General features: G+C 36.3%; 2 protein-coding genes across 3 annotated transcripts; both read right to left on the bottom strand.

The window, feature by feature from the left end:
• Positions 1 to 19621: 19621 nt before the first annotated feature.
• On the bottom strand, positions 19622 to 28209 carry LOC121992334 (probable apyrase 6). The gene is made up of 8 exons (XM_042546629.1): positions 27418 to 28209; positions 27064 to 27176; positions 24939 to 25046; positions 22663 to 22717; positions 21418 to 21588; positions 20600 to 20697; positions 20254 to 20450; positions 19622 to 19992 (listed from the first exon to the last, which is right to left on the bottom strand). The coding sequence occupies exons 1-8, from the start codon at positions 28061 to 28063 to the stop codon at positions 19725 to 19727; spliced, it is 1656 nt and encodes a 551-aa protein (XP_042402563.1). The 5' UTR covers positions 28064 to 28209; the 3' UTR covers positions 19622 to 19724.
• Positions 28210 to 42229: 14020 nt separating this feature from the next.
• Positions 42230 to 56470, bottom strand: LOC121992333 (phosphatidylinositol 3,4,5-trisphosphate 3-phosphatase and protein-tyrosine-phosphatase PTEN2A-like). Of its 2 annotated transcripts, none has more exons than XM_042546628.1 (13): positions 56210 to 56470; positions 52182 to 52672; positions 51925 to 52026; positions 51785 to 51841; positions 50191 to 50256; positions 49016 to 49192; positions 48830 to 48916; positions 48674 to 48738; positions 48513 to 48589; positions 46253 to 46299; positions 43793 to 43923; positions 43234 to 43303; positions 42230 to 42891 (listed from the first exon to the last, which is right to left on the bottom strand). In XM_042546628.1, the coding sequence occupies exons 2-13, from the start codon at positions 52596 to 52598 to the stop codon at positions 42346 to 42348; spliced, it is 1842 nt and encodes a 613-aa protein (XP_042402562.1). In that variant the 5' UTR covers positions 52599 to 52672; positions 56210 to 56470; the 3' UTR covers positions 42230 to 42345. The 2 variants fall into 2 exon arrangements, with proteins under 2 accessions (XP_042402562.1, XP_042402561.1); XM_042546627.1 differs by having other exon boundaries at positions 56215 to 56470.
• Positions 56471 to 72089: the final 15619 nt, after the last annotated feature.

Raw genomic sequence — 72089 nt, 5'->3', positions numbered from 1 at the left:
GATCACGACCTTGAGAAACTCTTCAGGGGGAGAGTTTAAAAAGGGGTAAAGGTTCAACGAGTGAAGTTGTAACCAATGATGAGTATCTCTTCAGGGGGAGAGATAGTGGTTGTTTAATGTGTGCCAATAGGGAGAGAATGTGTGGTTTAAGTTAGGCATTCATTACTTATGGGGGAGGTCATAGGGGGAGAATGAAGGGAACCAACATTCATACTTTGGCATGAAGAGAGTTAAGGCTGTGGGATTAGCTTAACTCAGAGTAGTCCTAACTTAAAGGTATTGTCAAACATCAAAAATGGGGAGATTGTTGGTGCAATATCCCTTAGGTCAAAGTTGACTGGTTTGACCAAGCTTGAGTGTTGGTCATAGTTTCGATGTTTGACAATACATGTAGACACATGGACAATGCAGGTGCAGTTGTTCATATGGGGAGATTCTGATCAGGGACTGATCAGGGTGAATGAAGAAGAGTCAAGTAGGTCAAAAGTGACCGGATACCTGACTTGAAAGTCCTAGTGAGTGAAGCTAGGCAGAAGAAAATCCTGGTGAGTGAAGCCAGGTGAAAGTCCTAGTGAGTGAAGCTAGGCAGATGGAAAACCCTAGTGAGTGAAGCTAGGTGAAAGCCCTGGTGAGTGAAGCCAGGCAAGGGAAAATCTAGATGGATCAAGGATGATCGGACATCTGGTGTTGGGAAGTTGATAACCATGATTTTACTGCATTATTTTGATCCATTTATGCATGGTTTTGATGTTGGTTTCATAGTTTAAATCATGGTTACATTACATTTTTGTGCATTGCATAGATTTTGGACTTAATTGCAAATTATATTATTTTTGGTGTTATTTGATGCTAATATTTGATTCTTATTTTGTAGGCATCAAAGGATCTTAGATTTGGATCTATTTGGACCGGAATTGGGCTCGAATCGGAGTTCAAAAGACAAGATCAAGCTTTGGGTCGATTTGGGCCGTTTATCAAGAATAGGAGAGATCTGAACCATCCGTTGTAGATATGGCCAATCCAACCTAATGGGGAGCAGATCTAAGCCATTGATGAAGATCCAGAAGTTTTGATCCAGATCTGAGTTCATCCAGCCATTGATCCAGCCGGATTAATCTGGACCGTTCAATGAAGACTGTGCAGATCCGGGCCATCCAGTGATGATCTGATCGATCCGACCTACGGGAGGGTAGATCCAGACCCTAGATCAACATCAGTACATTAAGATCGGAATTTGGATGACTTTTCACCGTTGATTTAGCCTGGAATCATCTCAGCCGTCCATTCCAGATCCAGATCAGATTCAAAACAGAAGCTACAGTGCTTCGTGTTGTTCGTCGACTCCACAGTGCATAGCAGCTTCGTCCCGCGGCGATTTTTCTGGATTTCGACCCTGATTCCTTCTCCAATCGTTCTCTCAAGCTTCAACTTCATTGTAGAGCTTCACGGCAGCTTATCCCGATCATCTGGAGCTGCCGGCAGGTGTTCCTTCCGGCGCAATTCTCTTTTCTGCGATTTTCTGTTCCCGCCGAGATTTGGAGGTGGTCCTCCAATCTACGGTATCTCCGTCCATCAGAAACACTCGGAGGTGGTCCGCCGGTGTTCCTAAGCTTCATCCGATGCCCATCTGCCATCCACAGCTCCACTCCAGATTCAGAGATCCAGATTAGTAGATTTCCAGATTTTCGGCAATTGAGTGGGTTCCGGGTTGTTCTTAGCTCGTCGGGGGTGGTCCGTCGGTGTAGCTGAACCTTCCTCGAGCTGATACGCTACTGAGAGTATTCATTGAGGTCCGAAATTGGGTGGTTTCGATTTTGGCACTCTTGTGTGACGGCAAGAGTGTGAGCTTGTTAGATTGATTGCGAGAGGATTGGTTTTTATTTCTTTCTAGTTCTTTTTCTTACTGTTCAACAGCTTAGAACTTGTTTCTTTTAATGGTTGTTATGTTTTTATGCAAGTAATTTAGTATTTCTTTACCTTGTTGTAGTTTAATTTGAGTTTAAGTTGTGCTTGATTAATTGTTTAGAGTTTAAGTTCTAAGTTAGGGTTTACATCTTGTTTTAGATCAGATTTTATTCCTGTCTCGTTATTTCATATTTAGTTTAAATGTGTTGTTGGTTTAATTATAATGTAGGGTGGCAATGCATTATGGTTGGAACATTGGCACATTGTTAGATTTCATTCTTGCTTTAGGTTAATCTCTTTATTCGCTGTGCTTGTTTTCATTTGTTAGATTTAGATTCAAAGTATTAAACCCCCAACTCCATTTTTATATCGAAAACCCCAAAAAATAGAAATAAAAGACAATCCTAAATTACATTCTACCGTTGGTTCCTCGGATCGATCCTGGGCTCGTTACTACAACGTTATTGCAAAATTAAGGGGTTCAGTGAATATAATACATTGTTAATTTGATAAGCCTATTTGTGACATTTAATATAGATTTTGTGGCTTACCAAATTTTGGCGCCGTTGCCAGGGAAGCACGTTATATGCAGTGTTTAGTAATTTTAGGATTGTTGTTTGATTGTTTTCATGTTTATATATCCATGTGTTTGATTTTATTTGTTCCTGAGTCTTCTGATTTTATTTGATAGTGTTTCAGTGTAAGAACAGGAAATTCATGTGACCATGGATCCATATTATCAGTATTTTGGAGATGGGATGAAGAATTATTTTTATCAGCCTCAGACTCAGTCCTATCAGTCCTACCTACCTATGGAGCAGCGGAATAGGTATGAGGATGCACAAGAACAAATTGAAGAATCAATGTGGAAATGCAATGATATTATGCAACAAATGAGAGAGCAACAATTTGCAAGGATACAGAATATATAGAGTCAGTTAGATCAGATAGCATCATCTATTAATCAGTTACAAGCACAAAGAGCCAGTGAAGAGGTGGATTGTGGAGATCTTGTCAGGCCTGACACTACTTCTATTTCTTCACAAGAATTTTCTAATATTATTTGTGATGATGATGTAATTGTTCAAACTGTTGATTCTACTAATAGAGTTGCTTTAGATGATGTGAATGATGCAGGTTTTGTTACAGAAAATGATTTAAGTGTAGGGGAGTGCTTACTGGAAGCATTACCTCAAGAATCACCAAGAATTGAAGATGTAAGTGTAGGGACTTGTGCTATGGAGCCAAGCACCCAGGAATCACTACATAAAGATGTACATTTACCAGAACTAGAGTCTAAGCATTTTCTTGATGAAAAAGAGGTAACAATCACCACTCCAGGTACCTCTCAAGATGACAAGGTGAGTATTTTGTGTAATTTTTCAGAGAATTTTATTGAGGTACCAATTGTTGATTTTATTAGTTGTGATGCAATTCTTGATATATATTTTACCCACACTAATATTCTCCTATTTTCTTTTTATCCCACATGCGTGCGGGAGGTGTTTTCCTTTATGGATGTTGTAGGAGAACATAAGCTTCCAGAGTGGGTGCTTAAACTGAACCGACTTAGACCTCCAGAAAAAGCTAAGAAGGGAAAAATTAGTAATAAGAAGAATTTGAATGGAAACACAAATACTCCACTTCCGGGGTGGCTTCTTTTGTTAGATCTTCTTCAACCACCGGGAAAATGAAAGGGGAGTTGGTTCTAATTTCGCTTGCTTTTGCATTTTAACTCTTGCTTTGTGTTTAGTTTTTCTCTAATAAATTCTTTATACGTTCCTTTAGTTTCATACTTTGCATTTTGCATTTTGCTTTCATACTTTACATTTAGTTTGGTATACATAGTATATCATTTGAATAAAATTCACCATGGGAATTTTCTAAGTAATATTTGTAAGATGGTAAAAGTCTCTTAAATTTGATCATCAATTTTAGGTCATGTGACATGATTGGATGCTTTTCTCACATGATATTGGTTAAATTGGTAGTGGATTCCATTTTGATCAATTAAGCTTGATTGCATAAAAATACCTAGAGAGGACCACTTCAAGCTTGTATGTCATTAATTCCTTTTGTGTGGCATGTACTCACAACAATTGAAACTCTAGAATTTGCTTTGTTTCTTTTCAAAGTCACAATAGCATATGGATGCATGGAAAAGAAGGATAATTATCATTGAACTCTTTTCTTTTGTCTATTTCAAAGTCTAATTCATTTTCCCCACAATTTTCTAAGAACATTTTCATATAGCATTCTAACTCTTGATAACTTTGCTTGTCAATCTTTTATTGAGAGTTTTTGGTTGACTATCTTGATGAGTTAGGTTGTTAAGATGGACAAGGTTTTAAGTGTGGGGGAGGAATGAAGAGATGATAAATTTTTGGAAATATTAAAGATGTTGCAAGGATTCATGAATATTGGTACCATTATTCGGCTATTGAGTTGCTTAGTGGAATTTTGGAACTGAAATTTTTATGCAAATTTGATTATCCTTGCTCTTTTATTGGATCTTCAAAAAGGGGTTACAACAGATCAAGAGATTTGATACTGGAGTGTTGTTTAATGATTCATATCTTTATAAAGGTTGCATTTCATGGATGAAGAGAAGGACAATGGAAACTACACCAAGATGGAAGAACAACATTTTCATGACAATTACTGATGAGTTTCTGTTCAGCTCATTTTTGAAGGAAGTTGCAACAAGCTGCAGGTGAGATGTTTCTATAAATTTAGAGCTTGCACTGATCAGGAAACAATTTTTAATTGGCACAAGAACTTCCTGCATATCACTGATTTCAATTCAGTTTCTGATTTCACCATGGAGTAGAGAAAATTGGATGGTGCTATTTTACAGAATGGAATTGTTCAGTGCTTAGGAGAGAATTTTTAGGAATTTGAATCTTGAAGAACTCCCTAATGAAAACTGGAAATTTCTGAAGCTAAGATCAGAAACTGGAAAGCTAGTTTGTGCCAAACCTTTTAAGCAATTCCCTAATGAGTGAAAGATTCAAGTTAAATTCTTACTGATTCATTGACAAATGGTACTTCTAATTGTCTAAGTGTACCACAAATTTAAAGTTGAATGAATTCGGATCCTGAAATATGAAAATTGCAACTGAATGGAATTACTGGAGTTGGAATTCAAGAGATGCAGAAGCATGAATCTGTAGAAAAGAAGAGATATGTTGCTGAAATCTGCATGTGCTACTGAAGTACTGAATTTATGAAACTGATTGAATTTGGATATTTCTAGACAGTTACAAGATTCTGAAATTTGAGGTAGAAGAGGTTGATGGAGAAAGGCAGAAATTTGCAGGCAGATACAGAAACATGAATCTGCAGAAAGCATGGCTGAATATTGAAGTGGTTTTCTGAAACTACTCAGTTTTACAAGAAATCAGTGAGTAGCTTGTCAAGGAAGGTGGCATTAGAGAAATTTTCTTGCTAACATGATCAGAAATATAAAGTGCATGTGTGTTGAGATCGCAGAGGCAAACTGAGGAAAAAAAAACAAGCTGTTAGTTGCAAAAGTGGTTTGGAGATGAGTTTCAAAGCTGCTGTTAATTTTGAACTCTGAGTTTGATTTCTTGGTGCTAGAAGGAAGGTTTGAAATTATGAATTGGATAAGTTTAGATCTGAAATTAATATCAGAATCAACTGCTATCTGGAGTGGAATCTGGAATTTCAGAAATGCAGAACTTGTGTATCATATGGTGTATCAAAATTCGGAATGCAACATTAAAATGATAGCTCTCAAGTTTGGAAGTGAAACTCAATTCAAAGAAGAACAAGTGGAATTCACAACCATTGGAAAGGAGAATTGCTGGTCATTGAAAAGCTGAAGTACAGAAATGCAGAAATGCAGAAGTGCAGGAATTACAGTTTTTGTGCCAATGCAGGGGCAACTATAATGAATGTGTATTCAGAATTTAAGTCAATATTGGGCTGCAAGTAGTTGTTACTGCAGTATTTGTTGCGGATATCATGTAATGTCTTATTTGTTCCATGAAGCTAATCTGTTATTGACTCAAAAGCTTTGGAATGTTTAACAGTTAGAATTTCTGATTGGTTATAGCTTTAATTCAGTTAAGGAATTGGAAAGTTTTATAAGTGCAGAACTAGATTGCTGGAGGGAATTGATTGTTTATTTATCAGTCTTATTTCTGAATCCTTTTGGGAAGTTCAAACCTTTGGAGTTCTTTATGAGTCTGAATTCCGGAAGTGATTCTTGATGAATGGAAAACTATGGTGGAAGTTGTACAGAAATCTGAGCTAGCAAAATTTAACTCAGTCTAATGCTGAGAATTTCAGAGATAGAGCCTTCACTTGATGGCTGAAAGCTGAAATTATAGAAATGCAGGAGTATGAAGATAATGGCATGAACTTAGTTCAATAACAATGGAGTTGACAGGAATATAGAGAGCTTATAATACAATCTGAAAAAGGTTGTGATGTTTGAAGCTGTTTTTGAGTCTGTAATCTTGTTTGAAGCAGTTATTAAAATCTGAATTCTGAATTTGGATTTCTGGAATAGGAGCTGTAATTTGCTGATTTGTGTGTGCCAGTTCTGTATCAATCTCCATATCTTTGGTTCCTTTTGTTTTCAGGCATGTTGATAGTTCTTTACCTTTGTCTGTTGCATTGTTTCCATGATTATATAGAGCCTGAAGCCGGTCTGAAATTGAGAGGGCAGTGACAACAGTATAGACAACCCTGGGTTCTGGAATTACTGTTGCTGTGAAAGCTGAATGCTGAAGTTTTTGTACCAAATTTTGGCGCCTCGTGCTAGAAGTTACAGAGATTAAATCCATGTAGAGACCTCTTAATTGATGATGGTAACTTTGCTAAACTTCTGAAACAACATGACAAAATTCTGAAACTAAGAGAAGCAAACGGAATGAAAACTGATTTCAGTAATGAAATTCTGAGGGAGATGATCTTGAATCCAGAATTGTTTATTAGATAGCTGGAGTTGCTTCAACTGTGAATTTTGAACTTGAGTCCAAGGTTCTGTTGGAAGAAAGTTATCAGTATTTTTGAATACAGGAATTTCAGGAATTGGAAGACTGTTGCTATTTTATTACAGTGTTGTTTTACCCAGATTTTTTTTTTAAATTGCAACAATTTAGAATGGCCTCTGTTTATAATGGATTCGAATCTGAGACAGAGAAAAGAAGATTAATTTTGCAAAACAGAAATAAAACAGTGGTTAAGGTGTGTTAAGTGAATTGGGAAGCATAATGTGTTTCTATTGTTCGAGACGGCCAAATTTTAAGTGTGGGGGAGGGAAATTCTCCATAAGGTGATTTGAATTGTGTTAGTTTCAAAGTGCTGGAAGTGATATGTGGAAAAACAATGATGAAAAAAAAATTGAAAAATGGCACATCAAGAGAGTATCAAGTGGAAGATAGAGTATCAAGATTCTTTGTTGGTCATCAAATTGAATGGGAGGTTAGCTTGGTGCTTTGAATTGTTAAAAACAAATGGTATTCATCTCTTTTTACATCAAATGGTCAACTCATCAAGTATATTCCTCCAATACTCTCATCTTCTCATTTTCTTCATTAATGCCTTTTCTTTTGCCAATTTCATCCATTTCAATTGTTCTTTTTGATTCCATTTCAATTCTTCATGATAAATTCCTTTTGATTCATGTATGCTATGTTTATAGTGGTGGAGATTTAGAAAATAAGCAAGCTTATGGTAGTGAAATGTTGTGAGTTGCATTGAGAGAGCTCCACATATATGCAATTTTGAGTGTGAGAGCTAGAATAGGTAAATTCCTTGTGAGATTGCAACTTGCTTAATTTTTCAATTAGATTGAAACTACCATACCTACTGATTAGTGTTTGGATTGTATTCATAATTGTTTGTAATCTTTAAGATGATCTTAGTTAAACTCTTTTTACTATCTTTTAGATATTGCTAGGGAATTTTCTATGAAGATGATTTTTAGTTTTCTTTACTTTCACGGGACGTTCAAGACTAAGTGTGGGGGATTTGATAACCATGATTTTACTGCATTATTTTGATCCATTTATGCATGGTTTTGATGTTGGTTTCATAGTTTAAATCATGGTTACATTACATTTTTGTGCATTGCATAGATTTTGGACTTAATTACAAATTATATTATTTTTGGTGTTATTTGATGCTAATATTTGATTCTTATTTTGTAGGCATCAAAGGATCTTAGATTTGGATCTATTTGGACCGGAATTGGGCTCGAATCGGAGTTCAAAAGACAAGATCAAGCTTTGGGTCGATTTGGGCCGTTTATCAAGAATAGGAGAGATCTGAACCATCCGTTGAATATCTGGCCGATCCAACCTAATGGGGAGAAGATATGAGCCATTGATGAAGATCCAGAAGTTTTGATCCAGATCTGAGTTCATCCAGCTATTGATCCAGCCGGATTAATCTGGGCCGTTCATTGAAGATCGGCAGATCTGGGCCATCCAGTGATGATCTGATCGATCCGACCTACGGGAGGGTAGATCCAGACCCTAGATCAACATCAGTACCTTCGGATCGGATTTTGGGCAAGCTTTCACCGTTGATTTAGCTCCAAATCAATCTCAGCCGTCGGTTCAGATCTGGAACAGATTCAAAACACAGAAGCTACAGTGTTTTCCAGTGTCGATCCTCCACAGCGCTGAGCTTCTTCGTCCCGCGGACGGTGTTCCGAAGGTGGGCAGAACTCTAGCATCTCAGTGTGTCCAATTCCGGGAGAAGCAAACTCTAGCATCTCAGTTGTGTATCAATTTACATCCGATCATAGATCAGTCGTTGAGTTTGCTGTTCACCAGTGATGGCGTTCCAGATCTGGGCCTCCGTGTGACGACGGAGGTAGTCAATTGGTGTATGATCACGGAGGAGTGAATTTGGTTGATTTTTAGTTTGTTTTCAATGTTTGATTTGTTAGTCTTTGTTCTTATGCATTTTGGATATTGTAGTTAATGTTTTAATTCATGTTGCTTAGTTGTTAGTTTATCTTCATGTTAATTGTTTTAGGTTAATGGAGTTTACTTTCTTACTTAATTAGGTTGTTATATTTGTTATTGCTTTTTAGATTGTTAAATTACATTATGTTTAGTTCATTAATGCATGTTAGTTTCATTTATGTATGATTGTTAATCTTGTATCATAGGGTTACAATGTGGTACAAGTTTAGCTTTTATGCATAATTAGGTTTTGTTTAATTATTGTTAAGTTTGTTTAGTCAATTATCTTTGTTTGATTGTTGCTTTCTTTATGCATGTTTGAGTTCTTTATTATGTTTCATGTTATTCCCATTGATAGATATTCTTGTATCGTAGCGTGACAATGCGATGTAGGAAAATCTTCAATGGTTAGTTAGGGTAGACATAGCTTATTACTTGCATTGTCTTCTATTATTTAGATTAGATTTCATTTGATGTTTCGTTATTTCGATCCTTAGTTTAGTTGTGTTGATAGTTAATCCATAACGTAGAGTGACAATGCGTTGTGGATTAATTACTCACACATAGTTAGATTTCATTCCAGCATTAGATTAGTTTTCTATACTTGTTTTGCTTTTCATTTCTTAGTTTTAGAATTAAAATCCAAAACCACATTTCAATATTGAAAACCCCAAAAATAGAAATAACATTCGATCCTAAGTTTACCATTCTATCGTTGCTTTCGTTGGCGGACGACTCGAGTCATTCCTATGCTACATTAGCGTAGGAGGGGTTTGGTATTTCATTGTTTGATGCCCAATTCGCGACAAATTAGGCCATAATCAGAAGTCCAAGTAGGTCAAAGGATTGACTGGATACTTGGCACGAGGAAATCCAGATGGGTCAAGGTTAACCAGACATCTGGTGGAAGTCCAAGTAGATCAAGGGAGTGACCGGATACTTGGCACAAAGAGAAAAAGTCCAAGTGGGTCAAAGGGATTGACCGGACACTTGGTGGGGAGTTCTAGCAGGTCAAGGGAGTGACCAGATGCTAGGTATGATGTACCAACAGGTCAAGGTTGACCGGATGTTGGTTTGAGAGGTTTGAGACTTGGTTTTGGGCAAAAACCAAGAGCTGGATCGATCAGTACTGGATCGATCCAGGCCTTTCCTAGCAAATAGAGAGTCTCTGAATCGATCAGTGGATCGATCCAGAGGTCCCAATCAATCAGCCGATCGATTGGGACGCTGCTGCTTCGCACGATAAACACTGGATCGATCCGTGGATTGATCCAGGCGTTTTTCCAGAGCACAGAGGCGCTCTGGATCGATCCGTGAATCGATCCAAAGCCTCCCCGATCGATTGGGAGTTTTCGAATCGATCGGGATCCGACCGTTGCGTCGTATTTGAGCTGAAGGCGAGCGTCTCCTTCGGCACTGCTTAACCGATTCATCTCAGCTCTCTCGCCAGCTCCTCCACAGCGCTCTCAAAGCTCAGATCGTCAGTTCTTGAAGATCTTGGAAGCTTTCCAAGTCAAGAGGCGGATCAAAGGCAAGGAGAAAAGTTAGGGTTAGGGTTTTCTACGCTTATTGTAAGCTTGTGCTTGTATTCTTGTATCCCTTCCCTTTCTTTTGTACTGAGAGTCTTGTAGGGCTTCTCCGCCTTCGGTAGTTACCGAAAAGGAGGTTTTTATTAGTGGAGGGTGCGTGAGTAGGTGTGGATCCTTGGACTAGTCACCTCTTGTGAGGTGGATACCAAGTAAACCAACCTTGTTAGCGTTGTGTGATTTGTTTCTATATTTTCCACTGCACATCTTCGAAGAAACAAGCAACGACGAGCATCTAGCACGCGACGAGCTATTCCCCCCCCCCCTCTAGCTACTTTTCGGTCCTAACAAATACTACTTAGTAATAATTGATGACTACTCAAGATTTATTTGGGTAAAGTTCTTAAAAATCAACGATGAAACATTTGAAATATTTAACATTATATAAATTAATAGAAAATAAAAAATATGTTAAAATAAAAAAGATAAGATGTGATCATGGAGGCGAATTTGAAAATCACAGATTTAATGAATTTTGTCAAACAAATGGATACATCCATGAATTTTCATGACCTAGATCACCCAAACCATATTTTCATACTAAAAAAAAGGCATTGTATGGATTAAAACAAGCACCCATAGCCTAATATGAAAGGCTATCAACCTACTTAATTTTTAAAGGATTCAACCAAGGATAAATTAATTTTATCTTATTTGTCAAATCCTTCTAAAAATATATATTTATAGCTCAAATATATGTAGATAACATAATTTTTTATTCAGCCAATACAAGATTTTTAAAAGAATTTATTAAATTAATGGAGGATGAAATTGAAATGAGTTTAGTAAGTGAATTTAACTTCTTTTTAAGCTTATAAATAAAACAAACTAAAGAAGGCAATTATGTTTTTCAAAACAAATATGCTAAGTAGTTAATTAAGAAATTCGGAATGGAAAATTCTAAGAAAATTAATACGCCAATGACAACAAATGTAAAAATTGAGTTGAAACATTTAGGAGTGCAATAAGCAATCTACTTTATTTAACTATAAGTCAACTTGATATATTATTTACAGTAGGTATGTGTGCTAGATATCAAATATGTACAAAAAAATTACATATAAGTATTGTAAAAAGAATATTTAAGTAAATTAAAGGCACTTTAAATGTAGAAATTTGCTACCCTAGAACCATCAATTTTGACCTAATAGGATATTCTGACTCAGATTATGTTGGATGTAAACTGTTGGGACCTTGATGTCCGGTTAGAGGAGGTGAATAGCAGATCACCTAAATCGTCGCTTCCTACACTTGTTAGTGCACAATGGAAATACAAAACAAAACTAACAAATAGAAAGCTAAACCTAGAGGCAATAACCAAGATAATCAAACCTCTAACACGTTTATGTAATGTAGTTCGGAGATCACTTACTCCTACTCCACGGTTGTCTGTAAGGTGGACGGTCCCAATCTATCGGTGGATGAATTTTCAGAGAACTTCCTACTAGCTCGCATAGCTCCTTGTAGGTGGATAAACCTCACCACAATTCGTACAAGACCACACTAGATCACTTGAACACTTGGAGACTCTAATTATGGTTAACCACCACTAATTTCATCAACAATACCTAAGCACCCTGAGCTCTATTAAATAGAGCTCGGGAGGAAAATACCAAGTTATTTTCTCGCCACCAGTAGACTGGTAAAAACACCAGTCGACTGGTCCTAAGTGAAATTCAACCGTTACAGGCCAATAACTCAATACCAGTTGATTAATGAAAATATCAGTCGACTAATCCACATGGGTTGAGTGAATAGAGACATTCTATTGCTACCAGTTGACTGATGAAATTACCTATCGACTGCTACAGTAATTGCTATAGTAAAATCCTAAACCTAATATTTTACCCTGAGTACAATCTCTCATGAACTCGTCCTTGCCCACGCAACCTAGACCTAGCCTTCTAGCCTCCTCCATCAGCCTCGCGTCCCTCGAATGCCTCCCCATCCTTCATGTCTTACCTTTTGGAGCTTCCATCGGCCTTGTCATTGTTGTTGGGTCTTCCTTTGCTAAGAGGTCATGCCTTTATGATTTCATCCATTGCCAAATCACATTTAGACTTACGTTGCCAAGACTATATGTTTGGATTTACACCGCCAAGGCTCACCCTTGGACTTTCCTCCTTTGCCAAGATCACACTTGGACTTTCCTTGTTGTACTTATATCCTATAGACTTACAAGCACATATCAAATACAACAATAAACTTAACTTAAATCTTTGCTCAAACATCAAAATCTAGGGTACCCAGATTGCTCCAACATAAACTAGACAGAAAAAGTACAAGTGATAATGTTAATTATTAGGTCAGAGTCTAATCAGCTAATGCAGTAGAAAGCAATACCGTGTTGCATTATTCACTACAGAAGTCGAATACATAGTAATGGGAGAATGTGCAGCCCAACTATTATGGATGATGCATACACTTAAAGACTTTCAACTAAACTATACGAACACAAAAGTCTTGATTGATAATTTTAGTTCTATTAAGTCAACAAAAAACATTCAATTAAACATTCTAGAGCTAAACACAAAGAATTAAAACATCACTTTATAAGAGATCATATAGTTAGGGGAGATATTGTACTTAACTATGTGGAGTCCAAATCTAACCTAACAGATATTTTCAGTAAACCCTTACCTGAATTTGAGTTTAGCATACTCAGAAGATAATTAGGAATGTGCTTAGTAGAATAGATCATAAATGCTTTCAAAATTCAAATTGTCTTTCAAAAGTTATGTTTCTTTCAAACTTCTAGGTTGAAAATTGAAAATTTTTATTATTATCAAATAAAAATTTCCATTTTTAGTGACTTTCAAAAATTAGATATAGCCTAGGTTTTCCCCTAAAAAGCATGATCCTATAGTTTTAGGCAGCCAGCATCTCACAAGCACACTAGAAATACCTTGCTTGTGTATTAAAAAATACTTTAACTAGTGTGAGGTGCTTAAGGTGATGCCTAGATTTCAAATGTTTATATTAGTGCATTAACAAAATCTAGATGCAAAATACCAATTAACATCGATCAAGTTAAGTAATTCTTCTAAATAAACCTATCTGGATAATTTTACTTACCTTGACTAACTAAGTGAAAACTATTATCTTCTGATAATTAGTTAGTAACTAAAGTTAGAAATTTTTAAGGAAGATAGATGTATAATTTTTTATTATTTTTTCAATTATACTTGGACTTTAAGATTAATACTTGAACTATTGGATAAGTGTTCTTCTTTTCAAAAACCTGGTGCATTTTTTTGTGAAATTCTTCAAACCTTTTTTCTTAAACTAGTTGAGCCTCTATTTAAAGAATTTATTTTTGATATATGTCAAAGGGGAAAAGAAAAGTTGAGTTAAAAGTTAAAGGAGAGACTTAAAAGTTAAAGTAAAAAAATCTTGGTTTTAGGGGGTGAGCCTTAATTAAGGGGGAGCATTTTTTTCCTAAAAACTTAGAAATTTTTAAAATAAGCATAGTCTTAACTAAGAGGGAGTAGTTTTCTGAACTTGAAATTATTTTTTAAATAAATAAAGTGCTTACTTTGAAAATGCATTCTACTCATTGAAATTGTTGCTCACTTTAAAAATGTTTATCAAAATAATGTTTACTTTAAAAATATTTTCAAAGGAATGTTTTAGATATTTTCAGTTATTAAATATTTTACTTAACTTTGATCTAAATTGCCATAAATAAAAAAAAATAGAGATTATTAGTGTTGAAAGTACTAGCTAATCAAACCTGTGCTTTAATATTAGCAAAGGTTCAAAGTCAAAGATTGTTGTGATCTAACAAGCTTACCTGAATATGCAGGTAAGTCGTAGTTGAGACTAGGCAAAGAAGTCATGGTCAAGAGGATTTGGCACTAAGTCCTGGTCATGTGGATTGACTAGAAGACTTGGTAAATTAAGGATATTGGACAGAAGTATTGGGGTCGTGGACACCAAGCAGAAGTTTAGGCGAGTCGAGGATCGGACGTATAGCGGAAAGTCCCAGAAGTCAAGATCAGATGCAAGGCAAAAGGTAAACTCTCTAGAGTAGTGGGTGAGAATGTGTTCCCCATTAAGAGAATAGTAGGGGTTGATTCAACCTAGGATTTCATGAAAAATCCAAAAGTTAGGCCCAGACAGCCCGAAACTGTCAAATTAATATTATTTTATATTATATTTGTAACACCCCAATTTTTTTATACTTTTAAGAAAATACATAAATTGTGGACGTCGCTTGCTCATACTTCCATAGCTAGTTCTCAGTTCAAATAAAATTACATACATGACTCGAAGAAAGTAAACATAGCTAAATGCGGAAATTAAACTGGAAGATCTTCGGATTGTACTGTCATTATTCCGAACTGGCTCACTGGTCAATGCCTCCTGTCTTGTTGGTTCCCTTGTCTGGAAAAAAAGTTAATGTCTGTGAGTCGAGAAATTCAGCACGTTCAAAACTGTGTTATGCAATAGTTAGCATCTACGACCTAGTGTACTAAGGAAAAATATATACTAAGTAACTTAGGACCTGATCACTGGCATATCCTAGATGTGAACACAAACATAGGGGTCGATATAAGCATAAGAACATATAATAAACATAGACCTGAGCATGTACATAGGTATAGGCATAAGCATAAACATGAACATAAACGTAAACATAAGCAGAAACATGAGCATAAATATAAGCATGGAAATGGATTTATGTAGGGGTGTCAATTTGGGTGGGTCGGGTCGGGTTGGGTCGGATTGGGTTCGGTTGAGTTTTTTTTTTTTAACCCAACCCGAACCCGACCTGAACCCGAGTTCAACCCAAAACACCTCAACCTGAACCCGAACCCGACCAACCCGATCAACCCGAACCCAACCCATATAACCCGAAAATCCGATTCAAAATGACTTTTTTGGGTTATTTTCTCTATAATTCTTCACTTTTATCTCAATACTCCATCATTATCATACAAACATGATAGTAATATACATAAAAACATCTAAATTTTTAAAATAAAATTTGATTTAACCCCAAAAAATCCCACAAAATCCTATATTTAAGTCAACCCGGGTCAACCCGAACCCGACCCAACCCGAAATTTTTTTTCTCTCCAACCCTCCAACCCGAACCCGACCCGAACCCGAAAATGTCCAACCCGAACCTGATTTTTTCGGGTCGACTCGGGTTGGGTCGTCAGGTCGGGTTCATTTTTGACACCCCTAGATTTATGCATGATGATAGACCTTGATCATGAGTATGTGCATAGGTATAGATGTAAACATAAGCAGAAATATAAACAAAAATATAAACAGAAATATAAACATAAACATTAACATTGGCGTAAACATAAACATAGCATGAACATATCTGTATGTGTACTTATAAATGTATCGTGGTGGTGGCATAGTTGCACATAGCAGTACTGTAACATAAGTTGTTGATCAGACAACTACCCTAACTAGGTTGGCGGGGACCGCTCCTTGGAACGAAGCCCCTACCCATGCATGATTTTGGTGCGCTCCCCGAGCTTAGGTCCCCGATTCATCCCACTATCCCAATTCATGAGGGTTCTTCGGCAAGCTCCTCGGGCTTAGGTCCCCGGTTCATAACTTAACCTGTAATAAGATTTGGCAAGCTCCCCAGACTTAGGTCCCCGGTTCATAACTTAACCCATAAAAAGATTTGGCAAGCTCCCCAGGCTTAGGTCCCCGGTTCATAACTTAACTCATAATAAGATTTGATACGCTTCCTGCGCTTAGGTCCTCGGTTACAACCAACTACTTCATTTTCATAAACATAGACATAAGCATAAGCACAATCATAATCATGATCACTACATAGGCATGAATACAAGCATGTATATAAACTTAAACATAATCCTTACATAGGCATGCACAAAAACATATACATAAACATGATCACTACATAAGCATGGAATGCAAATATTAATATGTGCATCATTGTAAGTGGGTTAATTTCCTAAACATTTGAGGTTATCATAATGAGAAGCAAGAAGCAACATGAACTTGCCTAATCTAGGGGTCCAAAATCTAGATGTAGCATATATGTATAGTCATCATGATAAGTAGGGCATAACTAAAAATCGAAACCTCATTTAAAGTACCTATACATGCATGAACTTCAGGAACAAAAATAAAACATAATAATTAAACCCCTAAAATAAAATTTAACCAAAGCCTTAAAGAATTTGAAACTTGGAAGCCCTACTCTATAAATTGAACATGCAAAGTTCTCTAACTTTTGAGGGTAAACAAGTATTAAAACATGAAGGAACGTATAGTGAAACATCATGATAATTAAACTTCTAAAACAGAATTTAAACCATTCCTATAAATCTGAAATGTCCTGGTTATATGAGTTGAATTAAGCATAGAAAAGTTTCCTACCTTCTAATGGAAAGCAACTAGAAACATGACCCAAATTGTAGTACAACATCCCTATATATATAACTTCTAAAACATATTTTAAACTACTTTTATAAATCTGAAATACAACTTCTTCACAATCAATTTAGAGCATAATAAAAGGAACCTAAACATGATATCATTAGCAAGAAAACAAGTCGAACATTACAAGCTATAAAATCCGAAACTTCACAATTTTTAGGGCCTAGCTAAGCATCAACTAAGGTAGGGAACATGCACAATTTATATAGGCGGAAACATGATATCATTAGAAAGAAAACAAGCCAAACATTACAAGCTATAAAATCCAAAACTTCACAATTTATAGAGCCTAGCTAAAGCATCAACTAAGGTAGAAACATGCACAATTTATATAGGTCGAAACATAATATCATTATCAAGAAAAACAAGCCAAACATTACAATCTATAAAAAATTTGAAACTTCACAAGACTATAGAAGCTAATCTAAAGAATTATCATAATTGAAAACATGCCCAATTCATGTGGTCTGAAACATGATATCATAGCAAGGAAAACAAGCCAACCTTACAAGTTATAAAAATTCGAAACTTCGCAAGACTATAGAAGCTAATCTAAAGGATTATCATAATTGAAAATATGCCCATTTCATATGGTCTGAAACATGATATCATAGCAAGGAAAACAAGTCAACCTTACAAGATATAAAAATCCGAAACTACACCAGGCATAGAGGCTAACTAAAATAATAACATGATTGAGAACATGGCTTGAATACTTAGCTTTTAACTCCTTGTCTTCCCTTGGAACTCTAGCACCGGTGGGGTCGACGGCAACAAGAAGGTAAGGGGAGTTCTAGGTGAGGGTTTAAATAGAAGAGAGGCTTAGGACTTGGTCTAAGTTTTAATTCTTATAAATTTTATAAATACTAAGTCATATATATTATTTTTATAAAATTTATTATTAAGTCTAGATAGAAACCTTTATTCATGATTATATAATTTCATATATATTTTACTTAGGCATATAAATTTTATCCATAATACATAATATATAATTTATAATACTATAATTTCTTAATTGGTTACTAAGTGCATGTTCTATATATATTCATCCTGTATTTTCCTTATTTAATTCTATTTATTATTTGTAATTTATATTATACCTTATATGCTACATAATATATTATTTTATTTCTATATTAATTAGATGAATGATCTCTGCAAATTTATACATATTGAGTTTTATCCCTAAGTGCTAAGTCTTTTAATTCATATACACGTTATAATTTATAACATATATAGTATATATTATTTATATTTCATTTATGATTAGATGGATAATTTATACGCATAAATGCTAAGTCATGTATAATTTCTATATAAAAATTTATATCTATATGTTTTATTTGTTCTTATATACATACTAAGTCTTTATAAATTGTATAAATAACAAAAATCTATATCTATGGTTATATAAATTTTTATAAGCCTATTTATATTTACTAAGTCATAAAAATTTATATACGTGGGTTATATAAATTTTTATCCACTTACTAAGTTATATAAATTTATATAAAATTTATTCACATGAATTATATAAATTTTTATATATTTACTAAATCATATACATTTTTATATAAAAATTTATACACATGTGGTATATAAATTTTTATATACACATTTAGTTTTTAAATAAATTTTATACATATTTTTATTCAACCATTTTCTTAATTGATTAATTCTAATTCCATAAATAAAAGCTAAATTAATTAAATCCGTCTATTAAATTAATAAATTCTTAATTAAATCTAAATTTCAATTAAATGTTAATCCAATAAATATCTTTAATTAAATAAGTGGATTTCGGATACTACAATACCTTTCTGTACTAACTCTGTGATGCAGAATACTCTTAAGTCTGGAAATACTGATCCAGGTGCCTGGAAGGATTCAAGCACCTCCAGCCGATATAAGTGCCTGAAAGGTATTCAGACTCCTCTATCACCTTAGCGCACGTAGCAGGATAAGATGATAACTTCTGGTTGGTCAGCACACATCAAATCTAGTGATCTCCAAAGGAATTGAGATGCTTGGGATGTGATAGAGTCAACCAGGAGAGCTTCGCTCAGCGCTCACCATGTTAGCGACCAAGGCGCATCAAAGGGATTGAGGTGCTTGGACAAGGATAAGGCACGACGAGCTCGGATCCGATCAGATTTGATTGAGGCGCCTCACAAAAGCATAAAAGCGCTTGGATCATCCTTTATAAAGGGGTTCGACCAACAGTTTAAATCATTCACTTCTAATGACTTCAAACAATCAAATGATCTCCACGCCACTCCAAACTTCAACTACGACATCAGGGCACTGCTCCGGCAACCATGCTCTACTCTAAATCTTGTAAAGTTGTATAATTTATTTAATCAAAAGTTATATTTTCATATCTTTGATTTTGTACTTAATCAAATTGATAATGAATTACCTAACGAAAACGATCAACAATCACAAGTCTTAAAATAGGAATCGTTAAAAGATCCGAGCCAAGTAAAATTAATCATGTTAATATTATTTCAATTATTATCTCGTTTCTGCTTTAACTCTAAATTTTAAGAGAAACATGAAAAAGTCAAAAATGTTATTCACCCCTCTTCTCTAGCGCTTACTTCTCTAGCGCTTACTTCGATACTACAGACAATGTGAACTAAAGTTGTTATTTGATGAAAACCCTTAGAGAATAGAATAGCTTTGAAGAATTTCTCAGGGTAGATACAATCAATCTCAATTGGTTCGACTTGAGAACCAACCTGCAAAATTAAAGAGCCTTAAGATTTCATCTGATCAATTAATCCTCTACAAAGAATAATCGCAATGTTCCATAAATACATTAACAAAATTGGGGGAACAAAAATCAGGCAGGCATATGGGTAACTATGTAACGCCCCTTCTCTAGGTCATAAATAGTCTTCGACCTTGGTTTTCGCCAATTAGATACATAGAATACAGAGAGAATTACAAGAAGAACTATCGCAAACAATAAAATGAACGTTAATGTATCGCTCCCGGCAATATTTGGGAAGTTTTCAGGATCTAACTCGGGCTGGTACACTGTCTGCAGTACAAATGCACCTAATGTCCAATCCAGAGGACTGCCTCCGGTGGAATCAGCAAACCCTATCCTGCAAAAGGAATTTGAGCTTGAATTATGTAGGAGAAGAATTCTACACAATCCTTTTAATTGAATAACCATTCATGTAACTATGATGGATGATCAATCAGTTATAGATCATAATCTGATACTTAAAATTTAATCTCCATGTTAGATATTATGATGGAACCAACATTGCCAGTAGGGGTTGTATAATAGCAACCATTAGTTTGTTTACTAGTACCGAGAGTGGCAGTACACATCATAAGAAACCGAATTTAGCGAAGCTTACTGTTTTTCATCCATGGGAACTCCAAGACCATCATGTAATAGAGACACCATGAAAGCTGATGAAAAACAATATTTCATGAGGTCCATCTCATGGATGCTGGGATGTGCTTCTTTTAGACTATCCCAATTGTCTTCGCAATAATGTCGTCCAGCAGCTTCTACATCTAACAAGGAAGCCTTTGGTGTCATCCCAAATAACTGGGAAGAGTGAAGGCGACAGTAAGAAGAAAAAAAACAATGCAAAACTAATAAGTCCATTTGAAAAAATACCATAGAAAAAGAAGTTAATGGTTTAGTTTTATTAGCTACACAACCAGGGGACAATGGTAACTGAATCACCTACAAACCTCGGAAACAAAGTAAAATTTCTGCCGGGATTCCAGCATTCCTTTAAATTCAGTCTTAAATCTTTGTAAAATTTCACATTGGGAATTTGAACAGATACCTACAAGGGGGGAACAAAGTGTAATGATTATGGATTCAAAATAACTAATAGCAATTCTCAACTTACACACTTTCAATTGTGTGAAATGATGCATCCAGTATATATTTTAAGAAAATTGATCTAAAATACTTAACACTTGGAGGCAGTTCTAACGCGGTTCTTGTTCAGAACCCAGCATGTTCATCTATCTCTTTTCACTATATTATTAGCCATGGCTATAAAAGTAGATGAAAAAAATATAATGATGCATAAAGATCCCATCACTACCTAGTCTTATAAGCTAAATATAATCTTAATATATACAGAAGTAAGTAATAAGCCTCATATTATAAGGTTTGATAGCATACGATTTTCACCCTCAAATTCACCAGCTATGGAGTATATTCTTCTGTATGGTAATTTTTCTCCCGTCTTCCACTATTAATTGCAGAATCAATCCTCACTGGTTGATGTCATTTGCCTCAATGCATCTGTATCTTTCAGGAAAAATTCAATATTCCCTTAAAAGGTATAATTATGTGATTACTCAATATTAACTGAATCATTATCATAGTTATCTTATTATTCAAGATGTCAAATACCACTAGCTTCTAGACACGGGGACAAGAATGATATGAATAGGCAATAAGCACGCAACATAGGAAGTACAATATGGAACATCGAACAAAAAATCCAGAAGATAAGAAATAGAAAATATATAATTAGATATCACTAATCTACCTTGTCCTTGTAACAACATATAGGCCTTTGATCTACACGTAGCAAATCTGTTCTCTGCTTCAACTGAAATGTTCTTCTGAGATACTATAGATGATTTCATCACAATAAAACTTTGGTTGTATGCTTTTGGGAGGCATGAAAATTGGATAGTTTCCTCAATATAGCTTGAAGCTGCAGAAAAAAGGCGACTAAAATACAGTTGTAGAATTCTTGATTAAGAGAACCATGTGCCTATGTAATAAGTATAGATTGAGATATGAAATCTTAATTGTAAATGTAGGTGAATTGTTTATTTCAGCATTTGTAAATTGCAAGGGGATGTCACACAACAAAGTACAACCTTTAGTTCCAGAAGAAAAACCTTTGTGGCATTCAGCTCAAATTATCTGACGTTTTATACCCACAGGGAGAAGAGATGAGAAAGATAAAGAGGAAATAGATGAGAGAAGAGAGAGGAAGTAGCTTGGGAGAAATGTAACTTTTATAGATTCTTGATAATTACCATACCCTTTGAAATATGTGTACACCCAAATAACTTGAGAGTTCCAACAAGTCTCAACAAAAGCCTTAGAGAGGACTCATCCAGTGTTTAGAATTCAATACAAGTTTTTGAAAACTGCAAGCAATCCATAAGGCCCCTGGAGGTTCTCCATGATGCAATCATATGCAATTATACAATTCAGGAATGACAAGTAGCACATTTTAATCAGCACATGCATCAATCAAGCATTAATCAATATTGAATCAAATAAGATCATCTATAACACTGACTAGAATCAAGTATGATCTTGACAATTATATAATTTATTGTATATTTAAGTAATCAAACCAGAGCCATCTTCAAATGAGACATACAATGCCTATTTATTGGCCTTTGGTAAGGAATGTTGTTGCAATCAAAGCTCTTGAAAAATGATATCAAGTCCAGTTGTCTTCTAAAACAAAAAATAATGGACATATTACAGAACACAGTTTTTGAGTATAACTAAAGAGAGAACAGTTTGTGTGTACGCACAGAAAAAAGGATAAGAGATGAAGTTTCAGTGTTTCATATATTCAAGATGAAAGTGAATGTGTAGGAATATATATCACAATTGCAGGTACTTCAAGTTTAGTTTCACTGCTAATGTGATCATATACAAGTATCAATATCCCTCCAACTTTATCTATATTTATCTGGAACTTCCAAAGTGCAAGTTTTTCTAATTAAGGCTAGTTAAAAAATGAAATTATCTTAGAACTCACCTGTCCCAGTCGTACTGTAGTTATGCAAATGCATTAATGACTCCCAAGCTACATCCTGCATATAATTAATAATAAGAGACCTTAAGATAAAAAAAAGGCCATCATATGTGAGAAAAGAAGATGCAATAAAAAAGCAAGGCAATTGGGAAAGATTAACCCATCAATAACACTTAGTAAGGATATAGTATGGCCATACTCGTGATGAAGTGGATCCAAGTATCCAACAATTGTTGCTTAAAAAAAATTTACACAGAATAGAGGTCAATTTTCACTCGTAAGTGTCGTTGTTCTCCATAGATACAATAGGGGTAGATGAGAAGTCCAAATATCCAAACAATAAAGAAAAGTAATTTTAATATAGCACTATAAACACCAGTATTCAGTACATTGATCATTGCTGTTATGTATTTCTGAACAGTATCATGCAGATCATAATAAAGCACACATAAGAAACAAAGGTCAAGAAAGTTTTGGTAAGATTTTATGGATTGTGATAGCAGTTATCTATCAGAAGTTCAAACAATAAACCAAGTTTAAGGGAAGTATCTGCCCAAATACATAAAAGCTTATAAGATGCAATACAATCTATTTTTATGAGTTGTCTCTAGACTAATCTAGTCAAGCAACAAATGAAGCATCTAAAAAGCACAACTACAAGCTAAGAAGAAGCAAAGCAATGAAAAAAATTGAAAAATAACAATAATCAGCAAAATTAACCTTTAAGCTAATTCCATCTAAGTTTCGGAAAGAAAAGGAAACTTTTAATCATTGTGTACCAAGTAGGTGCACTTATATAGTTCGAGTATAATTAAGACTTTTCCTTGTTAAACCAGCATGCGTCAACAAGTACCCATTTCCCATGCAATATGTGTACCATGTCTTGGATGGTTCCAGATTTCTAGCACTCATTCTTGAAGTTGGTGTATCCATACCATTACAGTTTTTGAAAGCTTCCTTCACAAAACTAGAAATCAAATATCTCAGAAAACTCAATAAAACCTATGTTTCAATGCATTTTAGTAACATATGTTAGAAATGGTAATGGCATTACTGTATTAACACTATTAGGTCAGATACACAGCCATGGGATTTCACTAAGGATATCTATCAACAACAACCAAACTTTATCCCACTAGGTGGGGTTAGTTAAGGCAAGATATCTATCAATGAAATAATTTGGGCATGAAGTAGACCATATTTGGAAAGTATAATTTTTATAGAACTGTCAATGTCATTCCCAAAACCAGAAAAAGTTTCAAGTGTTACATTACGTGTAGACAGACAATATCACAATTTGTCAAAATCAATGAACAAAAATCAAAATTAAGGATAGGAGTGTTGGTTATTACTAAAAGACAACACAGAAAAAATCAACAAAATAAAGAAAAAAAAAATTAAGATAGATGTGTGAACTTACTAAAAAGAATAAAATAAAATAGTAACATTGAAGATCATTTAGGTGTAGATCCAATATAAGATAAAATGAGGAAATAGATTGAGAATGAGATGGTATTGCCCTGGGAGAAGATGACAAATGGATTCTATAGTCAAAAGGGTTGAATATAGGCTAGAAAATATGAGAGATAGAGATAGACTAAAGAATTCCTCAATACCAGCTTCCATTTAAGTTGCAAGTTGTTGGCTTCTCTTATTTCTCTTTCAGTCCAACAGTTGGACTGGCAGATGGTCTGTTTTTTTTTTTCTCCTTCTTGTGAGAGACTTCAATACATGGATATTATAAGTAAAATTTTCTAGCTAAAAGTTCAATGGAGGGACCAAACCAACGTAGTTAACCCCAAATAGTTCAGATAAACATAAGTTGACGAGGATGATAATGATGATGGATATTTGCAGTGAAAAGAAATTCAATAATTACATGAGTAGATTACTTGATTAACAAGTTCTATAGGCAATAATGATATCCAAGTTCAAATATCAAAAAAAGAAAGCAAGAAAAATTTTGATGTGACATTGAGTATTAAACACAAGGGGAGCCTTGGCGCAACGGTAAAGTTGTTGTCATGTGACCAAAAAGGTCATGGGTTCGAATCCTGGAAACAACCTCTTGCAAAAAAGCAGGGTAAGGCTGCGTATAATGGATCCTTTGCCGGGACCCCGCATGGCGGGAGCTTAATGCACCGGGCTGCCCTTTTTTTTTTATTATTGAGTATTAAACACAAATCATTATAAATAAGTGAATGACAATAATAAGACTAAAGATAATGAGGTCAAAAAATAACAATTTGGCATGGGGGGAACAACAGAGACACTCTTACCTGACCAAATTGGTGAATGCTTTTGCTATAAAGGTTATAAGTAACACCAGGAAATTTAAGCATTCTAGAGAACTCCGTGGAAGGTGGCTCTTCTGGAGCAAATGTGATCTGCAAAGTAGAATTCATTTAGCAGTAATATTCCAGACCATGTTTAAAATATCATGTAATCATCAGTGAATTCCATGAAATATATAAGGGAATTAAATAGAATTATGAAGTGCCTATTCGCACTAGCATATCTCCTGATTCTCATATTTGGATAAGTAATGAAACTGAATTTATCAATAAAAAAAAAAAGGCAGCCCAGTGCACGAAGTTCCCGCCATGCGGGGTCCCGGGGAAGGATCAATTGTATGCAGCCTTACCTTGCTTTTTGCAAGAGACTGTTTCCAGGATTTGAAACCGTAACATTTTGATCACATGGCAACAACTTTACCGTTGCGCCAAGGCTCCCCTTCAAACTGAATTTATCAATATGGGTTGAAAAAACCACCAGCCAAAGGCCCTGTAGAAGAATGTTAATTTCCAATACCTTGTACCTTGAAATGGACTAGGATGGATTTTATATTTTCTCAGGTTCAAGTAATTCTAATTGGATAAAACAGTCTTACTATGGCTCATCCCTTCCAGCATCTTGTAGGATTGCTCCAGTAGAGTTTGTATTCATCAGAATAAAATAATTGGAAAAACCAATTGTACTATCACTTATTCAGAGTAGAGGATCAATGCCATACACATGTTTATATAGAAAGCATTGATTTTTCAGCATAGGAAAAGTTCCAATGTTAGGATTCACTTGGATAAGGAGGCTTTTCTATTTTAATTTTAAATGAAAATACTTCATGAAAATTTGTTTGTTCAGATATTTTTGGGAAAAAAATGAAATGATCATATTGAAAGTGAAATGATATTTTTTTAAAAAAAAAAATCAAATAATTATTTGAAGTTTTCAACAATTTTTATTTTCAATGAACTGATGATTATTCTTATGCAGCACCATCTCAGTCTGCCTAGTCAACATGGCCAACTAGGAACTAGGTCTGCCTAGTGGTGCAATTTGCTTGGTTGTCTGAATCCAACTTGTTCCACCTAGCAATTGGGCAGACCCAATTTTATGGATTGGCCTATCTACACTCCCTATTAGCCCGACCAATTAGCCAGATTGGATTAATTCAGTTAATCCCCCAAGCTGGCTTGATCAAGCAGTGACACTCGATCGTCTCGATCAGGATGGTTGGCTCGACTGGCTCGATCGAGCCAGTCCAGTCACGGTTAATAAGTGGAAAGATCACTAAGTTAAGAAATGAACTGAGATACTCGACAACACATTAAATCAAGAGAAGTTAAACAAAAAAAAAAGTGGAATTCGATATTTTAAGTAAATATGATGAACAAAGGCTGAAACTGAAGAATGATGCATTGGATTTTCAGAATTTTACTTATGAAACCCCCTTATATATAATAGAAATGAACAAAAACTTCTCTGGACCTGCTCAATAAAAGTCCCCCTATGTGTGGATAGCATGATAATTCCACTCCTATAAGTTCATAATTAATCATGCCTAATTTCAATTCCAATAATCGGGCATGAATTATGGGAATTGCCATAGTACTTTGTATCCCTGGTCTAAGAGGATGATTAGCTGCACTAGGATTATCATAACTTAGACTCCACCGTGAGGGTAGCAATGAGGGAGTTACCTCATATGTAGTCATATACTTTTCTCTTTTAAACAATATCTATCAAAAAATTGTCTATTTTAGAAACTTACCAAAAAATGGAACTAAAATTACAATTTTGAGAATGAAACAGGTTTTGAGGAAAAGATAAGAAAAGTATGAAAGCTCTCGATAATAACAGAAAGAATATAGAAGAAGAAAATAAGAAAGTTAGGATAGCATTCTATTTGCTCAAGCAATAAGAAGTTATATCCATATCATCTATCTATATATACATACATACATACATATACACACATTAAAATTGTGGACACTATTATTCCAATATCCCTAGTATGAGGATTTTAAAAAACAGAAGAATGACATGCAATCTAAATGAGAACCTGATTATCAAGCAAAACGGAAAAACTATTTGCATTGGGATTAAATGAATAGAAATAATAACCTGTGTCGAAGCCCCACCAAGTTCAATGATCCCCACAGTTTCTTGACGATTACCTCCTAATGTACCAAGGACATAGTTGGCAGCAATCCAAGCATAGATCCCTTTATCTTGACCTGTAAGACAAAGTTAAAGATTTTTTTAATCAGAATACACTGAAAAGCCTTTGCTGAATATAAAGACTATCTTGACCTGTAAGACAAAGTTAAAGATTTTTTTAATCAGAATCCTCTAAAAGGCATTGCTGAATATAAAAGACCAGGATAGTATTGATTGTGCTAGCAATTCAACAAGAAAATAGGATAACAACAAATTATCATGCCAATGCAGCACCCATTTGACTCATTTGAAGACAACCTGTGATGGAGGAAGCCCACTCGTTTACGAACATAAATCCAGACGATCTCAAAGCCCTCCTGCAAGAGTCCATAATTGCCAACCTCACTCGCAAGGGAAGTTTCTCCAACCCTCCATTCTCGATCAGCATCACCTTCGTCTTCCTCCATTCCGCTCTCGGAACCCTCCGCTTGGCGAATTCCAGCAGCTTGACGATTGACCCGCCGGCATCCTCCGGCGCCGCGCCGAACGCGCCCAAACCGGGCCTCACCTGCAGCGACACCGACGCCCCGCCATCGGAGCCGACGAAGGAGATCCTACCTTCGTTGAGGAACTCGAAGACGTGGATCCGGGACCCAGCCGAACTGGCACCGATGACGAGGCCGAATCCCCTGGGGCGGGGAGCGTCGAAATGAGCCGAGACGTGGGTCCGCCCGGCGGCGGCTAAGAGGTAGAATAGGAAAGGGAGGATGAGGAGACCCGCAGCGAGAATCCAGCGGCGGCCGCCTCCGCCAAGGGGGAGGGAACGGGAGGCGACGGAGGAAGGGGCCGAGTAGTACAGGCGGGGGTGGAGCTGGGTGCGGTGCGGCGGGATGTAGGCGCCGCCGGAGCCGAGAGAGGACGATGAGGAGGAAGAAGGGCGAGACTGGAGGGAGGAGAAATCCATGGAGACGAGATCAGGTCAACGACGGGATTGGTGCGGGATCCATCCGCTAGGGCTTCATCGTCGTCTTCGACGACTCCTCGAGATCGACGGGAAGGAACGAGCAAAGGAGTCCAGTTTTGTTTTTGGAAATTTTTATTTGCCTCCGAAGTATAAACTTCTTTTCCCCGGGGGCTGTAAATAAATTACAAGTTTGTAAGAAAAATTTATGTTCCTTAATTTAAATTCGTTCAATATACTTAAATGAATAAATTTGTTCAATGACTGAATATTATAAATTATTCATAAATAATATCTACGAATAAAATTTATAAATTATATTTATATTTATTAAATTTATAAATAAATAAAAAAATTTCTAACTAAATAAATAAATTTATAATTTCACATTTATTAACTAATCGAATAATTTTTTAAATATAGAATTATTTTATAAATGAATCTAGTTTAAAATTCAAGTCAAAATCATGTTCAAACTCATAAATAAAATAAAATATGTCCAAGGTGAATACCAGTTTGATTTATTTTAGATTTCTTGATTTGAATTTAAACAATATAAAATATTTGACTTAATTTGGCTTCCTTTTTCACAAGAGATACTTAAAGTATTAAAATCAGCAAAATTACTTTGGAGCTTTTAAACTCCTGTGATTTTATTCTAATCATCTCCTAATTACCTACGATGGCAATAAATAATTAAATATTCATGACTATTTGATCAAACAAAGTCAAATTCATGTTCCAACACAATGGAAGAGCAACAGAATACTTTCTCAATTTTTTAAATATTTAAAAATTGAGTTTTAATTTTGATCAATTAATTAATAAATTTTATTTAATAGACGGTTGATCTAAAAATACTAAATTAATAGGTTGTTTATTACTAGCGCTTTTAAATTTATTCTGATAATCGATAAAAAAAATATATAAGACCAAATTAGTCACCTCAATCATCCCAACATGAATCTAAATTTAATATCTGGTGTCAACTTAAAAAAAAATTAAATTTAAGTAATATAGTTATATTTGAATGAGTCCTACCAATATACGAGTAGTCATTGGTTATTCATTTTTTACTCACTTAGGCTCCATTTGACCGGGATGATAAAATTAGGATTATATTTTTAAAAAATTATTAATATGTCATTTGATAGGATTGATTAAGAGTAGGATTAGGGTTGATTAGAAATGAGATTAATAATTTCTAGATATGAAGAATAATTATTAATTCTATCCCAATTCTATTTTAATCAACTTAATTCTAATCCTATCATTCCTATTAAACGGAGCCTTAAATATAAGTTTATCATCCAAATTCTAAAATTAATTTTTAAATATCTGTAGTAGCAGATATTTAATTGAGCATATGGTCCGTATTAAAAAATTAATAAAGCGACTATTCTATCTATAACAAATTTGGACAAAACTAATTCAGCTTAACTTTTTCCTACTTGTCAAAATTACTACCAGAAGCATTATTATATTACAATATTAAATTAATCAAATTTACTTTAATATTTATACGATAGCACATCCAAAGTTCAAAATTATCCAAAAGGCACCTAAGCTTTTAAAAGGTCTAAAAGGCTGACTTTTTTTCACGTTTTACCCCTTTTGCTAAATTTGACTTTTGCTTTTCTTTCTCTTTCTCCCACCTCTCTTCTCTTCTATTTCTTTTAGAGGCATATAATAATTATTATGATATTAATTTTTAAAAATTAATTTAACATCACTGATGATGTTGATTTGTACTACCACGAGTGGCGAGCCTATTCATATTAGGCTAAACATGGATTTGATTTCCTAGAAAGTATAGGATCACATTTTAGTTAAAACTTAGCATAATATTATAACACCTCTAGAAATACTGAAATAAGTAATAGAGGACTCCGTTAGATTCCTTACATCTTTAGAAACTCACAAGATTTAAAATGGGTTCAATCCCTCCATTGCTTATTTCAACCTCTATAGATATGTTACAATGTTATACTAACTTTTAGCTAGAACGTGGTCTTGATGTTAAGAAATCAAGCTCATGTTGCGCTTGATCTAAATCAGATCAGGGTCGAGGTAATGCTGATTCAGATCCTTCGAGCTTGTTTTGATTTAGATCGGGCTCAATCAGACTAGGCTCGAAGGATTTGAATCAGCACTACTACAAGCATGATCTAATTCAATTCAAGCCCAACATGAGTTTGATTTCTCGAAGACCAAGACCATGTTCTAGTTGAAAGTTAATATAACATTGTAGCACCTCCGGAGAGACCAAAATAAGTAATGGAGAATCTTGTTGTACTCCTTGCAACCTCATAAATCCACAGGACTTGAAATGAGTTCAATCAGATCTGTCTAGGTCCATTAGTGAATTTTGATTGAAATTCACTGATAGACCTAGACAAATCTAATTAGACTTATTTCAAATTTTGTAGATATATGACGTTATAAGAGTCCAATGGTGTCTTCCATTGCTTATTTTGGTTTTTCTGAAGATGCTACAATATTATGCAAAAAGTCAACTAGAATGTGGTCATGGTCTCCGGGAATTAGGCCCACATTGGGCCTGATATGAATCAAACCAGACCAATGGTAGTGTTGATTCAAATCATTTGGGTCTAATATAATTCAAATCAAGCTCAACGTGGATTTGATTTTCCGGAAATTAGGATCACCTTTTAGCTAAATGTAAGTATAATATTGTAATGCTTTCAGAGAGTCAAAATTCACTGATAGACATAGACAGATCTGATTAGACTCATTTCAAATCATTTGAATTTTTTGAGACTGCAAAGAGTTCAACGATATCCTCTGTTACTTATTTTGACCTCTCTGACAATGTTATAATGTTATGCTAACTTTCAGCTTGAATATGGTCATGGTTTTCAAGAAATTAGGCTCTCGTGGGGCTTGATCTCAATCAAAGCAATCTTGCAATAGTGCAAAACATGTGGCAAGGTGATTGCTCGTTCCCAGCGCCCTCGCCAATCTATCTATAGGCCAACACGGAGGAAGTAAATCATAAGTAGCTACTAGCCCTTAGTACAAATAGTCAAGACATGGGAAAAAATATGCTCAAATGCATGGAGTTTTGACATCAATATTTTATATAATAATACCCGATATTTCAACCACTATATTGCCTCGAGAGAACTCATAGTAGTGCAAACCGATACCTTTAGCCTTGCTAATAAAATTAAGTTACGATGATGATTTTTATTGCATGTGTTGATTTTCTAAATGCATGAATTAAAATGAATTAAAGACTTATAGCGATCTCCCGCAGATTGACAATCGGTGATGGCTGAATGTAATTTTCGAACTTGCTGAACTTGCTATTGAAAGAGTGATCACAAAATCGGAAAGCTCTCCACAATTTCACGAACCAAATCCCACCGCCTCGGATGTTTTCCTTCCTCTCTCTTTCTCCACAACCTTCATTATCGTTCTTGTTGAATGATCCTTGGACGCACCATTTATAAAGGGAAATAACACAGGGGTATAATGGATATTTTCCATTAAGAGTAGTGGGCAACGTGGGCATGTTCCTACGTTCCAATTTCCTACATCTCCCACTCGTCCAAGGTAAGTCACTAAGATTAGTTCATTCAGGTCAGTCACTAAGATCAATTAGTCATAAAAATTAAATAAGTCACATAGACTATTTGAGAGTTTAGTCACATAGACCATATTATAACATCCAATCTATACTAAGATAAAATTGTTCGTGCGACAACAAGCACACTGAGCGATAGTTGCTAAGAAGATTGTTACACCTTACATAGCCGCTCTCTGAGAGATCAATGCTAATAAAGTTGTTACACTTTACTTAGCCACTCAAATAAATTAGAGACACACTCTGCATGACACATAACCTCTTTCCTGGTGACACATAATCTTTATCTAGGATTCATCCAATCTCCCAATGACACACAATCATTATCTTGGAGATATACATGTCTTGTTATTTAACCAGATTAAATAATTTTCATTTACATCAATATGAACATCTCTAATCCCTTATAATGACCATTATGTCAAGAGCATATTCCATATCCAATATTCACATTCATTTATATACATAACAGAAATAGGTCGATCAGTAAATAACATCTAATGATGTAAATATATTTAATCTTCCTTTTTAGCTAGAATATATTCATACTAATCAGTCGGTTTCCTAGTTATGTTCTATAGACCGAATCATATATAGTCATAGGATACATGCTAAAAGTAGCAAACACTGATTAGAACTTCAAGTAAACAGCTAAATAGTCACTAAGGTAAAAAACTGAGATTAACTTATAATCTCAAAGGTCTCACATAGTAGAGAAACAGAGATCAATTCTCCTACTACCTTTATTGTCGCAATAACGCATGTGGTATGAATCACATGTTACGATGTTATTCTCTTTACTAAAAAGAGTGCATATTTTTCTCAAATTTAACATCGTACAGATTTTGATTTAGACATACCTAATGTTTAATCCTGAATTCAACATATGAATTCTAATCTGACCTTCAACAGGTTCAGTAAATGGTGGGTTCATTTACTTCGATCATTATTAATACATAAATAATCTCATCTTGACATAATTATCAAGGCGACCTCAGCTTATGAATTTATCTCTAATTTCAGCTACATAAGTTATTCCATAAGTAATGGTCTTACCTCTATTTGTACTTAACAAATAGATATGATTATCCATGCTAGACCAATCTCAACTTGCCAACATGCTCACTGAGATCTTATATGAATGTAACAAACACAACATACACACTGAATAAATTATGACAAATGACACAATCAAATCACAAAGTCTGATTGTTATTTTAATATTGTTACATTCTACGAAGTTTCAAAGACTTTACATATTCTTTAAATGACTCTTTAGTTATTGGCTTAATAAAAGGATTTGTAAGCATAACACGTGTAGAGACATACTCAAGAATTACTTTTCTTTTAGCCACAATATCTCACAAAATTATATTTAATTTCTATATGCTTGCCTTTACTGTGATATTTGGGATCCTTCGAAAAAACTATTGCAGCATGACTGTCACAGTATACAGTTACTGGACTCCCACTATCCTCAGCAATTTTCAAATGCTTCAGGAATCTTCTCAGCAATTTGGGGTAGGAGGATAGGTGTACTCCGACAGCATCCCGTCCACTCGGTCACTCATCAGGAGCAGTGAGGGCAGAGTGCACGGTTGTGATAGGTCTACCCACTCGGTCTCACTATCGTGTGTGAGATGACTGACTGGAGAGTAGGGGTGACTAGGACATGTCATTGGCATCATATGCATCGATGCATTTATTGCTTGTGGTTGCTGCACTTGTATGTTGTATATTGAATGGATGCATTTGTTTAACATGTATACAGGATTCCTATACTTCTTGGTTGATTATCCATACACCAGGTCCTGGTTAGTATAGTTTTCTCTTATTTATTTTAGTTGCATTTATCATTCTTATATCAGGAGACTGTACGCATAATTAGTGCTAGTTGTTATTTTCTTACTATGGGTGCCAATATTACCTGCGAAGGAGTTGACTCACCCCGTGGATATTTACTATTTTCAGGTTGAGGTTGTCCGGAGGAGTTCTAGTCGCTAGTCCCCAGCAGATTGCGAGGATGTGTTTTATCTTTTGGTTTCTTATTGTACTTTTTAGACTTGTTCTAGCTTTGACACTTGGATATTGTGTTATCTTTATTGTCGATAAGTTTTATTTGAATGTGTTTTTGCTACATGACTGCTTGGATGGCAGAAGAGGTGAATTCGTTGTGATTTGTGTTTTATGGGTGTAGTGGAATAGGATATCGATTTTGAGCTTTATGGGTGTAGTTGAGTAGGATTTTTGACTTGATTTTCTTATCGTTGCATTTGTTTAGTTTTACTATTAAACTGCGTGGTGATTGCTTGTTTATATATATATATATATATATATATATATATATATATATATATATATATATATATATATATATATATATATATATATATATTATTCCGGCCGTGTTGGCCGAGATATTTGGATGAATGTAGTAAGTTTCAGATTGTCGCCCGTACAGGGGAGATGCTGCCGAAATTTCTTCTGGCAGAGACTCCTCCGGGGCGTGATAGTCACAGTATACAGTTACTGGACTCCCACTATCCTCAGTAATTTTCAAATGTTTCAGGAATCTTCTCAACCAAACTGCTTCTTGCACAACCGCTAAACATGCCACATATTCAACTTCCATAGTCGACAAAGCTACACAAGCTTGTTTCTTGCTATTCCAAGAGATGGTGCCACCATTCAGCAAGAATGCATAGCCTGATGTGGATTTTCTATCATCCGAATCCCCAGCCCAATCTGCATCTGAATAACCTTTCAGACTTATATTTGATCCTTGAAAATAGAGACACTAATTTGTTGTCGCCTTCACATATCTGAATATCCTTTTCAGACCTCTTCCAGTGTCTCGGTCCTGGGTTTGACTGGAAGCGACTGACCAAGCTCACAATATAGCTGATATCGAGATGTGTACACAATATAGTTACATCAAACTACCAATAGCACTGGCATATGGGTTTTTATTTATCTCAACTATTTCCTCTGGAGTTTTAGGGCACATACTCTTGCTCAAAACAGTACCTTTCACAATAGGTGTATGTTCTACGTTGTAATTTGACATGCTGAAATGATGTAACATCTTATTTATATAAGACTCTTGTGACATACCTAAAAGTCTTTTAAGACAATTTCTTATAATCTTCACTCCTAAGATGTATTCAGCTTTTCCCATATCCGTTGTATCAAATTGTTATGACAACCACTACTTGACTTCATTCACATATCCTATATCATTTCTAGTTATCAGCATATCATCAACATATAATGATAAAATGACATACTTTCGTTTTCCCCTTTTTAAGAAAACACAATGATTCTCATTGATCATCTCGAAACCATAAGATAAAACGACTTCGTTAAATCTTATGTTCCATTGTCTTGATACTTACTTTAGCCCATATATAGACTTTCTAAGTCTACATACTTTCTGCTCTTGACCTTCAGTAATGAAATCTTCTGGCTGAACCATATAGATTTTTTCGTCAAGATCACCGTTAAGTAAAGCAGTTTTTACATCCATTTGATGTAATTCCAAGTCATAATGTGCCACAAGGGCCAAAATAACTCGTATTGACACAAATTTCACTATGAGAGAAAATGTTTCTTCAAAATCAATACCCTCCATTTGGGTATATCCTTTTGCAGCTAAACGAGCTTTGTATTTGTTAATCGATCCATCAGTTTTTCTCTTTATTTTAAGAGTCCACTTATTCCCAATAACCCTTCGGCCTGGAGGAAGATTGACTAAGTCTCAAACATTATTCTGAATCATGGACTCCATCTCTTCAACCATTGCAGCTTTCCATTTTTCTCTAACTCTACATCTCAATGCTTCCTCAATGGATTAAGGTTCATTGTCATCAATTGAAAGTGTAATCAATGCCTCATTCTCAATATGAACCGCCTTCTTAGATTTGATCTTACGAACACTTCTTCGTAAGTTAGACTATTGAAAAGTCGACTCATGACTCGACATATCACTTTCACTCGGTTGACTAGACTCAGGTATCCCTTTTGACACCTCTCTTGTTGATAATATCTTATCCTCCCCAAAAAGAAAAACATTTTTATCAACATCACATCTGATTGGGAACTCTGTTTTGAGAAAAGTCGTATCTCTCGAGTCCATTTCGCAGATGGTTCCATCTAATTGCTCACCTATAAAAATATAATCTTTGGAGGTCTCATGATATCTTATAAAGATACATTTCTTACCCCTAGGTCCCAGTTTTCCATACTTATGAGAACTATCATGAACATAAGCAGCTGACCCCAGGATCTTAAATTACGTAAATCTGGTTTTCTGCCTGTCCAACGTTCATATGGGATAAATGGAACTGACTTTGAAGGCACTGTGTTAAGTATATAGGATGCAGTTAATAATGCATCTCCCCAATAGGAGATTGGAAAATTAGCCTGCGTCATCATAGACCTAACCATTTCAAGAAGAGTCCTATTTTTCTTTCAGCTACCCCATTTTGCTATGGAATTCCATGGATTGTCAGCTATCTTATAATCCCTCTATCATTACATATTATCTTGAACATATCAGATAAATATTCCCCTCCACGATCAGTACGTAAAGTCGTAACATTATGTTCTGTTTGATTCTTAACTTCGTTCATATAACGAATAAAACAATCCAATGCTTCAGATTTATGAGAAATCAAAATACACATGACCAAACCGAGAGAAATCATCAATAAATGTAATAAAATAGGAAGCTACATGTCTAGCTTTCACATTCATTAAATCACAAATATCTGAATGAATTAATTGCAATGTTGATTCAGATCTAATAGCCTTACCAAATAGTTTCCCAGTTGCTTTTCCAGCAAGACAATGCTCACATATGGACAAGTGAATCTTAGCTCGAGTGCCTATTGGGACATCTCTAGCCAACTAATTCATATATTCTTGTCCTATGTGTCCTAATCTAGCATGCCAAATCTCATCAGTTAAATCTACATCACTAGTTAGAGCAATGTTTGAAAAACAACCATCAATAGCATAATTGACATCTGGTTCTACTTCAAGAACTATAAAACAATTTGTTAAAAAACTATGTCTGATTGACACTGAGTCAATCTTAAGTTCAACATACCGACTGTAAAAATTAATACAATACCCTAAATCAAGAAGACACATAATGGAAACAAGATTTCATCGAATTTCAGGAGCATACAAGACATCATGTAGAAACAAAACACTACCACCACGGAGATTGAGTTTGTAAGTACTGACTCCTTTGACTTCAACTCTTGCATTGTTTCCTACATAGATCCACTTGTTGCAAGTTGGTACCCGACGATACTCAACAAATGTAACTCGTTCCCGAGCTATATGGTTAGTTGCTCCCAAATCTATAATTCACAAAGGATAAGAATCATCTAACAACACTAAACTAGCAACAAAATGCTCAGGAAAAGAAGACACACTTGGATTTACCTTTTTCGGCTCAATGCACTCCCAAGCGAAGTGGCCCTTCTTGCCACAGTTAAAACAAGTCAACTTGTTTTTAGGTTTCTTTCCAATCTTCTTTACTATCTTCTTGATTGGCCCTGTCCTAAAGCAGCAGCTTCTCTCTTCTTTCCCTTCCCTTTCTTGAACCATTTCTTTTTCATGGATCCAGATGATCCAGCAGAACCTACAACCACATAAGCTTGTCCAGAAATCCTTGTAGATTCAACTATCTCCGCCTCCAATTCTACATGGCGTGAGACGTCAGTGAAATTCTTGATACTCTCACTGTGAGTTAGGGTCTGTTTCATAGTCTCCCAAGAATCTGGATGTGAACGAATAACTGCTTGAACCTGTTGTTCATCAGTTAACTCATGACCAGTAGTTTTAAGCTTCCGAATCATGTTCGACATCTCCCTGAGGTGTTGAACCATTGATACATTCGTACGCTTCTTGTAGTTGTCAAACTTGATTATCAGCTGTCGAAGCTTGCTCAGACTCACTCCACTGTATTTTTCTTTAAGGGCTACCCAAACTGCATGAGCCGAAAGATACGACTCATACTCAAAAGCTAGGTCGTCTACCATTAAACTAATCAGTATGCCCTTTGTAGTGAAATTCTTTTTCTTCCATGCCTTATAAGAATCAACATCTCATATGTGTTGTCCAGTGGGACCATCTACAGGTTCTACCATAACCTGATTTACAGCTTCTAGAACTTCTTGTTCCTCAAGTGCATATTGTATCCTGAGGTGCCAGATTTTATAGTTATCCCCATTAAGTTTTTAACCCTTGTTGAGTTCAGCTATAATACTTTTGGTTGTCATAATCTATCATAAATAAACACATTATTTAATATTCAGTGTAATTCATATGCATACAATTTATGATTGACTCAATATTAATTTGAGTTGGTTTACAAAATCAAGTGACAATAATATTTTCACTCATCATTCGTATAATCAATCAAGTCAATATTGATCAATTTTATTACATACATCCCAACAAATGAACTAATCATTTATAATATCGTAATTTCTTTAATTAAATGAATTGATCATTTAATAAATCATGATTACTTTAATTAAATGAACTGATCATTTAATAAAAATAAACTAATCATGTATCATGTCGAGTAAACAACATAAATAAATGAACATATCATTAATATAAAATTATGCTGTATATTGTTAACATATAACTAATTGATATAAACGAAATGGACTAATATTGTTCATACATAACGACAATAACAATAACAGAATTCTACTAAAACTAGATAAGCTACCACCACTCCCACTAGGACAGACACTAGTGCAGTGACCAAGATTATTCCTTTTCAGTCTGGATTCATTTGGGGTAATCTCAGGCAGGACAACCTCAGGATTCTCTATGGGATCCTCAATTGGATCCTCTTCTGGATCCTCCTCGATCATTTCTGGGTCCTCTTCGAACTCTTCAGGATCCTCTTCAGTCATATGGTGAAACAATTCCTCACATAATATTAAATATGTGATGCGTCTTTGATGACGCTCCCAAATATAGTCTGCTATTATCCTAGTATTTTTTGGCAATAAATGCATCAAAGCCCTGATCCTATAACTGTCCAGGACTGGAAACTCTTCTCGCTCAAGTTTCCAAAATAGATCATCAAGCCGTCCAACGTGTCCGTCGACTCCATAAGTAGAGTTATACTCTATCTCCTGAATTTTCTCCCTGAGCTGATTTCGTCGCACTTCGCGACGAGTCAATGTGGAGTTAATGTGATAATCGTCCGTGCCATCTGAAAAATTGAAATTAAATAAGTCAGTACAAAACCAACTAACCAGTACAAAACTGGCTTAATTCAATTTATACAGGCATAGTACCAACATAATAAATCAAGAAAAATAAATCTTCTTGATTTTCAGGAGTCTAAGTCGACTGACCTATTGGATCGGTTGATTAGGAATTTAGATCCTAAGCTGAGTCCATTATCCACAATTAGAACTGATCTAATTGGATAGAGATCTTTGTATCTATGTTTTGTTACTATTTGATCTAAGTTCATTTCAGTTAATTTTAGACTTATTGATAAACTCAGATCCGTTTAATCAAACCAATATCCATTGGTTTAAGTCTGACCAATTAGAACAAATCTAATCATTTAATCATATTGGGTCCCAACCCAATTAATTAACCCAAATCATTTCAGGTTTTAGATCTAACTAATTCGATTAAACCAACTAATGATTTAATCTAAATTGAGTCTAAATAGATCAAACTGAAATAGATTAAGATCTGAGCCCAATTAGCATAAATGGTAAATTAATCTTCCAATTAACTACCACATGCACAACCATTAATGTTATAGTAAGCAATAACTGAACTAGGGGTGATCTGGTTATGACGTTGTTACCCATTGACTGAGGTGACAGGTTCGAGCCCCTACCTACGTAGGCTCTTATCAATTAAAAAGTCCTCAATTTGGGGCAATGTTGACTGAGGTGTCGAGTTCAAGCCCTCTTATCAACTCTTTATCCGTCGGATACGTGGTCACCTAGGCACCCGCGGTTCGATCCCCAACTACGGTGTATTTGTAGGAATTTTCCTCCAAATGGGAAGTGCAATCAAAAGATGCTGGGCGTCTGGGTTGACTGTCATGCGCATTTCCCAATTTACCCTGGTGGTCGGTGGGAAACTTCCGTGTGACCGAGCCGGTTATCCCAAAGATAGTCAATGAGACTAACTGGGATTATCATTTTTTTATTAATGCTATAGTAAGAATATGTGGGAAAATTTCAAGGTGCACGTTTTTGTTTTTTTATTTAATTTAAATGAAACTTATCCATTCAATAAAAGAATATTAAAAGAAAAATTATCACGAATACTGTGCTTCATCTTCTATCGCTTTCTCCGCCACACTATACCCACGCCGTGCACGCTACCACGCAACCGCGACAAACACGGTCGCCGCCCACGTAGGCCGATCTCTGGCCTACTCGGACGGTCACTGGTCCTCTCCTACATTGGACGTCGGTCGACTTTAGGCCCGATGACGTCGCCAGTCGGCTGATCTGCCTGTCCCAGCCACCAGCACATCGCCCGCCAGTCGGGACGCCATCGTCGGCCATGAAATTTCGCCGTCGGCATATACTTTGCTGCCTGAGCCCGGCTCCGGTGGAAATCACTACACTGTCGCGATTTTTCCAACCTGGGCAGTGCGCTGCGAGCAACGACATTAATGCTGGCGAACGACTCGATCGCCGACTTACAACCTCGTCGCAAGTCTCCCTGTGACCCTATTGTCAGCAACCATCAGAGACAGACTTCTGTTCCCTCAAAGTCTATGGCGTCGACCATTGGGGAAGATCGTGATCTTGCCATGTGTTGGCAGCAAGCAACAAACTCCATCGGAGCAACGACAAGCAAGAGCATAAAGAATCGACAATTATTTTAAACAGGAGATTTGTCAAGAATTTCATAATTCGTCTCAAGCATTTAGAAATAACTTGGCTCTGATATCATTGTTGATTTTCTAAATACATGAATTAAAACGAATTGAAAACTTACAGCAATCTTGCGCAGATCAGGAATCATCGATGACTAAATGTAATCTTCGGACTTGCTGGACTTGCTGTCTGAAGAGCGATCACAAAATCGAAAAGCTCTTCATAATTTTATGAACTAAATCTCATCACCTCGGATGTTTTTCTTCCTCTATCTTTTTTCATAACTTTCGTTGTCATTCTTATTGAATGATCCTTGGACATATTCTTTATAAAAAAAAATAATCTAGAAGTATAATAGATATTTTTTATTAAGAGCAGTGGATAATATGAGCATGTTATCGTGATCTCATTTCCTACATCATGCATGTAAAAATAAAGATGGTCGAGAATGAGATATAAAAGAGAATAGAAAAGTCAGATCTCAGATGAGGATAAAATAAAAAACAGATGTACTTTTTGAGTGTTTTAAATCTTGTGGCGCTCATTCCAAAGTTTGGGTGCGCCTGCACAATTCCTGAATATTAATTATAGCATTTTTTTTCAAAACTATTCAAAATTATTATATCGTGTAGCTTGACTCAAGCTACTAGAACGCGCAAAATTTTAAACAAAATTACCTCAAATAATTTTAATCAAATTATCCTATGTTATAACAGTTTAAATAAAGCTGCTACATATTATAAATAATTTTTTTTAACAAAGTTGATACCCATATATCAATTTGAATAAAGTTGTTATCCATTCTAGTAATTTTAACCAAATCTATTATAATAATATTTTGAAATAAGAATATTATATGAGAAATATTGTTTTGATATTTTTTTTAATACTGAGGCACCTTTTAATAAAAACAAAAATAAACAGTGTCAGAAGTTGTGTTATTAGTTAAGAAGCAAAATGTTGATCGTTTGAAAGCTCTTTAAGAGATATTGAAGATTATAAAAGAGTAAACATTTAGCGCTAAAAATGAAGTTTTGCATAGTTTTATTAGTCAAATACAGCGATGGACCATTCATTAATGCAAAGTAATTAGTGAAATCAAAATTTTCTTTATTTAAAAAAATATGGTTATGGTAAGGGAATCTACTTTGACGCAATTCAAGGGTGGAGTTCATCAAATAAACACAATTAAAATTAACAAATAAAATATAATGGTAATATAAAGATGATAATTATTCTCAAAATTAAATTTTATGTAGAGCAAGCCGATCCTTACCCAGTAATATGTACATAGAATCTTCGCCTCATTTACATTATAGGGCTGGGGCGAGTTGAAATGGTCTTTTGATCATACCTACCTGTCTCTCCCAACTAGCATCAAGGAGAAAACATTAGTTGCAGCGTAACTTATTTCAATAAAACCTTAATTTAGTTGCAGTCAGTGACATGCATACACCATCCGGTCTTTGAATTTTTACAGGACACATATCCTATCGATGGATGAGCAACCAACAATGAATTCTAATTTATAAGCAACAGAAAGTTTCCAAGAGCAGGCAACTCCAATATGAGAAGAGAACTACCGTCGACTGCATGAGTGCATATGCTTCATTTTGAAGTCCTGGTATTAGACACAATGCTGTAACATGTACAAAAATAGCATGCGAGATCAAGCAAACCAGCACCTTCCAACCATCATGAATGTGTTTGTAACATGTTCTATACCCGGTACATAAATGTTCCGTAATATCTCCCAAGATCCTTCTGAACAAGGTAGGTCATTCACTCTCGTAGTCTTCGTCATCACCAAAAGAAAAGACAGAAGCATCTGCAGCAATTGCCTTGAATTCGCTCATAGTGGAGGACTCCAGTGCAGGGCTCTCAGCTGGTGTGTTTTTACTGCTCGGTTCGATTTTGGCATCAGCAGCATCAAGGACTTTTGTGACTTTTGGTTCGTTTTTCAATGATACATCTCCAATGCCTTGTGTTATACTTGTGCTTTCCTTTTTCGAAGCCTTTGTTTCAGTTTCTTTTGTTTTAACTTCAGATCCAAGTGTATCATCATCGTCCATCTTTTGACGCCTGCCCTTGGAAGACCCTTCTCCTTCGCTATCAGAGAAAACATCATCCCTATCTTGGCTTTTAGAATCCCCAGTAATGTTAGTTGTAGTGGGTTGGGTTTCTTTTGTTTCTGTAGCAGAGGTAGTGCTACCAGGAGATTCCATCTTGGCATTTGAATCAGTTTGTCGTGAAGGATTAGGATTAGTCCCGTCATAATCCACAAGCACCACTTCAATCTGGAATCCTGGAGATGGCAACTTCCTCTGCGAGATGAAGATTGGAATTGTTTTTTTTTTCTTTTTAAAATAAAACAAAAGAAAAGAAACACATTGGGAACATTCAATCTCATCATAAGGAGCTTAAGCTTAACTGGATAATTCGCCCAATCTAATTAACTAATTGAAAATTTAGCACAGCTGTGTACCAACCGATAGATAAAGAAAGTGCATGTTTCAGACCCAAGAGAAACAAAACTCATATATTTTCATGCATTTTTAAGATATCGATTGTGATCTTAACTCCTAAGGAGTGAGATCAAAGATAGCATAGCAACAGAACTACTCAATGAGTTGACGATTACCATCAGTTAAAGGAAATTGCTATACCTTATCGAAGCCATCGAGGTCGGAAGTATTTAAGAACTTCCTATTCTCTGTGAATGTAGTATTTAACCAGCTGGGCAATCACACAAGTAATAATAGTAAGTCAACATACAAAGGAATACATAGCATGATTAAGATATAAGCAGATGAAAAGCCAAATTTCTTTCTCTTAACGCTGCAGCTGCATAAAATGGTATTATTCATAGATATCAGAAAAAAAAACCAGGAAAAACTAAAGGCCTCAACTTTTGTCAAAAAAAAAAAACTCCAATCAGTTCAATTGACAAAGGATTTTTCAATGAGATAGTTCAATGCGGATTACCACTAAATCATGTTTAGTGTTGTTAATCAGCTCAAATTATGAGAACAAACACAAAAGGAGTAGATATACTGTTGGTTATTTATATTAACACTGTCTGGAACTTCTATTTTCAGTAGTCTGCATTGAGTTATCAACTTTTAAACATACTGAGACAGATAGACAGGAAAGAATGAAACCCATTTGCTTGGAGATTAACAAGATAAACATAAAAGACAAACAAAAATGTTAAACTACGCTCACCAGTAAAAATCTCCCTGTCGATCATGAAAATTAATTTTGAAATCACCAACCACTTCTGTCAGACCAGGCTCTCCCGGCAGAGCAAAGACCATAATCCCTTTCTTTGGTGCACTAAACCAGAAGTCTTCAGGCTAAAATACAAAAAATACATGAGGAACAGACAAGCAAGAAAGAAAGAAAGGAAATTGAAGCTAAATAGCTTATAAATCAAGTAGAATGAAGACGGAAACTAAAACTGATAGCCAAAAATGCAAGAGATTCTATAACAAAAATAAGTAGTAAGCTTGACATTCTTAAAAAAGTACAGACATTTCAGAAGTAATATTTGAAGTTTCAAACGTCTAGTAACATCGATATACTTTGCAAAAGGAGATTGCACTGGACCAGTATAGGACCAGTATAAAAGTGTAACCAAAATCATTGGTTTTCCAGCTCCCTTATAGTGATGATCAAAACAGTAGAATAATATCAATTCTCCATCATATTCAGCGGTAATGTTCTGCGAGAGGGTAACAAAATTTGATACATAGATACGATCTGTCATATGAGCCAAAGATTTTAAGAAAGAAACTTGACAGTAAAGCCCTTGAAAATACATCGCTTCATTGGAGTATGAATAACAAATCTGAAATTGTTGAGCAAGATGATAAAAACATGTGTTGCAGATTGGCACATTCACATATAGTTCCCAGTACACATCCCCATCTATTAACCCATTGCTCCTAATTAACTTATGTTTAACTTTTGGCAAATCTTCACATTCAAATAACTATTTATTTGTTAATATAATCAGCAAATTTTTAGTTGTTAACAGACATGCTAATCACAGCATTTCACTATGGCAAGCAGTTGTAGGATTAGTTGGGAAGCTTAGCTGAGCGCATAAGAGCTTCCAATATGTTTGCTCTTACCAGTCACCACAACAAGAATGCCATCAAAAATGATATGCCGCCAAATTTTAGTGCTATTATCTGACCTAACTATGCATACTTCGTGAGTAATGGAGCAGAAATGGCATTAGGATCCAGTTGGGTAAAAAACATAGTTTCATGTGCATTGTGTCATGAAATTTCTCTACAATAAATTCCTGTATGCAATATTCAAGGTTCGTTTTAGTGCTGCCAAATATTCAATTAAAATTGTGCTTACATGAATATAAAGTTTTTTTGTCCTTACTAAGAAACTATTTATAATTTCTTGCATTCTTAAAAAGGAAATTTAAAATTATTATCAAGGACTTAATTAAAAAATAAATCATGAGGGAAACTTACAACCATTATGGATAATAAATTGAAATAAGACTCAAGTTTTTATCTACTACAGATAAGATGCAACGTCTTTAGACAAAAGAAGAAAAACAACAGTCAAATTGATAACTTTCTTTAGGGAAGACGACCGCGGGTGGGGTATTAATCATTACCAAAACCATCATAATTGCTACATTCATTGCTTTTTTATAATCTTGCTTAGGAAGCATAATCAGCATCAAATTTATGGTAATCAATCTCAAATTTCTCACTCATTTTAGTCATTCAACATTCATTTGCTTGCCTTATGAGGTATAAAAGATTCTTTATGCTTTAGATGGCTTACTAGCTCCCTAACATTAATATTTTTTTTTAAAAAAAAATGTAGATTCGCTACATTAACGACCCCCCTAGTGCCGGCTCCACGGATATGGAGGGAGGTACATGCACGTACACATGGTGAGGTAAACCCCAGGTCGTCAGTTCTTGAGAATCGACTCTTGGCCATTACGTCAGAGATGTCATGCGCCCACCGTCCGTGCTACGCCCTGGGGGCCTAACATTCAAAATTAAACCTCCTACATAACATGGTCAAAGCGCATCATCTATTTGTTCCAAAAAATCAACTAATCAGTAATTTAACGATACCACATCTATTCTAGTGAAGAACCTCTTCCCTCATTTATTTTGTCAATACTTTATATTTGAATGAAATTAAGCATAACTAGACAAATAATCTACTTTGAGTGCAGCCTCTTCCTAAAGAAGATATTAAGTTGGGTTGAATATAAACTTCTTTGGTCTAAATGAGCATATAGAAGTTTAAGAAATATGTGATTATTATGCAGGCAAACAGAATGCAGTATAAGTACTGAATATGCACATGTGGTCATATAGAACGCTTTTTAAAACAATGACCAGAGTCACCAGATCAATTTCTACATCTAAGTGATTCATACTCTCAAGAATATGATATGTAACCTATGCCTGTGAAACCATTATGGAATTCCTTGAAATAAAAGGCTACTGAAAGCCTTCAAAACTTTGCAAAAGGCAAGAATTTTGAAATATGCAAATAAGGAAATGCATTAAGAAATATCTTGAGTAACTGAGTCCCAAAGCAATTAAAAATCTTTAAGGTAAAATGTGCAATCAATAACAGCAAAAATATATATACACACAAACTTGATTGACATGAATAGTATAAAAATACCATTAGATCTTTGGTCCTTGGATGCTTCTTTGTTGAGAAGAGAACTCCTGTTGTGTAAGATGCAGGGGCTACAATTAGTATCATACTCACAGAAGCAATTTTACAGATAGGAGGAATTCAAATATGGTCAGAAACTAAATAACAAGAAAACTGATTGTCCTAATATATTAAGTTAAAATAAGTCAATCAGCAAGCACAGAGAAACTATGTGGTGCTTGACGTGCAAGTATAAGGTGCAGAAGGTGTTTTTGGTTGGGCTATTTTCATTCAGTTTTAGGCTTTCATTTTCCTGAAAACAAAAATCAGTTCCTGGAAGCGTATTAAGTGAGTTGATATAAATGAAATGAAATCCTGAAATATGAGGAAAATGAAAGATTGAGGTCATCAATGCCAGTATGTCGCTGCATCATGAAACACAAGCAACATACATATAAGAGCACATCTATACAAAATTCAAATACCAACCTCAGTACATCCATGAGCACAATCACATATCTAGGATCATAACCCTTCAATGAACTCACTGTTTAGACCTCATAAATCACTTTTAATTGCATTAACTAAGTTTATTTTTATCTCCTTTTATATTTTTTCATCTTCAACTCTTAGAAGCAGAATTGATTCAACTTGCGAAATAATATAATTTATTAGTTATGATTGAATAACTATATCATCTCAAACATATGCTCTCATTAAATATTTTATTGTTGACTGGAATTACATGCTTGCTCATGACAAGTAGTAACTTTGATTTTATCTTTTCTCCATGCATCCATCTTAATATTCCCAGCTCCACAATACTAACTTTTTGGACATATTATGAACTAATTTCCCAACACTCTAATCCTTTCAAGTATGGCAAGTACCCATCTTGAATTTTTTTTATTATCTTAGGATCACACAATCACAACACCAAAGCAAACTCTATAAATTTCTTACCCAAGTTTGAAATCTCATCTTGAGCCGAGGATTCAGTCCTTGGCCAAAACACAATGGTGTTAGTGGAACGTCGTGACAAGTGTACCAACAAGAGGCACCTAGGAGAAGAAGAATCAAGGAGGAGAAAAACCCTTGTGTGACCTCATGAAACCATTGTGAATGTCGACGACCTCATCAACGTCGCAGAACCCTTGAGCGACCTCGCCATTATCCTAATGTCTTGGTCATTGCAAACCTCACTGTAGCTTCCCACGAGCATAGTTTAGCGCCCTACGACCATTTTGCAATTGTTCCAGGTGTCGGTCAATATGCAAAACAACCTATGTAGACTGACACAGAACAAAATTTCACTTCGTGCTCAACATTTTAAAAAACCAATCTCTTATGACCCTTATATGAGGAAAAACTTAAGGCCTGCTTTGACATATAATTAGGCTCCCCTTCTAAATTAAAAAATTGTGCTAATATAAGAAAATATTGTTTCAACCTCAAGTGATCTTCCTTGAGCTCATTATTTCAGCACAACATATTTTTTCGCAGATATCATAAAATTAAAGTGATTATATTATCCTAACCCAAAGTCCATTTAGGAGGCTACTGGTTTCGTGCTCTCAGTATTTTAGGCACTTTATTAAGGACAAATATCATCATGGCTCTGGTTACTATGTCAAGAAATAGGAGCTTCATCAAACTAGGTTTGCTTCTATAGTCTTTTAGGAGATAAGGAAACAATTAAAAAGTTTTTTTTTTACAATACACCAAGATCTTTATATACATTTTAAGATTACTAACCATATTTCATGGGTAGACATAGGGTGGGTCACTTAAATCAAGAAGGCGAACTAATTGCATTCTTTATCGTAAAACTCCCGTGAATGAAAAATGTTACCATAAAATCAAGAGTTTTACATTGATTTTCACACCTTAAAACATTAACGGGATTAATTATTACCAAATGAACTTATGTCAAAAAATAGTACCAAACATGCTAGACAGGTAGAGTTCCTACAAACAATATTTTCATCGCAAACCATTCTTGGTGTGAAAAGAAGCATGTCGGTGTGCTTGACAGGGTTGTTAGTAATACACCAGAAGATAACTCAAATCTCAAGATTTTTGAACACTTTGAATGAATACATTACTTGTCCTAAGTACATTACTTGTCCTAAGTTACATTACTTGTCGGATTTTGAGATTTTCTAGGAGGTACAAGATAGAAATAGTTGCAATTAGATAAGTAAAATGAAGAGAAAAATCCTTTTTAAGTGATCAAAATGAATGTGATTCAAACAGTAAAACCAGAAGTCAAACTAGCTGTTACCGTTATGATTAGAAACAGAAATTGAAGGCCGGATCCAATTAGGGCATCTATGGAAACGAAAACCCCTAAGCATACACCTGGAAGATGCAAGCATTTTTTGTCAGTATAACTAACACAAGCTTGCTAAGCTAACAAGCCTATAAACTAGAAAGATGAGTTACCTACGGCCTGGCTGATTTTCCCCATTGAAGTATGTCAAGATACTTTCAAAATATTTGACGTATCTCTGAATGCAATAAAAAGTGGAAAATGAAAGTCAAAATCTTAAGATAATGTAATATCTTATAGGTATTTTCAATAGAAAGTAATTGACTGACAATTTGACTTGGGAGAACAAGCCCCTTCCCATCTATGCATCTTTTTTGGTTGTAGTATTCCATGGACTCTTCAGCAGTAGGAAAAAACTGTATAAATGGGAAACAGTTTATACAAATACAAGCTAAATAACAAATTTGAGAGAGACAATAAATAATATTATTTGACACATTTTCAACTAGTCTTACCTTAAGATATAGTAGCAGGCTAGAGATCATCAATCCTGTCCTTGCCATACCGGCCTTACAGTGAACAACAACAACATTTTCAATGTCCTCCTTCAACCACGAGTAGGCACTTTGACAAAATGAAATAATAAGTTGAATTGGAGGACAGTTGTGGTCATCAAAAGGGAAGCAAGCCACCTGTGAAATCACAACACTTGAGATGAGCAATCATACAAGAATAAGAATGTGAAAGTGAGCATTATGCATCAGCATTTATTGCAGTTTAGCTGAAATTGTGAAACAGCAGTCCTTACCAGTTGAGCATAAAGTAAGCAGTAGGGACTCTTTAACCCTAGCAACTCTTTCATTTTATCCACATTGAAATTTATTGAAAGTGCCATTACAAAATAAGTTACCAGCCTAAGTTGTCATTATGGCAAATTTATTAGTGCTTCACCACTACGCAATAGAAACAGATTAGGTTTTCAAAGAATGCCTTGCTGAAGTCTGGAGATATATAAAGGAATTACTTGAAGAATATGAGCAGAGATGATATTAAGATAGTTGAGCTTTTAGAGTGAAAAAGTACTCCAACTAGGAAGTAGATAAAAAAAGGGCAGCCCGGTGCACGAAGCTCCCACTATACGGGGTCCCGGGGAAGGATCCATTGTACGCAGCCTTACCCAGCTTTTTGTAAGAGGTTGTTTCCAGGTTTCGAACCCGTGACCTTTTGGCCACAAAGCAATAATTTTACCGTTGCGCCAAGGCTCCCCTTCTTAGGAAGCAGATCTAACCAAAAAAAAACTAGGATATGAAAAAATGGCCATAAAAGTTTATTTCATGTTGATGAGTGAAGGGAATGCTTTCCAAAGTGCTATGCAATGGAGGTGGTTAGAGCGAAAATTCATTCCTATGCATATTATAGATTGCATTGCCAAATCAATTTGAGAGTTCGGTTGCCAAACACTAAATTAGTTTCATAAAATATCATTTAGCAAAAGTACCTTTCCTAGATGCATTTTTGCAAGCAAATGCAATGGCAAACTCAGCCTAAATAGCATATTCGTAAAAAAGTTGTAGAATTAATTGAACTAAGATACTTTTCGCAGAAGCACTCAGTGAATCACATATACATGTTTAGACATTCAACAGAAAGGAGAGAGAAGAGTACACACAAAACACATTCAAAAGCATACCTTTCCCTCAAATAAAGATGCATCATAAAGCCTTTCTGAACATAGATTATACACTTTATATTTTCCCTATAAATGAGAAAATCAATTAGAAATTTTTGGTAAAAAGTCGCAGGTTACATATGAATTCAGAAGGAAACAAACTGTACAAAAAACTAGAAGCCAACCAACAATTTTTAGCAGAGATAAGCTGCAGAAAATTGACAAAGGGAAAAACAAAATTAAGTGGAAGAGCATCAAATTTGATGCAAGAAATACATAATCAAATAGTAATTGAGCTGAAAGGAATATCACATGGAAAATTATACTAACAACTGAAAATAGCATTGTTTCAAATTATCATTGTTCTTCAGTTGCATAAGCAGAGGCTGCTGGAGGTATGATAAACACAATTCACAGAAATGTTAATTGTGAAAAATAAACTCGAGCCATTGTTTTTTTGGCAGCTTGCGTTTTCATGATTTCAACACATAACACCCTTGAGATGGAAAATGGTGGTGAGTCATCATTTGCAGCTCCATGCACCCATGGAGTTGCCTGGTTTGATGTTTTCAACTTTCTCACTCAGTTTGAATTTGAAGGTGCCTTCTGTCTTCCCAATTGACTGTCCAAGACGGTGTGGACTACTGTATTGGAAATGGCATAATTTTTTGTTCAGATCATGGGTCTCATTTGTCTCTTTATCAGTTCCTTTTCCATTATTTTTGCACAGCTTCCCCAGTGGATCTTATAAGCACCATGTATTATCTTCCTCTGCTCTGTTGACACTCTGGCATAGGGCATCAAGCAAGCTTTATATACCAGAAACTGTCTGCCTCTGGATCTTTCGCTGGCAATCTCTTTATTCAGTGTTGACTGAGAGGTATTATATCCAATGGGACAAGGTTGATAGGTAGTGAAAGATTTGCCTGAAGTTGCAAATTTTCCACAGATGCTGATACTTGGGGAGGCTTCCAACTAGTGTTCTATTTGTGAATCTTGGACTAAATCTCCATACAGTACTTTTTAGTTCTTCCCTGGACGACAAGGCCCACATCTTCTAGGCCTGACCTTTCTCTCAGGATGTTTGGAATGACTTAGTGTTTCTTATCACTTTTCCAACGTGATGAGCATGTCCAAATGCAAACTCGAACTAGTTAAGAGAATTCCATCCACATGGCACCTCATTGGAAACTAACTGGGTCCTATTAAGCAGGTCATCACTGTCCCCTCGTAATGTTGCTCCTTTCGTCTACTCTTGATTGCTCATTTTATGTGCATATTTATCCTTTTCTTCATTTCAAAATTTTTTGTTATATTTTCTGTTTTCAGCCAGTTAAACAAATCGTTTCAACTTTTGGGATATCAGATCCACTTAGCTCGCTCATTTTTATTAAGGATCAATTTTGATACAAATATCGATATCAGAGATTTGGTTCAACTTAAATTGTACCTTCTTCAACCTTAGCCAACTACAAATAGTTGGAATAAGCATAACTTGATGATGAAGATATTCTTCAATTTTCTTTCTCACACTGATCTCTAACTCAAATCTCTTTTCCATAGGATGAAAAAAAATTGTGGGAATGAATTACAAAATGGCAGTCACAAGACAAACCTTATGATGAGTCTCAAAGAATTTGATCACTTCTTCCATATGGTTGCGATAAAATCCCTACAAAAACTACATTGCTTTATAATGTACTCAACAAGAAACAATAGTTGGCATCAGTAACAAGTTAATGTCTAACAAAGTACCTCAACGTATCCAAAAAAACCTGAACTCAGGTCACCAGCTGGGAAACCCATGGCAATGATATTCTCAGTAATGTACGTCATATCTAAATCAAATCCACCTTCCTGGAACAATAGCAGAGGAGTTATACATCATTTACAAGAAATCTGAAGTTTTCCTGACATCTACAAAATGTTATGGGTTAAAACACACAGAAGAAACAACTGTGCGTCAAGAAGATGATTTACATGTAAGCAAGTAAAAGGCGCAACATCATCACCTGATATCTCCTTTTATTTTGAGAAACCATGTGTCGAGCTTTCACTTGAACAGCTTTTACAGCACTTTTAGATGTATCAACTATACCTTTTGTAAAGGATCCAAGCACACCAGTTTGTGAATTTGGTGAGGCAACTTCATCAACAGTTTCTTCAGACTGAGGGGATTTGGGGGATAGGCGCAATCCCAATCCACTAGTGAGTCGTGACAATGTTGATTTTCCTGGATTTCCAGACTGCTGCTCCTCTTGGTCTGATGTTTGTGAAAATTTAAGGTTTTTGGCCCATGAGGATATGCCAGTAGCTGAAAATAAAGATTGTGTTCCTTGGGGAGAAGAACTTTGTCTAGGAGAAGAACTTTGATTGCCAGGGGATGTAACAGGTGGGGCAGTATGATGTTCACGTTGTTGTGATTCCATAGTGTAAACAAGGAAATTCTGGACGAAATAAAAATTTGGTCTATATCAAGGCCACCAGATCACATGTTGCATACCTGTGAAATTAAATTGAAGATAGGCTGTTGAATCAAACTAAGAAGATGGATGGACCAACATAACAGGTAAACTAAAACATTTCAGTTAAATATCATAGTATTTTGATCGTTAATCAGTCCATCATGTTCAACATTAGATGCAGAAGTTAATAGGAGCAACGGAGAAAGATTACCCAACAAGCAGACACACTTAAAAATGGTCTACAGTTGCATTTAGAGATATTCAATATGGTTCAGTAATTGCTTCTGCACTTTGATATCTAAGAGTGTAACTGATCCAAGCTAAGATGAGTTTGACTATGCTCAAAGCCGTTCATTTTCTTATCCAGCTTGTTCAAGATATTAAAGATCTTATAGAGCTTGAGCCAAGTTGTAGTTTTTTACCAAGGCCAACTAGAGACATTGCTTTTCAACATTGATCTGATAATGACATTTATATCATTTTAACAAATTATAACTAATTTAAAACAATAAAATTTTGTAGAGTATTATTTTTAAGTATTTGAATATAAAAAATAAAGAAATATGATCATATTGACACTTAGACAAGTTAATAAAAAATTTAGTTCATAAATTATTTACAAGTTTGCTAAGTTTGCTTATGAACATTAACAAACCATGCTCTCTGGTGTTCGAACTTGTTCATTTTATATATTTTATAATAAAAAACCAACAAAAGTGGGATTTTATCATGTTAAGTATTAAGCTTGTTTGCAATCATCCTATTCAATTACAGTCTTGACAGATAATGGTTGGTTTTCAAAAGCATCTTGAACCATCCAACACCATGATTGATTTTTTTTACTTTCTTCCTTTCTGGAACATCTGAGTGAGATGCCAAGACCCAACAACACACACACTCTTTAATTTCACAAGATCATCTATCTACACTCTTTAATGGTTGGTTTTCAAACGCATCTTCAACCATCCGACACCATGATTGATTTTTTACTTTCTTCCTTTCTAGAACATCTGAGTGAGATGCCAACATCCAACAACACACACACACACTTTGGTTATGTTTGGTTGGGTGTAATGTAATCGAGCTTGTAATGTAATTAAATTTATAATGTAATGTAATGTAATCATGATTACATTACCACGTTTGGTAATATAATGTATGTAATCTTTGATTACAAGGGTGATTACATTCTTTTGTTTGGTATCCATTATTTTTTATAAGGAATGTAATTCATATTATTATAAAATGACAAAAATATCCTGCGACTTCTACCGACGGTCGCCGCACCTCTGTCGTAGCTTGCGGTCGACGACGGCCGACGACCGACGGCGGCGGCGGTGGTCGACGACCGGTGGCGACCAGCGGCGGCCGGCAGCCAGCGACCGGCGGCAACGGCGACCGGCGGCAGCGGCAGCCGGCAACTGATGGCGGGCGGCTGGCGATGGGCGGGCGACGGCCGACAGGTGGTCGACAGGCGACGACTGACTAGGGGTATATTCGACATTCAAATTTTGGTTAAACAGCGACCTCGTAATGCAATCGGATTACATAGTATTTGCTTTGTAATCCAGATTACAAAACTTCACTATCTTTTGTAATCGAGATTACATTACATTACAGGTTTAAAGTTAAAATAAACAAAATAATCAACCTTGTAATGTAATCCTGATTACATTACAAGGCAGATTACACCCTACCAAACGTAGCCTTTAATTTCACAATATCATTTATCTACATCTCATGGTTTAATACATTGAAATAAGAAAATAAAAAAAGATAAATTGTTGAAATATACATGCAGAACATTCTAAGATACCACTTGGCAGTGTCTTTTTTTGTTTACTTTACAATATTAACAGAAGAATAATAAAAAAAATATCTTCGGGGCTATGTTGATACACCACAATGTTACATTCAGTTTTTCCCGTTATTAATAGATTTGATAGCATAAATTGTATTATCCATGGTATGTCAAAACACACAAGGTTTTATATTACACATAGGGCTGTAAATGAACCAAACATTTATGAGCAAGCTTGGTGTTCGGCTTGATAAAAGCTTGTTTATGTTCGTTCAATATACACGAGATTAATTAAACAAACAAGCTTGAATAGCTCGTTAAACTAAACAAACAAGCTTGAACACCTATGTGTTCAGCTCGTTAACGTTCGTGAACAACGTTCGTGGACAATATTTATTAATAAAATTCTTTTCAATATGTAATAAATAATAAAATAAAATAAAATAAAATAAACAAATAAGTTTAAATTATCAAGCTCAATAACCAATCAAATAACTCAAAGTTTCAAACAATCAAACAAGCTTGAATTGAGAGCTTGATAACATCTAAACGAACCAAGCTCAAGCCAAGCTTGAATTGAGAGCTCGATAACATCTAAATGAACCAAACTCAATCCAAGCTTCAAACAAGCTCAAGCTCATAAAAAATAAATCAAGCCAAGCTTGAACACTCATCTCAAAAGCTTGGTTCATTTTAAACTCAGTTTGGCTCGGCTCGGTTACCTTATCAAACAAACTTGAACACCCCAAAGCTCGACTTGGCTCGGCTCATTTACAACCCTAATCAGACACATTGGCTTAGAAAAAAAAATGGTGCAATCTTATTGCTTATTATAGGCACTAGATATTGTCTTCAATTCATTTTGACTTTCTAAAGTTGCTCCAAGTTCCTCCTGCTCAAAAACTGTGATAGTTTAAATTAGGATCTAAATGTTTTAACAGTTACACACACATGGACCCAGTGATTCCCATCTGAAACCCCTACTCCTAAGTACGTGAGGTTGGCTATAAGGATGCTTTCCGCCCATTAAGCTCTATGTACAGCCACATATTCTACTATCCCTAAGACATATGAATCCCTCTTTACAATTTTAAAGTAACTTCCAATTGCCACAACTTGACCAAATAAATTACTAGGTATCAGTGTTGCAGATTTTGTTTGAAAGATCTCCATATCATCTTGCACAATGTACTGACAATTTATCCCATATTAAGTTCATGCCTCACTGATGACGAATGGATGCTAATATGTCCCCATCTTACACCTTGGCATCTTCAGCTTTCTGACTCTAAGCTTTGGTAAGAGATAAAAGTCAGACCAAACATGAAAAGGTCACAAAGAACATAGAATATGCTATAAATGAAAAGCAAAATCTAAAATACTCTTTTTTTTAGCAATGCCAATCAATCTATAGCATCCTTCCCTAAACATTATCATTCTTGCAAGCCAAAATGGACCTTACCGTGTACTTTCAATCACAGATGAATCCCGCTCACGGTGATCATAAACGAAAAAGTTTGATAGCGAAATTATTGCCTGTTACAATCTATTTCTATCTGTCCATGTTGATCATTCCTACGGAAGAAGAATCACATATGCCCTATCGTCTTTTCGGGGGGAACAACTAACTATTAAGAACCAAATCTAGCAACCCTATCCACACTAACCTAATAAAACGAGATTCAATTAAAACGCAGTCGAAGATCAGGATGAAATTGCTACTAAGATCAAAGATGAAAGAATCAAAATTACGAAAATCCGGAGAAACCAGGACCTGACCTCTGGGAATTGGGGCATCTGCGGGAACCTCTTGGTAGAAGACTTGGGCGACAGCTCGATTGACAGCAGATCTAGGGCGGATAAGCTACTCCGATCAATCTGTAAAAACTTGGATTAAAATAAGGGTACAATTTACGAGCGAAGGCGACGACGAATGCGGATCGTGCGCGGTGCTTGACGGGGATCCGTGGCGAAGTTGCGATTGACCTCCAGGTGAGAGGACCAAGACCATGAAGAATGGGGCGTCGTAGGAGACTACGATGGGCTTCCTATGTGTTGGCCTGTTTATATATATAACGCTTCAGGGACTAACACGACCCATTAGGGATTTTTTATATTTTGTAGGGAAAATCTATATTTAATTTGAATGGAAGAGGTTTGAAGGGGTTATGGTGCATTCAATATTTTAATAAAATAAATAAATGAGTATTATGGTTCCACTTTTAATCTAAACGGCAATTTAATGAGTAATGAGCACCTACAATTCCTAAATATCTAAATCATACATCAATTTTTTTAAAATAGGCCTTAGAATATATTTGGTTCAAGTTATTATATATATAATCTTGGTTATATGATTATCAAATAATCATATAATAAAGATTATGAGAAATAAAACATAACCAAATGTTATTTGATTCAACATAAGTAATACAACAAAAATTTATTTGTTTAAAGATTTTAATGAATAACCTAGTTAATATTTTACTATATTATCTGATCCTGTCCGAGCGCTAAGTCGACGGACGCTGGGAACGTGGCACGCTCCGCTGTCTCCGACTGGTGGTGTAGCCCTCCGACGAACCTACAAGGAAGTCGAGTCGGGAGGGGTTTCCCGGCGACGGCCCTCCGACGCTCAAGTCAGGCAACGAGAGAGGCAGAGTAACGAGGCTACAGTAGAAATGTGTGTCTACCTTCGTCGACGTCTGGGGTCTTTATATAGGACCCCGGGGGAGCGCGGGCACGTTTCCTAATGCGTGCACGCTTCCCCAAACATACCTTAACAAGCCTGTGTCAGAAAAGTACCTCTAGCGTCATTCCGCAATCGTCCGAGCATATCCCGAATGTGACGGTGGAAGCTTCCACCGTATGATTCTGTGTACGGCTCGACCGCCAACTCTGCTGCTTGTCGGCGGCAGGTGTCTCGAGGATGATGTTATCCCCTGTCTCCTTTGTCCTCTTGCGTTCCTTGTCTGTTCCGGGGCTGAGCGGATCGGCCGCTCGGCAGGCATATCACTTCTGCATCGGTCGTATGCTCGGATGAGACTGCTCCTGCCTATGTTGCCTTGTGTACCGGCCGAACGGACAACCCGCTCGACCCTTGAAACCTTTTTTACCTTGAGCATCGGAAACCCGACCCCTAGTCGGGTTGTCTTTCATTCGGTTCGGAGGATTCACGGTCGGTCGGCCCGCGAGGCCCTGTCGGTAGGCCTGCCTCGTCCGGTCGGCCGGTCTTCGGGTTGACTATCTTGACCTTTGACCTCCACGTGTCGTTGACCCCCCGCCGACGAGGGTCCCCCGTCCTTATCATCGGATCACATGCCTCCCCTTCAAGTCTAGTCGAAGGAGGCGGCAAGTCCGACTGACTGGACTGCCGGTCGGCTTGAATGACATCACCCTGCCACTCTGGAATGTTCCTCAAGCGGCCGCTCGGTCCATTCCGAGCGCTGGCTTTGCTGCCGCGTCGACGGTCCTCGCTGACGCCTTCGGATCTCTTCGGGATTCGTGCAAATCTGCTCCATTAAGACCGAGCACGCGCGCTGCATGCCGTAATGGCGCTCATTAAATGCGCCCTTATGACATGATGCCACGTGGCGCCTCTGTTGGTGTCATCGTACGGCTCGGCGGTGTGTCCGATGGGACATCGGCGGTTTGAAATGAACGGCCCGATGGGGGCCTCGGTTCCTGTGACTTGCATCAGACGGTCGAGGCCGATCGGGCCCGACCTTATAAAGCAGTCGCCTCTTTCCTCCACCGCATTTCTGCCTTCGTGTTCCTCCATCTCTCTTCGGTGCTTCGGTGTTCCGGCGACCCCGCTTCTCCGTTTTCCGACGACTCTCCGCCGCCTTTCTTTGATCCTCAGCTTCTTCGTAAGGTTCCTCCTCTTCTCCTCTCTATTTTCCTCGTCTTCTTTGTCGATTTCCCGTCTTCTGGTCATTGTTTCTCCCATCTTCTCCCTGCCTTGTGTCATTTTCTATTCCCTTGGCTTTTGCTTTTTGCCCGATTGGATAATGGTCAATTCATCCTGACCCGTAGAACCCACTTTAGGTCCCTGGTATACTACCATGGAATCTCGCTTCGATCGGCGTGACGCCGAAGCCCTGCTTGACGGTTTTGACATTCCATCTGACTTCGAACTTCTTCTACCCTCTCCAATCGCTTGGCCTCACAAACCGCCGAGAGGAGCCGTTTGCTTTTTCCACGACCAATTCATAGTCGGTCTGCGATTTCCTCTTCATCCCTTCTTCACCGACGTCTGCAACTTCTTTGGTCTTCCGCTCGCCCAATTAGTTCCCAATACTTTTCGACTTTTGTGTGGAGTGGTGGTACTGTTCAAGATACACCGCATCCCTCTCCGACCGGAGATTTTTTACTATTTTTATTATCCCAAGCAATCCGAGCTGGGCACCTATCTATTCCAGGCTCGGCCCGGCCTTGTTTTTTTTTATAAACTCCCCTCCTCCAATAAACACTGGAAGGAGTATTACTTTTATCTTCGTTTCCCCGAGCTGGCTCCTTTCCAAACCAAGTGGCAGGACGGACCGCCTACTTCTCCCGAGCTGAAAAGATTTAAGACCCGACCGGACTATCTCGAGGCCGCGAACCTGCTGGCCGGTCTGAAGTTAGATATCAACAAGCTTCTGCCCGAAGGCATGCTGTACATATTCGGCCTGAGTCCGAGTCACACTCCACTTCCGAGCAACTTCGGTAAGAATTTCACTTGTACATGTACTTTGAGTGCTAACTGATTTTCTTCCTTTTCCTTTGCAGCAAACATCGTCATGGAGTCCGTGATGCAAGGGATCTTGAAGATAAAAGCTGAGGCGCTCGAGGCGGCAGGCGCCAAAGAGATGGAACAATTAGGCATTACTCCGGTCAGCTCTCACGAGGGTGAGAGCGAGACGAATGCGGAGGAGTCGGTCGCTCAGACTTCTCCCGTGGAGGTGACGGGAGGCGATACCGCACGCAGGGATCCAGTCTTGCAAGAAGAAGGCTCCGACCAGGAAGATGAGGGCCCACTCAGACAAAAGAGGCGTCGGACGGAGACACCGCTTCGCTCGGCCAATTCGGCTGTTCGCATATCCGAGCGGACTGGATCTGATTCTCGGGGAAAAACTCCGATGGTGGAGGCATTATCCTCCGATCGGACTCCGTCACAACTAAACCTGTCTGCCAACCCTATTGAGGCTATGCCGGTCAGCGCTCTCCCGCCTGCCCCCCGTCGGGTCCAGCGCTCAACTATTCTATCCAAGTTTTCCGCTCCGGCTTCTGCTCCTTCTGCCTCTGCTCATACCTCTCCCGGTCCAAGTCGCACCATCAGGGGCACTCTGTGTAAGACCGATAGGTTCGATAGAGGGGGGGTGAATATCGATTCGAAAATATAGAGTATTAGCGCAGCGGAAAAGTAAAGTAGACACAGTTGTTTTTTACTTCGTTCGGAGCCTGTGACGACTCCTACTCGAAGGCCCGTGGTCCTTGACCACTTTCGTTGGGCAATCACTAGCAATTCGAATATAATTACAGAATGAATACAGGAAATGCTTAATGAAACAAAGTAATACCGACAAGAAAATTAACCAAAAACGAAGAAGCACTTTGTCGGAGCTTTATTAGCGTCGCAGGAACGTAGAGCAGTGGGACCAGCAGTCGAAAGTTCTCAGTTGATGATTGATTCTGAAGCTCCTGCCTGGGGCTTCTTTTATATCTTGTCCCGGGCGCTGATCCTCGAGAGGAGAAGATGAAACGCGTCGGCGGCTGAGTGCAAGATGCGTCCTTCGGGGCCGCGGGAGAAGAGCATGGCAGCGAGGACGCCTCCGGCGCCGGACCCGGTGGCTTCGTCGAAGAAGTCGGCTTCTCCTGCGAAGGGGTCGCCGGAGAGGCTGCTGAGGAAAGAATTAAGCCGGGCGATGGAGGCTGCGACTTAGATTCCGTCTTCAGGGTGTCCGCCATCTCGATAGATATCCGAAATGGATCTAAGCCGGATCGACGCCTAATGTTCCCTACCCGGGAACGCGTCCTCGCAGTCACTCCCCTCCAGTGACTTACCTCACTTACCTGCCAGACGTCCGGTCAGCCCGTCGACCCGTCTGGACTTCTCGCCAAGCGTCCGGTCAGCCCGTCGACCCGCTTGGACTTCTCGCCAGCTATCCGGTCAGCCCGTCGACCTAGCTGGACTTCTCGCCAGCTATCCGGTCAGCCCGTCGACCTAGCTGGACTTTTCCTGCACACTTGATAAAGGTGTCAGACAACAACACACCTAACTTAACCTGATTTGTCATTCATCAAAACCTGAGTTAGACCGTTAGTGCTAACCGCACCAACAATCTCCCCCTTTTTGATGGAATGACAACCTGGTTAAGTTAGTTATAAAAATATGCAAAAATAGGCATGATTTTTGAGGTTTTTTAAGGTTTAAGTTAGTTTTTTTTGTTTTCATTTAGTTGCTCTAACTTAACCAACCTAACCCTCCCCCTTTGGCATTCATCAAAAAACAAGGGTAAACAATCACAGTGAGAAATACCGAAAACAATAATACCTTGAACAATAACTGAGTTTTTAAATCCAAGAGAAGATCAAATTGACTTGGGGGAGTATAAAGTTTTGAAAATTTGTTTAAAGCATTAGCTTTTAGCTTTTAGAAAAAAATGCTAAGTTTAGATAGGTTAATTTTCAAACATAAGTGTATAAGGTCTAAAAAATTTTTTCAAAACAAGTTTCAACTTTGAAATGCTACTTAACATAAGTTTTCAAAACCAAAATCCCAAAGCTAAGTTTGAAAAGTCTATTTTTCAAAACTAATTGAAATTTATTTTTCAACACTAAATGTACAAGATTTAATTTTCAAAACAAGGAAAATAACTTTGAGAAGCTTAGTTTGTAAACTAAATTTTGTAAAATTTATCCTTCAAATTAAATTGTCAAAATTAAGTAAAGTCAAATTTTTAAGAAGTAGACTTAGGACAATTTTCAAAGTAAAATTAAGTTTAAATCTTTACTTTTAGTTTTCAAAGGAGTCTTGGTAAACGTAAGATGAAATTTGTTTTTCAAAATCAAATTTTTCAAAGTTTAAAAGTATTAGATTCAAAACCATGGTTTAAAATACTTGAAAAGTTCAAAAAAAAGTTTGTGAGTTTAAAAATTTCACAATTTTAAACAAATTATTTTTAAACTCTGATTTTCAAAATTAAGTTTAAAATTCAATTTGGAAAACTAAAGTAGTTTATTTCTCCCCCTGAATTTGATATCTAACTTTAACCAGCTGTCTAACCAATTAGGTACTAACTAACTATTAGAAAATAGTAGCTTTCACTTGGTTAGTCAGATTAAGTTAATTATAATCAGTCAGTGTTTGACTTGACTGATGAACTTTAATCTGATTAATATTTGAATTGTATTTAACGTCCAGACTTATACTGATGCACTGAAATAAGCATCTTAAGTCCAGACAGATGGCCTATGCATCTCACCCCTTTCTATGTTTGTCAAACACAAGCAAGGTAAACCTAAGGTGTTGGTGAGATGCTCAAAAACTAGTCCTATGGGTACATGCTTTCTAAGGATGTAAACCTAGTCTAAGGCCAAAACTGTTTTTGAAAGTCTAAAAATGGAAATTTTGAAAACAAACAAGTTTAGCCTATAAGTTGATAAAATCAGTTTTGAAAGTATTTATGAAGGATCCTAGTCTATTGAGCACATCCCTAATTGTCGTCGTAAGTTGCTAAATTCACTTTCAGGGAGTGGTTTTGTAAAAATGTCAGCTAAATTTGATTTAGACTCAATGTACTTGAGTTCAATATCACCTTTAGTAACATGATCCCTGATGAAGTGATGCCTAACTTCAATATGTTTGGTTCTTGAATGATGCACAGGATTCTTGGTTAAGTTAATCGAACTTATATTATCAATTAATACTTTTACATTTGTGATATTTAAGTTGAAATCTTTTAGAGTATGCATCATCCATAATATTTGTGCAACACACTCGCCTATAGCTATGTATTCTGACTCAGTTGTAGATAGTGCAACACAGTGTTGCTTTCTACTAAACCAGCTGACAAGGGATGGACCAAGTAGTTGGCATCCACCACTTGTGCTTTTGCGGTCTAATTTGCATCCGGCATAATCTGAATCAGAATATCCTATTAATTCAAAGTTGTTGGTCCTAGGATACCAAATACCTACATTTGTGGTTCCCTTGAGGTATCTAAAGATTCTTTTGACTTGAGTCAAATGAGATTCTTTAGCACAGGTTTGGTATCGAGCACACATACTGTAAATAAAATGTCGGTCGGCTTGCAGTTAAGTAAAGTAGACTACCTATCGCGCTCCGATAATGTTTTAAGTCTACTGATTTTCCATTAGGATCATCATCTAGGATTGTGTTTACGGCCATAGGTGTTTTTATTTCTTTAGTATTTTCCATTCCAAATTTTCTAAGTAACTCCTTAGTATATTTTTGTTGATAAATGTAATTTCCTTCATTTGTTTGTTTGACTTGTAACCCTAGAAAATAAGTTAATTTTCCTACCAGACTCATTTCAATTCGTGTTCCATTAGGTTTGTAAATTCGTTTAAAAATTCCGAGTTGGTTGAACCAAAGATGATATCATCTACATAAATTTGAGCTATAAAATATCTTCTTTTATTGATTTCACAAATAGTGTTGGGTCAATTTGACCTTGATTGAACCCTTTAGAGGTTAAGTAAGAGGTTAGTCTTTCATACCATGCCCTAGGTGCCTGTTTAAGTCCATATAATGCCTTTTTAATTTGTAGACATAATCGGGTGTTCTAGGCTTTCAAAACCTAGCGGCTGACCTACATACACTTCTTCTTTTATCAATCCATTAAGAAAGGCAGACTTGACATCCATTTGGTATAGTTTGAATCCTTTATGGGCTGCATAGCTTAGTAACATTCTAATGGACTCTAGTCTAGCTACCGGGGCATAAGTTTCATCGTAGTCAAGTCCTTCAACTTGACTGAACCCTTTGGCAACTAACCTGGCCTTGTTCCTAGTAATTTCTCCAGTTTCACTTAATTTGTTTCGAAATACCCATTTGGTTTCTATTATTTTCTTATCGGTAGGTTGAGGTACTAGGTCCCAAACTTCATTGCGCTCAAATTGAGCTAATTCTTCTTGCATAGCTATGACCCAGTCTGGGTCAAGTAGAGATTCAGCTACAGTTTTGGGTTCAATATTTGAGATTAACGAGATTTGACTTAGGTTTCTGAAAGATGACCTAGTTTGAACCCTCAGGTCTGGGTCACCAATTATTTGATTAGTAGGATGGTTTGGGTTGACTCTTATGGTTCTAGGAGGTTGACTTTCTTGTAGGTGTTCTTCTTCTTCATTATTTTGGGTTTGGTTTGTTCCCTCAGAATTGATATGTTCGTGAACAGAGTCAACTGGTTGAGGTTGGGCTTGTTCTAGGTTTTGATTGGATTCTTTGAATTTTACATTGGTGGTTTCTTCAATTCTTAAAGTGACTTTATTATAAATTCTGTAGCCTCTGCTATTCAGAGAGTAACCTAGAAAAATTCCATTCTCTATTTTGGAAGTGAATTTGCCTAAGTGTTCTCTAGTATTTAGGATAAAGGCTGGGCAACCAAATACCTTAAAGTATTTTATATTAGGTTGCTTGTTGTAAAATATTTCAAAAAATGTTTTATTGTGGTTTTTGTTTAGTGTTGTTCGGTTTTGTACATAGCAGGCTGTACTAACAGCTTCTGCCCAAAAATATTTAGGTAAGTTGTATTCATTTAGCATAGTTCTAGATGCTTCAAGTAAGGTTCTATTTTTCCTTTCTACAATTCCGTTTTGTTGGGGAGTTTTAGGGCAAGAAAATTCATGATGGTAGCCATTTTCAAGGCAAAATTTATCAAAATTATGATTTTTAAATTCTCCTCCATTATCACTTCGATTCTTTTAATTTTATGCCTTTTTCATTTTCAATTTGTTTGCAGAAATTCGTAAAAATTTCAAAAGTTTCATCTTTATGTTTTAAGAATTTGACCCAAGTGAACCTAGAATAGTCGTCTATTATAACTAAACAGTACAGACTTCCATTTATTGATTTGACCCCGTGGGAGTCAAATAAATCTAAGTGTAAAAGTTCTAGGACTGAGTTGGTTTGGGATTCATTAATTGGTTTGTGGGTAGATTTTGTTTGTTTGCCTTGTTGACAAGCATTACATATTGTTGAATCTAAGTTAGGTAATTTTGGTAAGCCTCTAACTAGACCGTTTAATTTACTTATGTTTCTGAAATGGGTGTGTGACATTCTTCTGTGCCATAACCAGGTTTCTTCTTTTTGCGTTAAATAACACTTGACTGAAGAAGTGGTTAAGTTGATGGCATAGATATTGTCTTTTCTAAAGCCTTTTAGGCTTATAGTTGGATTATCTAGATGTTTGATCAAACATTCTGTGGATAGAAATTTTACCTTATACCTAGTGTCACACAATTGACTTATACTCAGAAGATTGTATTTAAAATTTTCAACAAGTAGAACATTTGAAATTATGAAATCTATGTTTAATTCAATATTACCTATACCAATTACCTTGAGTTTACCGTTGTTCCCAAAGGCAACTGTTCCTAGGCTTTTGTAGGTTAATTGAGTGAACTTGGTGTGATCTCCAGTCATATGTTTGGAGCAACCACTGTCCAAAATCCACTTGGTTTCCTACAACACGTAGGATTTATGTTAGTCTTAGTTTATCAATTTTTTAATCAATCATTACTTAAGAAATTGATTTAAGTTTTAAAATTAAAATTTTTGAAAATAATTTTTAAGTTTAAAATTTTGAAAATAATTTTTAAGTTTAAGATTTTGAAAATAATTTTTAAGTTTTAAAATTAAAATTTTGAAAATAATTTTTAAGTTTAAAATTAAAATTTTTGAAAATAATTTTTAAGTTTAAAATCTTGAAAATAATTTTTAAGTTGAAAATAATTTTTAAGTTTAAAATTTTGAAAATAATTTTTAAGTTTAAAATTTTGAAAATAATTTTTAAGTTTAAAATTTTGAAAATAATTTTTAAGTTTAAAATTAAAATTTTTGAAAATAATTTTTAAGTTTTAAAATTAAAATTTTGAAAATAATTTTTAAGTTTAAAATTAAAATTTTTGAAAATAATTTTTAAGTTTTAAAATTAAAATTTTTGAAAATAATTTTGAAAATAATTTTTAAGTTTAAAATTAAAATTTTGAAAATAATTTTTAAGTTTTAAAATTAAAATTTTGAAAATAATTTTTAAGTTTAAAATTAAAATTTTGAAAATAATTTTTAAGTTTAAAATTAAAATTTTTGAAAATAATTTTTAAGTTTAAAATTAAAATTTTGAAAATAATTTTTAAGTTTAAAATTTTGAAAATAATTTTTAAGTTTTAAAATTAAAATTTTGAAAATAATTTTTAAGTTTAAAATTAAAATTTTTGAAAATAATTTTTAAGTTTTAAAATTAAAATTTTTGAAAATAATTTTTAAGTTTTAAACAAATTTTTGAAAATAATTTTTAAGTTTAAAATTAAAATTTTGAAAATAATTTTTAAGTTTTAAAATTAAAATTTTGAAAATAATTTTTAAGTTTAAATTTAAAATTTTGAAAATAATTTTTAAGTTTAAAATTAAAATTTTGAAAATAATTTTTAAGTTTTAAAATTAAAATTTTTGAAAATAATTTTTAAGTTTAAAATTAAAATTTTGAAAATAATTTTTAAGTTTTAAAATTAAAATTTTGAAAATAATTTTTAAGTTTAAAATTAAAATTTTGAAAATAATTTTTAAGTTTAAAATTAAAATTTTGAAAATTTAAAATTAAGTTAAGCCTTATTCATCTCACCCGATCTATATTATCAATCAGGGAATCCTATGATTTTGTGAGATGAAATTGGTTTGATTACAGACTTTTGGTTTAACTTGTGTTAGATTCAGATTTAGTTTTGGTTTCCACAAATAGGTATTCTTCGGATAAACTTCTAAGCTTGGTGAGTCACAAGGACATCATTAGAAGTAACCAACCTTTTGAGGTTTTCCGAATAGTCCTATCCACGGAACTTAGTAATAAATCTTGGTCTAACTGGTTAGGATTCGTTTAAGGGTAGCTTCGGTCAGTTCCACTTAGCCAAATGCACCAGATCGAAACCATATCTTTCTAGACATGCGATGCCCAAGCTTCCCTAACGTACTATCATCCAAAAACTTCACCAGTACCATGATTCCAGTTAAACTTGGTCTCTTTTTAACTAATCCTAATTACCCTGTCGGGTTAGTTTGTTTTGGGTTACCCTGTCGGGTATGTTAGTTTTGGAGGTGCCAGCTATTCTGGAGCCTCCCCCTGAATTATTGGCCATTAATTTAGATTTTGGGTTTGTGTCGATTCTTTTTATAGTTATAATCAACTTGGTGATAGTCTAAATTTTGTTGAGTTTTGAATTTTGATTTTAAGTTAAATTTATTTTTTAGTTTTTGATCTGATTTATTCAAGTTTATATAATGTATTTTATCTTTAGGTATATAGAATTGATTAAGTCCTACTTGCGTGGTTAAGCACGCTTTCGGAACCCAAGCTTGTTTAGTTGCTTTGTGTTGGGTTAATAATGATTTAAAGGTTTTGTTTGATTTTGACTTATATCCAAGTCCGGTTTTATTATAGCATGCCTTTTGGTTATTTAGAATTAAATCTAAATTTTTAGATCTTGTTGTGAATTTTTCCAACAATTCTTTTAACTTATCAATTTCACTTTTTAATGATATATTCTCCTCCTCAAGTGTTCGGTCCTGAGTTGGATTCGAATTTTTTAATTGTTCCTTGAGGTTTTGATTTTCCTCAAGAAGCGATTTATTTTCATTTTCCAATTTAACTAATTTTTTATTTAAACACGAGATAATTCTAAAGAATTTATGATTTAAGTTTAGGTATACCTCTTCGGAACCTTCGGAAACGAGTGCGGACTCGTGGCTCGATTCGGGTTCGGACCCGTCTTCCAATTCCTCCGATTCGTCTTCCGTTTCAGCTTCGCGAGCCATCAGCGCGAGGTGACTTTGGTGCTTTTGCCTTTCTCCCTCCGATTCGTCTGAGGAGGAATCGTCCCATGTTGCTTTGAGGGCTTTCTTCTTTGTTGACTTTGGTTTGTCAAGTTTCAATCTTGGGCATTCGTTCTTGTAGTGCCCCTTTTTGTTACACCCGAAACATGTGACATTTCTTGAGTCGGCTGGCGAACTGATCTTCTGAAGATCCTGTTTGTTGAAGCTTCTCTTTTTCCTGGTGAACATCTTCCTTACCAGGTTCACCAGGTGTTCTTCGTCCTCAGAGTCTTGATCGGAATCTTCTTCAGATTCGGGCTTGTTCTTCTTTTCTTTAGAGGAACCTGCAATTAAAGCTACACCTTTCTCGACCCCGGCGTTAGTTTGCTCATGAAGTTCTAATTCACAAAAGAGTTCATCCAATTTTAATTTAGATAGATTTTTTGAAATTTTGTAAGCATCTACAATTGATGCCCACAAATTATTTCGCGGAAAAGCATTTAACGCGTACCTTATTAAGTCTCGGTTCTCCATTTGGTGTCCTATCGCGTGGAGACCGTTGAGGATATCTTTGATCCTCGCGTGGAGCTGACTTGCCGTTTCTCCTTCCTGCATTTTATATTAAAAATTTTATTTAACAGCAAATCTCTTTTTGTTACCTTCGCGTCGCTTGTTCCTTCGTGCAGCTCGATCAGTTTATCCCAGAGCTCCTTAGCGTTTTCATGCGGTCCGACCCGGTTCAGTTCTTCTCGTGTTAGTCCGCAGTGTAGAGTGTTGATAGCTTTGTTCTCCATTGATGCCTTTTTCTTTAAATCATTTGTCCATTCTTCAGGGTCTATTATTTTCCCGGAGTTGTCTACTGGAATTTTATAAGCCTTTGTGACGCTCATCCATTGGTCGTAGTCTGTCTTCATGTAGACCTCCATTCTTCTCTTCCAGTACGAAAAATCATCCCCGTTGAATAGGGGAGGACGAACTGTGCTGAAGCCTTCTTGTTGAGACATCTTATCCTGCACACACTAAATTAACTAGAAAAAAATTCCAAGACTTCGTCTTGGATTAGCAGTGCGGTAAAAAAATAGAAACTCTAAGTGTAACGAAAAAAATCTTCCAAAAAGATAATAATATCAGTTTGGAATTAAAAAATATTTCACCCCCTGTCTGATTGGTGGTTGCACCAAATCAGAGCGGTACCCGCTCTGATACCACTTGTAAGACCGATAGGTTCGATAGAGGGGGGGTGAATATCGATTCGAAAATATAGAGTATTAGCGCAGCGGAAAAGTAAAGTAGACACAGTTGTTTTTTACTTCGTTCGGAGCCTGTGACGACTCCTACTCGAAGGCCCGTGGTCCTTGACCACTTTCGTTGGGCAATCACTAGCAATTCGAATATAATTACAGAATGAATACAGGAAATGCTTAATGAAACAAAGTAATACCGACAAGAAAATTAACCAAAAGCGAAGAAGCACTTTGTCGGAGCTTTGTTAGCGTCGCAGGAACGTAGAGCAGTGGGACCAGCAGTCGAAAGTTCTCAGTTGATGATTGATTCTGAAGCTCCTGCCTGGGGCTTCTTTTATATGCTGTCCCGGGCGCCTGAATCCCTTCCGGGCGCCTGGAATGTTTGCACAAACCATGATGCTCACGTGGCGGCGACTGGTGGATGAAATTTGCCTTGGGCGCGGACCCTCTTCTCCGAAAGTCCTTCTCCTGCGAAAAGGTTAGTCGAGGCAAATGTACCTGCGGACAAAGAATGTTATACGGTTTATAGATGAGCAAAGTATGACTTAGATTCCGTCTTTCCGAGACCGGAATCTAGTCACGATCTCGACTTAGATATCCGAAATGGATCTAAGCCGGATCGACGCCTAATGTTCCCTACCCGGGAACGCGTCCTCGCAGTCACTCCCCTCCAGTGACTTACCTCACTTACCTGCCAGACGTCCGGTCAGCCCGTCGACCCGTCTGGACTTCTCGCCAAGCGTCCGGTCAGCCCGTCGACCCGCTTGGACTTCTCGCCAGCTATCCGGTCAGCCCGTCGACCTAGTTGGACTTCTCGCCAGCTATCCGGTCAGCCCGTCGACCTAGCTGGACTTTTCCTGCACACTTGATAAAGGTGTCAGACAACAACACACCTAACTTAACCTGATTTGTCATTCATCAAAACCTGAGTTAGACCGTTAGTGCTAACCGCACCAACACTCTGCACCTTCCAACCGAGGAGATTTTACCGGAGTCTGCTCGGCCGACCGCGCCCGAGCATATGATCACCATGAAGGGGCCCCTCGCCGAGATGTGGGCCGATGCTCGGGCCCGGGTCGCGATGATCCCGCTCGGCAACCTGGCCAACAGTCATATGCAGCAAGCCACTGGGGTAAGCGTGTTTTCTTTGAAGTCCTTTACGCATTCTTTCCGATCGGCTATTAATAATTTTGCTTATGTCAGAGATGGGTGGAGGAGATCGTTGTCTCCAATCGTCTGGCCATGGTGGACGAAGAGCTAAAGAGGCTAAAGAGTTCGGGCGGCGCGCCCTCCCAAGGTCCATCGTATGCCGAGCTGCAGAAAGAACTCAAGAAGACCCAAGACTTGTTGGAGGCTGAGCGAAAGAAGACGGCCGATCAGGCCCATACTTTGGCCGAGCTTGAACGACTGGCCAAGACCCTGGACCGGAAAATAAGCCTAGCCACCGATCGGAAAAAGATGGCTATCGCCGATCTGGAGAAGAAGAACGTCGAGGCTCGGGGCTTGGAGCAACGGGTCAAAGAGCTGATGGAGCAGCTAGCCGGCGAGAAGGCGAGCCACTCGGCCAAGGCGATTAAACATAAGGATGAACTGAAGACTTTGCAGGAGTCTCTCGAAGCCTCCCAAGCTGCCTTCAAAGAATATCAAGAGGCTGAGCCAAGCCGGTTCATCATGCTGAGGCAAAACTACATCCGCTCAGACGAGTTCGCTGAGAAGGTTTGCAATCGGATGGCCGAGGCCTTTGAGCTGGCCATCACCGCCACGTCGGACTACTTGAAGGCCAAGGGTCTCCTCCCAACTTCAGCAGAAATTCCCGCCCGGGAACATGTGGCGCTACTTACAACCATTCCCAAGCATATCTTTAATTATTTTGAGTGAATGTGTTTTCAGGAATGATTCCGATCGGCGTGGCATCTGTAACCCTTAAACGCTAATATTAAATGAATGCCCACGTTTGCTGTGTTATCTTCTTATTTCGTGTTCTTTTTTATTATGCCGATCGATTACTAGACCTTTTACCTGCAGGGAATTTCTTAACCTCTTTGCTGTACCGATCGATCAAACGCCCATCCATCTTGCATGGGATTTCTGTTGGTTGCTACTCGGAAAACCTATAGGTTCCACTGTACAAAAATTTTGTACAAAGGTCTGAACCTTTTCCTAGCTACCATGTGTTCTTTTAAATTAAATTTTGGATCGCCTGCGGAACTTAACACGTTTGATCCAAAACTTAATCTATTTGTTCTTTTAGGTTTTGACTTGGATCTCCTGCGGAACTTAACACGTTCGACCCAAGTCTCCTTAAGTTATTAATTCTATTAAATATTAATTTCCATAAAAGGTTCCCAGTACTGACGTGGCGAGGCACATGGCCTTCTTGGATATGGGAGCAACCACCACCGACTAGACAAAACCTTTAATAGAAAGCTAATATTTAATTTCCTAAAATAACTTTAGGTTAACCAAAGAGAACAATCAAATCACAAGGAAAAGAAAGAAACAAAAGAACACAACTTCGAAAAAACATATTCGAAATTCTAGAACGTAAGCCTCTTGTATTTGGTATTATTTCCATAAATAACTAGCATGATGCGGAAATAAAATTTACTAGTTATACCTTATAGAAAAACCTCTTGATCTTCTACCGTATTCCTCTTCTAACCTCGGACGTTGTGTGGGCAACGATCTTCCGAGACGAGAAACCACCAACCACCTTCTTCTCCTCCTAGCTAGGTTCGGCCAACAAAGAGGAAGCTTCACCAAGGAAGAAAAACAAAATACTAACCAAGCTCCAAGAGATGCTAGCTTTCTCTCCTTCTTCTTCTTCTTCTCCGAGTAGTATCCGGCCACCACAAGAGCTCCAATAGAAGGGTAGGGTTCGGCCACCACAAGAGGAAGAGAGGGAGAGGTTGGCCGGCCACACCAAGGAACAAAAGAGGGAGAGGAATAATAGATGTTGTGTCTTGTGAAGGCACCCTCACCCCTTCTTTTATATTCCTTGGCCTAGGCAAATTAGGAAATTTAATTACAATAAAATTTCCTTAATTTCCTTGACATGATTTAATTGAGAAAAATTAAATAAAATTTCCCAATTCAATCTCTAATGGCGGCCACTTCTAAGCAAATAAATTAGACAAGTTTTAATCAACAAATTAAAACTTCCTAATTTGTTTCCGGAAATTTTTAAAAATAAAATTTCTCTTTAAAAATCTCTTCATGGTTGATAAAGGAAATTTCTATAATTTTAATTTTATCAACATGTGGATAATTTTTAAAGAGAAAATAAAATAACTCATCAATCTACAAATAAGGAAAGAGATCTAATATCTTTCTTTAATCTTTTGTAGATCTTTTACAAGAGAGATATTTTAATTTTAATT

Source organism: Zingiber officinale, chromosome 6B, assembly GCF_018446385.1.
Source record: "Zingiber officinale cultivar Zhangliang chromosome 6B, Zo_v1.1, whole genome shotgun sequence".
Taxonomy (NCBI): Eukaryota; Viridiplantae; Streptophyta; class Magnoliopsida; order Zingiberales; family Zingiberaceae; genus Zingiber; species Zingiber officinale.
This window is presented reverse-complemented; position numbering and strand designations above follow the sequence as displayed.

Coding starts and splice junctions, on each gene's coding strand:
- LOC121992334 (XM_042546629.1), bottom strand. CDS start 28,063: ATGGATTTCTCCTCCCTCCAGTCTCGCCCTTCTTCCTCCTCATCGTCC. Junction 27,177..27,417: donor GTGGGCTTCCTCCATCACAG/GTTGTCTTCAAA, acceptor TTTGTCTTACAG/GTCAAGATAAAGGGATCTAT. Junction 20,451..20,599: donor AATTTTACTTTGTTTCCGAG/GTTTGTAGGTGA, acceptor CACTCTTCCCAG/TTATTTGGGATGACACCAAA.
- LOC121992333 (XM_042546628.1), bottom strand. CDS start 52,598: ATGGAATCACAACAACGTGAACATCATACTGCCCCACCTGTTACATCC. Junction 51,842..51,924: donor GTTTTTTTGGATACGTTGAG/GTACTTTGTTAG, acceptor TAGTTTTTGTAG/GGATTTTATCGCAACCATAT. Junction 49,193..50,190: donor CATCTTTATTTGAGGGAAAG/GTATGCTTTTGA, acceptor GTGATTTCACAG/GTGGCTTGCTTCCCTTTTGA.